Source organism: Artemia franciscana, unplaced genomic scaffold (assembly GCF_032884065.1).
Source record: "Artemia franciscana unplaced genomic scaffold, ASM3288406v1 PGA_scaffold_302, whole genome shotgun sequence".
Classification (NCBI taxonomy): Eukaryota; Metazoa; Arthropoda; class Branchiopoda; order Anostraca; family Artemiidae; genus Artemia; species Artemia franciscana.
The window spans coordinates 182,178-242,428 of record NW_027062663.1 but is presented as its reverse complement, the minus strand read 5'-3'; the positions used below and the strand labels follow the sequence as shown (position 1 = coordinate 242,428).

Genomic DNA, 60,251 nt, shown 5'->3' with positions numbered 1-60,251 from the left:
GGGATATAGATTAGGAAGGTTCTATTGACAAGTCTCTATAACTATGGAGACAAAATTATTATCATGATATACAGGTCTCCCGAGTTGGACAGATTCCCTTGGGAACGATCCAATAGACAAATAGGAACTGTGCCTGTTACCTTGACTCAAACACAAACACAATTATTGACAATAATTTTATTTTCTTACTTCATATACAACGTCAGGTAAAATGTCTTCAATGAGAGATAGCAGTATATACACATCAAAGACTGAGTACTGAACAAAGACTGAATTAGGACTCAATGAATACTGAATAATGACTGAATTAATACTGAATGAATACTGAATAAAGACTGAATTAGGACTCAATACACGTCTAACTTTTGGTCCACCTTATATATCCAGAATCTACCCGGATTTCTAAATTAAGCACTGTGTAGACTGACCTCAGAAATGTTGCAATACAACTCTTCTTTTAATTATCTAGCATATGGCCTAACCTCCTTGCAAAAGATTTATTACACCGAGGATTTTCACCCCTAGTTCGTTGACCAAACCAGTAATAGAAATCTGGTTTCTAATTGGCTTTAATCAAAAGTTACATTTTTGAATCTAATTTTGATAGTTTAAAAAGTATAATTTTTGCTTGCTGTAAAACTTATGCCAAAGTAAAAAGTATCGTTTTTTGCTTGTTGTAAAACTTGTGCCAAAAGGCACAAATTCTATGGGATGATGAATTTACCTTTAAAATCTTTAGACATATAAGAGATTCTTATTTTAACTTTTTACAGTGAACAAATGAGGGATTTGGTTTTGAGTTCTTTAAGGGGGAGGGGGGTTGCTGGTCCATATGTTACAGTAAGATTCCTTCCTTTCTGTATTTGTATTATGAAAATTTGTATTATGCAGTGTGCTATAAAATGGAATGACAGTGGGAAAAGAATTTGAAAGGACATATGTTTCTTTTGTTCAAAATACAACATTGGATTGAGTACAGTTCCTTGCTTCATGTTATTTGCATAAAAAGTGATTTTTGAACCAAGGTTATAGTAAATACCAGCCAAAACTAGTTGAAACATTGTTATATTCTTTTCCTTTGTTACTGAAATGAATGCAGTAAATGTCAAAATCTACTGCTAGTTTTTGCCTTTAGTTTTAAACCCTTCTAGCCAACTTACAAAAGACAATTAAGAATCTATGGACAGTTCAGGGTGTTGCCTACTCTCAGAGATCATGTGCCCAAGCATGCAGGTGGTGCATGCCAAGCAGGATGGAATTGTCTGTGGTGGAACTGTGCAACAAATGTGGCATTCTAAGATGTACACCAGAGGGTAAGAACCTGTCACTTTTGCTTCTATTTTTCTTGTTTTATGACAGCTGATTTAATGTATAGGTACATGGGATGAAACAAGACATATGCATTAGCAGAATGAATGAGAAATATAAACTTCAGACAATTTAATTACAAACTAGAAGGTTTAGAGGTAAAGTACAGTGATGCTGCAGTCAAAATGTATGATCTATAATTATTCTGGATAATATGAAGTAAGAATTTTTTTTTTAACATATTTTCTTTCTCAACAGCATGTCCAAAGGCAAGCAACAGAGCTCATACCAGCTTTGCAAGACAAGTGTGATATATGGACCAGCAGCCCCCCTCCCCCTTACAGAACTCAAAACCAAATCTCTCATTCGTTCACTTTAGAAGGTTTTAAAATAAGAATCTCTTATACATCTAAAAATTTTAAAGTGCAAATTCATCATCTCATAGGATTTGTGCTTTTTGGCACAAGTTTTACAGCAAGCAAAAAAGATACTTTTTACCTTGGCATAAGTTTTACAACAAGCAAAAATAATTCTTTTTAAAGTATCAAAATTGGATTCAAAATGTAACTTTTGACTAAAGCCAATTAGAAACCAGATTTCTATTACTGGTTTGGTCAACGAACTAGAGGTGAAAACCCTTGTTGTAATAAATCTTTTGCAAGGAGGTTAGGCCATATGTTGGATAATTAAAAGAAGAGTTGTATTGCAACATTTCTGAGGTCAGTCTACCCAGTGCTTAATTTAGAAATCCGGGTTGATTCTGGATATATAAGGTAGACCAAAAGCCAGGAGGGTATTCAGTACGCATTCAGTCCTGATTCAGTCTTTATTCAGTACTCAGTCTTTGATGCAAATTATACTGCTATCTCTCATTGAAGTAGTTTTACCTGAAGTTGTATATGAAGTAAGAAAATAAAATTGTTGTCAATAATTGTGTTTGTCTTTGAGTCAAGGTACTAGGTACAGTTCCTATTGTCTACTGGATCGTTCCCAAGGGAATCTGCCCAACTCGGGAGACCTGAACATCATGATTATGATTTTGTCTCCATAATTATAGAGACTTGACAATAGAACCCTCCCAATCTATATCCCTTAACTACTAAGCTCTCATTTTCCAAGTAAAATAACTTTACCCCCCCCCCCTCGTAACAGTTAGAAGGGAGTTTTCATACTTGAAAATCACTCTATGTTTTATGATATCTTGTGTGTTGGAATGGATACACAGCATCCCTTAACTAAGCCCTCATGTTCCAAGTAAAATAACTTTACCCCCCCCCCCCACGTAACAGTTAGAAGTGAGTTTTCATACTTGAAAATCACTCTATGTTTTATGATATCTTGTGTGTTGGAATGGATACACAGCATTTTACCTGAAGTTGTATATGAAGTAAAAAAATAAAATTATTGTCAATAAAAAAAAAAAAAAAAAAAAAAAAAAAAAAAAAAAAAAAACCCGGAAGACCAGTCACATCCATATTTGCCTATAGCATGGCATCCACGTAATCAACAACAAAAAAACTTGAATACTGTTCAGATCTTATCTAAATAAAAAACACTTCAAAAATAAAGATTTATCGAAGATGCCGTATTTCAACAGACTAGGTAATTGTGTTAAGAATGTATTCCTACCTAATAAAAAAAAAAAAAATGCGTTCTTGTTTTTATTAATAAACCAGATTGAAAGTGACTCACTTACCTATTTCCTGACTAACCTAAAATTTTGTATAGGGGAAACTTAATGAGAAAATTATTTTATGCGCCGTTCACAAAAGTGCCGCAATCCGATGCGCTGTGTCCCGTAAAAGACAAGATTAAGGGAAAAATACTTAATGCGCCGCTACTTGCTGCGCTATGTGCCGCATAAGACTAAAAATTAAATGCGCTGCAAAAAAAATTAATAAATTGTGTTTACCAAATTACACTATGCGCCGAAAAACTGTGCATACAGTAATAAAGTAATTTAATTTCCTTTTAACCTAAACAAATTAATACCATAATGTTTCTCAATAATCTTCGACGGAATAGATATTCCCTCGTGATAGCTGACCTCATTAGCAAGTCTTATTAAAGAACAAAAATTCTCCTTAAAATTATAGGCCAAAAATTATTTTTAAGAAACCCAAATGAAACAAAAATGCTATTATTTTAAACTATAGGCTATAATGAACAACATGCTTAATATACATCTATGTATGCTTATTGGTATATATACAATTTTTCTTCGCCTACAAAATTTTAGAAGCCAGAATAGTTTATATAACTCTTTGTCTAAAATTCGGTTTGGAAAGTGTAATTTATAAAAAATATTTTTTTTAAAGCAAAAGGAAAAAAGGGGAAAGTTGCAAAAAAAAAATTGGAAGTTTTTTCTAATAATTTAACTCTTCTTAAATGATTATGATACAATCACTTCTCAATTATGAGACAATGTCAGACCATATATATAAAGAAACTAATAACCTACGACTTATCATTTAAACTAGGCTAACATTCGACCGAATTTAAATTAGTGGTTGAAATTTTTTTTTTTATTTTTACCAATTAGGCTATTTAATTTTGAGCTGGAAGAAGTTCAAAATAAAAAATAACGCTAACTTATCGGAGGTAACATTATACCTCAATATGACACCCTCAGCAAATTCTTTAATATTACTTAATATTACTTAATATTAATATTACTAAGCGGTCATAGTTAAGCACTAGAGAAGTCATTGTTAAATAACATGTGCTTATGTATATATTGCTTTTTGCTACTTATTCTTCTCTGGTTATATAATGCTTGATGTGGTATAAGCCAAGAGAAGGACCTTTAGACTTATAGAAGAAAACCTGTTAAAAAAAGATGATTCTTTGTTATTTACATAATAGTTATAGCTAACACATTCTACATGCAGCCCTGCTCTACTTTAGCCCCAACCCTCCTAATATGGAAATCTATAGCTGTAATTACAAATTTTCTATTGATTCTGCCAATCTATCCCTCAACACTAGTACCTGTTAATTGAGGCAACTGTGGCCAAACAAGAACTGGAAAATCAAGTAAAATATGGCAGACAACATTGGAAATATATAATTTGGGCTATATATTTGCAAATTAGGCATGATAGGGGTGAATTTTTCTTGTTCATATTTTGATTTACAAACCAAGTGAATATACCACTTGATGCCTTTTTGTATGTTCTTTATAAATATAATAATTGCTTATTTTGCTAGTTAAAGTTTAAGTACTTTTTGACCTTATTTAACCTAACAAATTTTGGCAGTGAAAAATATACATTATTTTGTCAAAAATGACCAAAAACACATACCTTAATTGAAAACTTGGCATTAAACAAGAAGAAATACACCATAATATTGTAAAATTTATTAATCCAACTTAATTGTTGAAAATCAGTGCTCATAGATTATACAACATGTAAAAAATGAATTAATAATGAAACAGTAAGTTTGAGACCAATGTTTTAAGCTTTTTTATACCCAAAAACTATTTGAGTATACTTTGGTCATTTTCAAGAGCTCAAAAACTTACACTTGAAGCACTTATTATGTTTGTAAAAAACATAAAAAGGCATCAAGGAGTATGTTCACTTTATTTGAAAATCAAAAATATGAACAACAAAAAATTTACCAATTATTTAGTATAGCTGCACAATTTTCCCCTGGGTATGTAGGCTTAGTGGAAGGTCACTTATACCTGATCATGTCCCAACTGTTTTTACTTGGTTGAAAAAAATCCAAAGAAAGTTCCTATTGAAAAGGAAAGAGACCAAAAGTGAGATTGAATTTGTCATGGCTTCGAGGTTTGCCCCTTCAGTCTGTTTAAAGAAAACAGATTCATAATTGAAGCTTTGCTCATTTCAATCTTAGCAATGATCTACATTTGTTACACTTCATTAAATGGTTGTAAAGGAATACATTTATTTATTTGTCTTGTTTGTTTTCTACATAATTTTTTTAATCTTTAAATTGATATTCATTTCTTACAGACTAATTAGTCATACCATAGTTCCATTTGCAAGTTTTGACCTACTTCATAACCCTGGTCTCAAAATTGTTGTCTCAAAAAACTCAAGTCATAATTGCTCCCATTTTTCATTGCTGTCCCACAAACAATATGTATTTTATGACAAATAAATTTTTAAACAGGTATCAACAAAACTCTATCAGGGATTGTATTTACTTAAGGTACAATCAGCAATATGAATGCTTAGTTTTGTGATATTCTAGTCTTGAAATAATAAAAAAAAGAGAAATTATATGTTCTATTTGTTTTCCCCAAGCCCATTTGAGAAAAATCATTTATGACAACAATATACCCATGGTTGGCTCAGAATCTCTCTAAAATGCTTTAAACAGAAAGAATTTTAAAAACAATTATACTAATAAGCAAGAAGAATATTAACATAACTCTCTAATTTTGGCACTTTTTATGACAATTTTTAGCAAAGCAAATGCAAAACTTTGTTTTTGCATTTTTGAAACTTTGACCTTCAAAATATGTGTGTTTTAAAAATGAAACCTTGCAAAATAGATCTTCTGCTTAATTGAAATACAACAAAATTGTTTTCAGCTTCATAACTTTGCTCAGTTCCATTTTATAAGGTTTTAAAGATATGCAAATACATTTCCTAAATTTTGAAAAAAAAAATTGATATGGCTCAAAATTCTACTCAAATAACAGGAATTGCATTTTCAGAACTAAAGGCAGAGAAAAAGCAACTAATAATTGAAAATTAAGGTAAAATGTTGTTTCGTCAAAATTTCAACAGGTATAGACCTTTCATGTAGGCAAATTTCAGGGCCCTCTAGAGGGAGAAGGAGTGGAGGTGGGTACTTTAAAATACCTTACCGGGACATACTTTAGCCTGTAGACCCATCCCTGAAAGATTCATTTTCCTAACCTAAACCCTTTCTGAGATAAGAAGAAGTCAATTAACTAGAATTTTACCACATATATATATATATATATATATATATATATATATATATATATATATATATATATATATATATATATATATATATATATATATATATATATATATATATAGAGTGGCGAAACCCTATATAGGCCAGTGTATTCTCCTGATGAGCCCTTATGTTGGGTGTTGCCTCTGAATTATTTGTCTATATTATTTTTTCTATTGTTCGGTAAATGACGACTTATACTTATTGACGACATGACTGCCTGTCCATTGATTATTCTTTATGGTTGATTGTGTGTGGCTATGCTGTTTGACCTATGTGATTGTATGGATGAGTAGGGTTAAGGCCTCATTCAAGTGCTGGTCTATATTAATCACTAATTTAGGAAAACAGTCTTCCTTTTCTCCTTCTGTCTCTTTTTTTTTTTTTTTTTTTTTTTTGTGTTTGTGCTGTAGCATTGGTGATTTCTCTTTTCATGATATATATATATATATATATATATATATATATATATATATATATATATATATATATATATATAGATTAGGGGGAGCAGTTGAAGTTCTCAGATACAAACAAATTATAGGTCTATATTAGGATTCAGGATGAAATTAATTCTAAATTTAGGTCTATGTCTAGGCTATTTCATAGCTGTCCCATTAGTGATTTAATCATAAAATTTTAGCTCAGAATTCTACTCAAATAACAGGGATTGCATTTTCAGAACTAAAGGCAGAGAAAAAGCAACTGGTAACTGAAAATTAAGGTAAAATGTTTTTTTGTCAAAATTTCAATAGGTATAGGCCTGTCATGTAGGCAAACTTCAGGGCCCTCTAGAGGGAGAAGGAGTGGAGGTGGGTACTTTAAAATATCTTCCTGGGATATGCTTTAGGCTGTAGACCCATCCCAGAATGTTTCATTTTCCTTACCTAATCTAACCCCTTTTCAAGATAGAAAAAAGTCATCACACAACTAGAATTTTACCACATAATATATATATATATATATATATATATATATATATATATATATATATATATATATATATATATATATATATATATATATAGATTAGGGGGGAGCAGTTTAAGTTCTCTGATACAAACAAATGATAGGTCTATATTAGTATTCAGGATGAAATTAATTCTAAATGTAGGTCTATGTCTAGGCTATTTCTTTGCTGTCCCATTAGTGATTTAATCATAAAATTTTAAATAGTGTAAACTATTAGAAAAGACACTTTTTGTTATCTTAGAGAGAGATTAGGAAAAGTAGTAAATAGAGGGAAAAAATAAATCTAAAATTGAGATTGTTTAAATTGAAAATTTAGGGTAAAATAAGAAACAATGGTAATCGGAAATGTGCATTCCCAAGCTCTATTCCTAATAAGACTCCTTTCTAACTGATAAAAAACCTTTGTTCTGTGCATCAGAGCCTAGCCTACTAGCCTTTGAAAGCTATGCCTAGCTCTCTAGAAAACCATAATATTTTATAAGCACAGACAAGATTATGCTACTTACAAACTCCTAAATCTGAAGTAATTTCCAATATAACTGTATTTGTATGCTCTCTGCATATAATTTTATAAGTCTTATCAGTATACTCCATCTGAAATTTCTGAACTGAACTTTCAAACTCAATAGACAGTTTAATTGCAAATAGAACTTGAATCCCACCCTCTTCCCAAGGGACTTGATAGGCTTCCTTAGAAATATTAATCATATTTAATCCACTATAAACATAGCTTATCTACAAAACCCATCTCAGGGGAGTCACATGCACATGGTCGTCCCATCTTAAAAATATACGAGACTGACGTCACAATCCTCAAATAATCTTTTTATTTGGGGGTTATAAAGTGCCAACCCATGGACAAGTAATCCTGAGCGTTTGAGGGGATAATCCGACTAACCTCTGACGTCATATGTGTCTCAAAAAACGCTTGGATTAATCAGATTAGTAATCGGACAAGTAAACAAACGCGCCCCTTTTGGGTGTGTTCCAGCTGACGGTTTTTCAGTAACTGCAGTAACTGCGCGGTAACTGCCCATTTCTAACTGCGTTAGAGCCAGTTGGAACGGCACAGTAAGCTGACTAGCAGTAGCGTCATTTTCGAATTAAATGCACGTGTTTAAATTTAAGGGACAGTTTCATGCTGATTAGTATAATTTTTTTATTCCTTCTGTTTCAGAGCATTTAGAGAGGTTCTAAGCCAACCATGGGCATTTGGCTGTCACAAATGATTTTGCTCAAATGAGCTGGTGAAAAATAAATAGATCATATACTTTTTCTCTTTTTTTTTATTATTTGAAGATTAGAATATCACATAACTAAGCTTTCAAATAGCTTGATTGTATCTTAAGCATATACAATCCCTGATAGAGTTTTGTTGATACCTGTCTTAAATTGATTTGTCTAAATAAAATGGGGCTATAGCATTTACAGGATAGTACTGGGACAACTTATACAAGTTTTTTTTCAATATTCTACTTTTTTAAAAATAATTATTGTTCTCTGGTCAAATTTGTGTTCCTTGCTAAGTGGTAGGCACTCTGGGCTGGAATGCTTTGTCCAAGGGGTACAGGTTTAATTCCTGGCATTGTCAGTTTATTTTGTTTTGGATAGGGGTTGGTGATATGACTAACCTCAGCTAGAATTGGCCTAACTTTAAATGAGCACAGATGGAAATCTAGGGACAGTAAGAAGGAAGGGCATGCAAGAGCATAGGCTGGCTGGTCCCTAGCTTCCTATTGCACTACCTGGCTAAAAGACCACCAGGTCCTTTACTGGCCTACTGGCTTAGCCATAGAAACTTTCTTTCAAACCCATTAAATATAAGTAAAAATGAAGAATACCAGTATGATGGTCCTTCTATTTCCCTGAAATGTGGATGTATGGACAAGAGTGTGGGTCATGAGAGATAGCTTGTGAATGTAATTTGGGTGAATGTTCTGCAAGATTTAAAAAATTTATGACTGCTGCTCAGGTTGGCAACTGAACACAGAAGTATAATTTTGTTATTTGTTTTTCTTTGTGACTATCATGTTTATTTAATGTCCAGTATTTTAAAGTTAATCTTCTTTAATTTGTCCTTAATTGCCATGGCCCTAGGGCTTAAATACAATAAAACCTACTTATATCCATTGATTTTCTTTAAATAGATAGTAGCTCTATGTTTCCTAGCTTCAGTAAATTTAAATGTAATTGTGAGACCAGGGATTACAAAGTAGGTGAAAACTTGCAAATGAACCTCTGGTATCAATAAAAATTTGTAAGAAATGGATATCAATTTAAAAATTAAAAAACTGTTAGAAAACAAAGAAGACAAATGAATAAACAAAAGTACCCCTTTACAACCATTTAATGAATTGTCACAAATACAGGTCACCCTTAAGATTGAAATGAACAAAGCTTCAATTATGAATCCATTTTCCTTTGAAAAGACTGAAGGGGCAAACCTCCAAGCTTTGACAAATTCAATCTCACTTTTGGGCATTCTCACCTTTCCTTTTCAAAGGAAACTTTCTTTGGATGTTTCCCATCCAACTAAAAACAACACGGACAGTATCAGGTACAAGTGACCTTCTACTTAGCCTACATACCAAAGGGAAAAGCATGCATCTCTAATAGAGATGCATGCTTTTCCCTTTTATAGCATAGAGAGATTCTCTATACTATAATTTACCTCCAACCTGCCTAATGTGCAAATATATAGCCAAAATTATGTAGTTCCAATGTATTCTGTCACCTGTTACGTTTTCCCCCATTCTTGCTTTGTTTCAGTTGCTTCAATTAACAGGGAGTTAAAGGTTGAGGGATAGATTGGCAGAATCAATGGGAAACATGTAACTTCAGCTATAAATATTTTTGAAGGTCATCAAAGATCAAGGCCCTCTAGAGCAAGAATGAGTAGAGATGTGTACTTTGAAATACCTTCCCAGGACATACTTTAGCCTGTAGACCCATCCCCGAAAGTTTCATTTTCCTAACCTAACCCATTTCAGTGATAGCAAGAAGTCAATCAACTAGAATTTTACTGGATAAAATTACCATCCTTTGGAATAGACTCTGAATAGTCAACCCTAGCCTACTTCTTCAATAGGATTAAAGACAGTCTCAGAATAATGATTTGGCAGCCCATAAATCCTCAACTTATCTGTAATACTTCACCTAGGCCTGTTTACAGAGCCTAAAAGGAGTTAATGCTTAAAATGCTACCATATGGCAATTTAATGGAACCTCAATGTTACCTGGAAGAAGTCAATCCTTAGAATGATTCCAAATGGCAATTTAAGGTAATAATTATGCCTGGATATGCCAGAAAACATGGAAATCTTTAAATTAAATAATAAGTTTTTCATTGATTTAACCTACTTGCTAATAGATAGCCTACTACTCAGGGTGTCCTTTAATGTTGATCCCAAAATATGGTGATTTACTAACCTGGCTCAGATCCCTCTTTCTTTTGCAAAATCACTGTCCCACCTTCTTCCAAGCAAATAACTTCATATTCCATTACTTCATTCTTGTCATTGTTTATTTTTTGTTGAATGAGATTTTTGTTGAAGAAGGTGAATTATGTACTTACTGCGCTAACCATTCTTTTGAGCACGGTAAGAAAATCACTTACTGTGGTTACTGCCGGCAGTAACTATTCTCGTTCCCCGTGGGTTGGGCAGTAACCATTTTCCCGCTAGGAACGGAAATAGTAACCATTCGGTTACTACAGTAAGTCCCTGGAACACACCCTTTGTCATTCGCTCCTTTTCTTCTTTTTCTTCTATTTTAGCAAAGGATAGCTTTTCAGTCGAGACTATTCAGCCCTTTTCCTTTTGATTCAATCTTAAGAACAGAGCTAACGAATTGGTTGATTCTTATTTATCTTGAATCTGCTCAGATTTCTTTGAGTAAATCTTTTGATTCTAGGAGTTGAAATATAAGAAGGTAAACATTGGGGTCTGTCTGCAGGCAAAGCATGTTAGCTTATCGTAGCTGCGCATTTAATCGCCGTTTTGCTTAAAATATGTTTTTAATGCCCGGCAAGTTCACCGTTGCGCTTATTTCCGTTTTTTTCTCCAGTAAAAATCTGAGGCGTGGACCGGCGATGTCATACGTCCAAGGCGAAAAGCAATAGAACCTCTAACTTTAATTAAAAGAACATTGGAATTTCACTTTGGAATCAGCATGAATAGAATTTAGCCAACAAAATGGACCGCCATGAGTCCCACCTTATGAAAATGGGGACTTTCAAGTAAAAGGTGAAGGCTTAAAGATATTTTTAATCATGAAGAATATTAGGTACAAGACAAAAAAAAGGCTTGGCTCTTGACTTGTAAAGAAAGTTAAGGGTATCTGGTTGATTAGCCTAAAGGATAGTTTAAAATTAAGCTATTGTGTAAAACGACTTAAGTTTCTGCTCAAGAATGAAATCAGGACTTTGCATAATTATACTAAGAAAAGATTCAGTATGATTCAGCATGCAAAATTCACTCAAGTAACATGAATTGAATTTACAAAGTTATAACCAGATAAAAAGGAACTGATAGTTAAGATATAATTTCATTTTGTATAAATTACAATAGGATGGCCCTGGATTTGCTAACTAAAAGATTTATCCCCAGTCAAAAGTTTATTTGTTCGATATCAGCAAGTTTATTTGAATGGTTCTCTAGTAGCTGCAGCAGCTGTTGTAATTCTTTAGTATTCATTCAACATTCTGAAGCTTGTGCCTTCAAAATAATCTTTTCTAGCCTTAGAAATAAAACCTCATAAGAAAAATCAAAAAACTTTGGAACGAAGAGAACCTTAACCAGAAATCTTCAAACTGAATTTATTCTTGACATCTTATTTTAATTTTCATTTTCTTAACAAGAAATCAGAATTTTTAAATAATTGAGGTTAAAATTGTTTATTTAAGCAAACAACCAATTAAAATAAAAATATCACAGTATGATTCTGATAAAGGCATTGGTCATCAATATTTGTCAATATTTAAAGTTGTAGAACGATGGGTTCTGGATTGTTTAAACCCCATTGAAGGCGAAAAGCTATGCAGATTTTCAATCCAGTTAGTCGAATAATATTCATCCTTCCCATTTATAGTGTAACTACAGTTAAAAAAAAAAATCTTAAAAAATCCCAAAAATTAATTCTTAAGCGGAAAAAGTGAAAAAAAAAACATTATAGATATTCCTTTTATTAGCCAATAAAAAACAATGTCTATTAAAATCGAACAAACATTTTTATTCTTAATGTTTCTGACAAAGAGTCTTTTCAAATAAAACTAAAGCTCCATTAAACCAAAAATGAGTAGAAATATACTCAACTAACAGTTCAGACTAAAAACGAACTGAAATCATTGATTGTATCTGACTTCAAAAACAAACAGAAATTACAGTTGATAATCCAATCGAGCTTAAAGCGAGAGGAATTCACCACAAATAGTAGTACGACGAGCGCTCCTTTAACCTTAAAAAGGTTGTAGTACATTTTTTGCTTCGCTTGAAACAAAATATAATCTAAAAGTTATCTCGTTTAATAAACGTTCAATAAATCCAAAATTTATTTCATTTTCAGGACCACTGAACTTCATTTTTGCAAATGACTAAGAAAACTAATATCTTTATAAAACAAATGTATTTTGAAAACCTTCTACGATCATGTATGACAACTGATAACCAATGTCAATCTATTCGGATAAGGTAATTCGGAGAACTGAAGCATGGTTAATTGTCAAATAACTTGTTTTTAGTATATATTTACGACAGTTACCAATCTTTGTATTTTACAGCAGTTTTGAGAATTGACAACCGCAGCATTTGAACAATAGCAAAAAGTGTCATTCAGGGAAAGCAGTTTTATGGTGAATTCAACTAAATTGTGCTTTAATACTTCCTGTTACCTAACTCCAACTTTCTACGATTTATGACAATAAAACAATTCAAACAACAAGTTTAATTTTCGAAGAATGCACAAAAATACTTTAAAATTGCAGGGGAGAAGTGGCAAAATAGCCACTACTCCTGTGTTACTTAACATAGGATCAGTTTCAATCTTGGCAACCATTTTTCTACAAAAGTGTAGGTAAAAAATTGTTTGTAATCTTCCCAATCACTGCGATTTTACAAAAATGAAGCAACAGCAAACCAGAGGCAAAAGTTGTGTAATATATTTACATTATATACAGGGATTGATTTAAAGCTTTGACACTCCTAGGTTCAAGTGTTTTTGCCTTTCTGTTTTTTCGAAATTTTCGGGAAGTCCTTGAAAATTTGGGGATAGTGGAAGCGCTGAACACAACGGAACTGACGAGCCAAAATAAAGAACGAAATAGGTAGTGCCGAACTCTCAGTTAATATACTTAGGAGACAGCTTACAGTTAGTAAGTGGCCACAGAGTCCCTGTACTGTTTTAAAATCACTTCTCTGCGAATAGGCAGTGCGGTGGTGAGGTGTACCTGATACTTTGGCGATAACCCACGCTATTCTAGTTATTTCAAAGAAAAAATTACTCAGTGATAACTTACTGCAGCCCAAAATGCATAGTTAGAAAAAACGTCCATTGCGATTCTCGCAATTTATGTTGGATTATTGAAGACGAAATTTGCCTCTAATAAATTTTTAAAATACGTAATAGGTAGCCTTAAGAGCGTTCATAAACGCGAGAAACTTGAATTTGAAAAAAACTGGCAACCATCGAATATTTGGGAAGATCAGAAATTTGCCCTGAATTGGGGAGCCTAATTTTAGCCTATAACCTTATATAATTTACATAATGTAAATTTATGTAATAGAAAAATACCTGAAGCTGGGCTCTGCATTTGGCTTTATAACACCATTGTGCATGACCTATTTTGAACTAGACACTAATCCATAGGACTCCAAAAGCAGAAGTCGAGTAAAATTGTGTATCTTAATCAGTATTATTTCTAAATATTATGGTCATTACTGTGTCAACTACACCTCAGCCATTGTAATGTAGACTGCAGGCTTTATAATTGAAGCCTCCCAAGTCTCCTAACACATCTATTTTTCAAGGTAGTGAAAAGCTCCTCAGTATTAGTGCACAGCTAGGCCTACTCAATAGTAAACAATATAAAATTCTGAAAGTGATTTCAAAAGATCTTGAAATAATCAGTTACATTGTTTCTAAAAAGTACTTAACTGTAGGTACTTAACTTGCAGCTCTAAATATACAAATAGCCTGATGTAGCTCAAACTGTATATGCCCTATGCATTTGACCATATATTATTCTTTTCTTCAACTATATTACATGGCAAAGAAGCAAAATTGATTTAATCAAGAGGCAGTAAAATTGGATAGAAAACATGTAGGCTAGGCTAATCTGGGCCAGATATTTGTACATTATTGGGTAGGATTATTGGTAAAGTGAAATGAAGTTCTCTTAGGAATGATATAGGCTTAGTAATTACTTACTCCAAGATTTGTAAAATTGTGGTCAAAACTATAGTATTTTCTTTTTGGTTAACTGTACACTGAAACCAGTCTCTCATCTAAAACTTTAATTTACATATGTTTAGCATTTTTCAGCTTTGTATTACCACAATTAGTATTGGTTGAGGTATATTATGAGAAATCAGGTTCCTTTTAAATCAATCTATTGGTTCTTAGAATTTTGTTAGAGCTCATACCATATGAGCTCTTGGCTCTTAGCTCTTCTTGCCTTGTCACAAGTGCTGTATGAACTCTGAGCTCTTGTTTTTTTAACTTACAAGTCACTAACCAAGTCAATGAAAAAGGAGTCTATTTTGAGGTATGGGATGGCCTTTTGTATTGGCATACCAAAAGAAAAGATGATTATGCTCATTTCCAACTAATGGTACCAGGGGACTACTGTAGTTAGCTAATCCTACAATCTCATTGGTTGCCTACAACTTGCTCAAAGTTAGTTCATCAAGGCCATAATGCAAAACCAAAGATTTGGATTACTTACTTCTTCCAGGCCCAATATCTACCATCAAATCAAGCACTAGCTGGATTCATGTTCTTGTCAAAGAAGCAAAGCAATTGAAGTATATGTGGTAAAAGTAAAAAAAGTGTTACCTTACCTTTGTGTCTAAGGGGTGGTGATTTTATCTTAAATTACTTACCAACTTATTATATAGATCATATTTTGTGTCAAGAGATTAAAAAGTCAGATGTAAGTGAGTGGTGAATTGCACTCCATTGAATGAAATAAATTAGTTAGCTCCCAGAGCTACAAATGATTAGACCAGTTGAATTGTTATATGTTGTATAGTAGAGTAAATAAAACTTATGTTCTCTATATGGATTACAACAACAACCTTCCCATGACAGTCTCTGCACTCAATCCTAAGTTTTATTTACCTAACCCATCTACTTTGTAAGATACTCAAAAGCCTTTCACCTAGATTCTGCTGTAGCAAATTTAAAAAGTAGTACATATCAGCAAATATTTTCATATAATATAGCACTAGTTCCTTCAGTAATTACTAATTTTTCAGAATTCTACAAATATAGGGAAATATCATGAACCAGTTTGTTTGATAAGGTGTTTCAAAAATGTGTTGCTTAAACTGTAAAACGCTAGTTTTCTGTTGTATTGTAAGTTTCAACTTTGCTTTTTTACTTTTATTAGAAAACTTAGTTTTCTAACATTAGTTCAGAAAAAAATTATGAAAGAGGCTGTTGAGTTAAGTGAATGAAACTTTCAGGAAACTATTACAGGCCTACATTACTCACTGGGATGCTATTTTAAAGCTGCAATCTCTACTTGTAGGTCATATGATACAACGCTCTAATGTTGCCTGTAGTAAAGAGCCATTAGCCTTCAATGTATTGTTTAGTTAATTTTTTCCCCATAAGCACTTCATAAGGAAAGAGTGGTTTTAGAAATTTTGGAGGGTGTTCATTCAATTGTAAATTGAAAGATCTAGCCAAGGGTGATTAGAGAGAAACCAGTTCCAATTTTTTGGCCTTCGTTTCTAACCAGCCCCTCTATATCCTGCAAAGAAATTCAGTCAAAATTTCAAGATAGCCACTTGATCAGTAAATTCAGAGAGTGCAATAAATATGCTTCTTGGGATGAAAAGATTTCCACAGGCCCTGTAACAAGGGCTGTAAATAATGTAATTTGGTAACATTTGGTATGATAATAGAAAAAGGGGTACATCATCTCAGGAGTGACTGAGGTGGAGAGATTTGTTTCAATCTTGTTGGAAAAACCACTTACAAGGACTGTCCTCTAACTCACAAAAAACAATTCAATTGGATAAAAATACAAAAAGTTTGTATATTAAAAGGACATGTTCACCACCTTTCAGGATAAGTCATCTTTTATCATATATGATCAAAAATTAAGGAATGATTTTTAATTATTTCTAATCTTATTATCATTTCCTCATTTATCAATCACAAATTATTGAATGTTTCAGTCATATTTCAAAAGTTTACTACCCTTTAACAAACTGGCGCTTGTTGATCAAATTTGCCCCTTAAAAGTAAGATCCTGCCCAGACTATGAGAGTCTATCCAATCAAATTGTGTACTTACAACTAGGACCTCTGTGAACTTTTGTGATACAAATTTTTAGCCGTGTCAGAATGCGAGACAGGAGCTGGCTGAAACTGCAAAGTACTAAAACAAGAGGCACCACTGAAGACAGACTAAACTTTCTGTTGACTTAAATTACACTAAGCTATCTTGCTGTTCAACATAAAGTTTGTTCATGACAGGGCTTTCTATGGTTTTTTTAGCTTCTTGGCCATAACCATTTTGAAATCTCAAATAGAGAGGTCCTCTGCAAAATATCTGACCTAATCTTTGCTTTGGTTCTGTTTTCCAGTTCCTCACTATGATGCTATAGAATGTGAATAGCTTGATAACCAGAGTTGAATTAGTAATACCTTTGATTTTTGCAGATAAGAGCTGGAAACCACTACAATAAGGTTTTCTGATGTTCTGATTCAGATGGTGTGACCTGGGTTTCTGGGCCTCCTGCTTTTTTTTTTCGTAAATAAAGCCTTAAAATAAGCGTAAAGTTGCAAAGCAGCAAGTTTTTCCAATCTAGAAAAAAAATCTTTCCCTTGCAGTTTTGATTCATCATATCCTTGGTTATATGATTTATTGCAGGGCTATTGAGAATAAGTGAAAGAGGTCTAGCTCTAAATAAGCTTAGTATAGCCTTGAAATTCTATGGGCCCATATATTAGCAAAATATGTCCGCTATTTTTGATATTTTGAAAAGAAACAAAAATATTTTCAAACAAGCTCTTTCTCTGGTGGTCACCTTGGAATTATTTGTTTGATTTATAGTTTTAAATATTTGGTGTATGACAACTTATACTTACTTAAGATGTGACTTCCTGTCCATGAACTATTCTTTGCGGTTGATTGTTTATGGCTATGCTGTTTGACCTATGTAATTGGATGGATGAGTAGGGTTAAGACCTCATTCAAATACTTAGCTATATTAACTACTAAAGTAGAAAAACAGTCTTCCTTTCTCCTTCTTTTTTTATATTATATTTTGTTATTAATTATGTATTATTTTTTATAGTGTGTATTTTTGTGGTTAGTTTTGTGGTGTGTGTTTGTTTCTATGTTGATTTTTTAGTTTCATTATTTCATTTTGACAATTTTTTGTAAGGTTTATTGTGCACATTTAGGAAAACGACAAATTAGGAACAAATTTAGGAACATAAATTCATAAAAAAATTAAAATAATGTTTTTGTGGTGGAAGTAAGGTGTGAAGTTTATAAAATAAATAGACATGGAAATACTTTCTTCAGTGTCTTTTACATGTATGTTTGAGTCTGTGGTTAAGAGTTTTGTTCTGGATCTGCTGTGAAAATTTCATCTACTCTTGCCACACTTCCCATGTGTGCTCGTTGATCTTTCTTTAGAGTCTTTGGTAGCCTATTACTAGCTTCATCTGACTCTATACTTTGACAGAAAGCCGTCCATGAGGTTCTCTTTGCTCTCCTTATTTCCTTTCCAGGAGTTTTAAATCTAATTATAGGGGAAAGCGTGCATCCTGAATTGTAAGGGAGGAGGACTGTCTGAAAAACAAATGGATGATTTTCAACCTTATAAAGTCCTTGGAGCTGATAGTATATAACCTGTAATGCTCCAAAAAGGATGGGAGAAAGTACAAACCTATAATATTGGTAGTACAAAGAGAAGCCTTGCTTTAGGCTATGTCCCCATACATGGCTTAAGGGCAGGGGCATTTTCATGCCTAAACAGGGAAAGAGGACTACTCAAACCCTGGCCTTACAGAATGATTACGATAACCTGCTTTCAGTTGAAAGTGATGGAACAATTGATTTATTGGTTTCTGTAATCTGGAGACAAAGTACAAAACATCCAAAAAGTAAATGGGATTTAAGATAGGAGGCTCTACAGACGCTGCAGTTCACTAATTGTTGTGGCGGGTATAGCAAGCCTTAGAATGTTGAGACTATGCCTTGAGCATATTCCTTGACATAGAAGGAGCATTTGGTAATGCTACTTTTGAATCCATAGGAATGGCCATGAGGGAAGCAAGATCAGACAGACCTATTCAGAAATAGAACTTCCATATGTTCAAGAATCCAGAAATAGTTGTTCAACTAAAGGGAATAAGAAAAAATCAAAGACTATTCACAAAGAATGCCCACAGAGGGGGGGATTTCCCCATGTATTGGAACCAGGTCATGAAAAGCCTGCTGAATTCATTAGAACAGCAATCCCAATATTGCCTGGCATATGTAGATGACCTACTATGTTTACTGAGAGTAAACTATCTGAGGACACTGTCTAAATTAGGACAACACATGCTGGACAAAATCCAAATATGGTCACAATCATAAACTTAGCATCTGAAAAGAGTGAAGTAATAGTATTTACGAAAAAAGAAAATGGCAATCTTCCTTTGCTCTAAAATATATAATCACCCATTATCCCTGAAAAAGCAGGTGAAACACCTAGGGGTAATGATTGATCACCTACTGAGCTGGAAAGCTCATTGTCTTGAAAAGGCATGGAAAGCCAGAACCTTCTTAATTCAATGTCAACGAATGGCAGGAAAGAACCAAGGCCTGACCCCCAATAATATCATGTATTTATATAAGACGGTAATTTAGACTGATTCTGTTATATTGAATAGTGGTTTGGGTGAATTCAACTCGAATTGCAAGCCACAAAACCCCCTTTATAAGGATGTAAAGACTAGCATGCCTAATGGTTACATCAGCATATCAAGGAGCCGCTATGGCATCCATGGACCTTATCCTGGTACTTCTACCTGTAGAAAATTTTCAAGAAGAAGAAGTAGTAAAAAGTACACTTAGACTACACTTAAACAGTCAATAAACCCAAAGACAGCAGAAACAAAATGAGAAAAGAAAGACCGTGTTTGTAGCTATAGCTCATTGCTTTTTAAAATTGGTATGAGAGATGAACATTTCCAGTTATTTAGGGAATGTGGATGTAGCCCATGCATGGTAATAGCAATTAAGGAGCTCCTGTTTGTACAAAGGGGTAAGATTCTTTATCCATATAGGGTGTATATTATCATAGCTACTTGTAGCATTGGCCTTGATATGCAGTATTGCATTATTCAATTCATGTATTGAGAAGGGATGGCTTATATACTCTGAACCTGGTCGGGGCTGGTAAATAGGATTTGTCATGATTTGGATGATGATATTTTCGTTTTTTGATGTTAGCTTTTTTGAGAAAAGGGAGGCAAATAATTGTGTCTTATCAATGTCATTATCATAGTGGGAATTCTTATGTATTAGTTCATACATAAGAGGGTTGGGGGATGTTTTTTCCCACATATTTTGCCTATAAGTCTATGTATTCTTGGCTCAGATGTTTCTCTGGAAAGATTATTTGCAAAATTATTCCAATAATTATATTTAGCATTAGTTATTGTTCTCTTGAGGTTAGCCTCTGCTTGTTGCTTAAAATATTAGAGAATAGTTTGTGTCTGTTCTCGATTTTCCCATTGACCTGGGGGTGATAGGGGGTCGATACCAATTTACTTATTTGAAGAAAAGACATTAAATCCTTGGTTACTTTTGATACGAAATTAGGGCCATTGTCGCTTAATACTGTATTAGTAATACCGAAATTAAGGATTATTTTAGCAAGAGCTTTTGATGTCTTATACGCGCTTTGATTTTTTAATGGTTTAGCATACGTGAGACCGGAAAAATGATCGATTACTGACAGCACACAGGTGTGTCCTTTATTAGACGTGAGTAATCCTCCGCTAGTACCATATAAATCAAAAGAAACTATATCAAATGGGAATCGGGCCATAGGCGTTCTGCCTATCGTTGGATTAGGGTAGACTTAAGGATTTTTTTCTTAAATTACATGTTTCACAATTATTAACATAATTCTTTAATTTCGTTAAGGCTGAAGTAACGAAAAAATATTGTTTTAATCTATGGAAAGTCTTATCTATTCCCAGATGACCTCCCACTTCAGAATGAAAAAATTCAAAAGCGGGTTTTTCCAAAATTTGGGGTAAAACTGGTACAATGGAAGTTTGATTTCTTTTATCTCTATCGGTCATTATTTTACATAGTATTTGTTCATCTAAATCGTAATAATAATTATCACTTTCTTTTTTAAAAGATTTCATTTCATCGGGTAGCTCTTTATCATATAAGAAATATTCTATTAGAGCAGCACAAATATTGTCTTTCTTTTGATATATTTTTATATTATTTAAAGATAGTGGGCTGTCTTTGTGTTCTTCTTCTACCAAATTATTGGTCTGCATTTTTAAATTTTTATTTTTTGGAGCATATTTTCCTTTTATCGTATTAATTTCTTCATTTTCATCTTCTAAGGGGGCATTATCTGGAAATCTACTAAGATAGTCGCATGGGGCGTTTTGTTTTCCTTTGAGATGTTCAAATTCATAATCCAAATCTTGGATTTTTAAGATCCATTTCGCGAGGATTCCCGACGGCTATTTGAAAGTTTGCAAGTATTGCAAGTTTTTGTGGTCCGAACGCAGTTTAAATTTTCTCCCTACCAAATAGTGTTTGAACTTGTCTAAATGGTGGATAATCGATAATAATTCAAGCTGTGTAGCAGAATAATTACTTTCTCCGGGTGTGACAGTACGCGAAGCATATGCTATAACTTTTTCTTCCCCGTTTATTATTTGGGAGAGAATCGCCCCAATCCCCTTGGTTGAGGCATCCGTTGTAACAACGAATTGTCCTGTTTGGAAGTCGGGTAACGATAAAATAGGTTCTGAAGTTAAAGCCTTTTTCAAATGATCTAATGAATTTTGAGCTATTTTAGACCACGTTATTTTTTGGGGGGGTTCCCTCTAGTAAGGTCCGTGAGAAGTTTTGCTACTTGTGCGTAATTTCTTATAAATTTTCGAAAATAACTCATTAATCCTAAGATTTTTTAATTGTTTGAGGGGGTTTTATATTTTTAACACATTTTATCTTTTCAGGGTCTGGGGAAATTTGTCCTAGTGTTACAACTACTCCTAAAAATTTTAGTTTGGTTTGAAAAAGATTTACTTTTTCTGGTCTACATTTTAAAATGCCTTCTCTGAATTTCTCAAATACTTTTGCTAGGGTTACTAAATGGTCTTCCGCGTCTTTGTCCATAGCTATGACGTCATCAACAAAATGAATTATATTATTTAGGCCTCTTAGTAAATGAAGGAGGGGTCTACACAATGCACTTGAACTGGTTTTAGTCCAAACAGTACTCTTAAGTATTCATAAGAGCCACATTCTGTTGTTGAAAAAGCTGTTTTACAAATATCAGCCTCTGCTATTTTTACTTGATGATAGCCTTGTGTTAAATCTAGGGAAGTAAATATTTTATTTTTATTTGAAATGGAATCTAGAATTTCGTCTATTCTAGGTAGGGGTCACTAACTACTTGTTTATTTAGGGCTCTATAATCTACTACAAGTCCAAGGTCATTATTTTTTTCGGGACTAAAATAACGGGGGCAGAGTATGGGCTTATGCTCGGTTTTATGATTCGATTTTTTTCGAGTTGATGTATTTAGTTTATTAGCCATTCTTTATGTTTATAAGGAATCCGGTATGGTTGTTTTGCAACTGGCGGCCCTGTAGTTTGTATTGCATGTTCATAAAATGAGATAAGTACTATGCCGTCTTCAGATGTCGAAAAGACATCTCTATATTCCCATAATAAGTCGCATAATTTTTGTTTCAATGAAATGTCGGTTATGTGATTTAGATTGAATTTTTCAAGAAATTGAGATCTTTTCAGGGGGTATTCCTTGTCAACGTGAACATTGATAATATTCACTAAGTTTTTTTCCGAACTTTTCCAACTATTAATATAGGATTCCGATACTATTTGTATTTTTATTAAGCATGTTCCTCTGCTTAGGGTAATCAGGTCATTTTCGTGGGTGTTCGTTACCCAAATACAACCTTCACCCTTTTCGTAATTTATAATCTGTTCTTCACAGGTTATATATTTTGGGATATCCGCTGACGGCGATGCTACCCAAATTTCATTTTTATCATTAACTGGTTCCAACATTTGTGATATTTGGACTCTTCATTGATTTAGGGGGAATTTTAGTTTTTCGCACTACGAATCCATAAAATTTTTCGTCATTATTTTCTTCTATTAAATTTAGAATATTATTCACCGGTTTTTTCCTGGGAGTTTCTATATTTGCCAGTTTTCTCCATAAACAGGAAATTTCTTGAATCTGTTTCTTTCTATATTCCTTTACGTTGCCTATGTTTTCCTTTACCTTGTTTGCTTGTATGTTATTTATTTCTGATTTGGTTCTTGTCGGATAGATAAACTTTGAATTTGCTACATCTAACAATATTTTATTGGCTTTTAAAAAATTCGCGCCTATTATCGCCTCGTATGGAAAATTCTTACAAACTATAAATCGAGTATAGAAATTTCTGTTATCTTTGCGCAAGGCTAGGTACACAGTGCCTTTTACATCCAGGTCATGTCCGGTTATGCTTGATAAATTGGGACAGATATTGCTCATTCGTCGTTTAATATAATTTGGTAATTTGTTAAATACGGATGTATTTATCACATTTACGGTTGCCCCTGAATCTATAAGGGGTGATAAATAAATATTTCCTGCATTAAAAATTTCAAATACTGGTAACATAATATTATTATTTGCACTCAAAAATAGTATAATCACTGGTGGGGACCTATAAATTATTTTGCCACCAAATTTTTGTCCTACGAATTTTGGAGGCTTGAGTCGTTTCCCTGGGGTTCCCAGATCTCGGGTGTAGAATTTTCATTAGTTCTACTTTGGTTTTCTTGATCATTAATTGAAATTGAGTTGTTATATTGGTTCCGTCGGCTGATAAAGTTACCTCTTGTGTTTCTATTCCAACCATTGTTAGGTTGGTTTATCCTTCCGCGATACCCTCCGCGATACTGACTCGTACTGCGTTGGAAATTTTGGGTTGGGCAATTACCTCTTGTTAAAAAGGTGTTCCCTCGATTGCCTCTAGGGGCGTACCCAGTATAGTTTGTCCCCCTGGGCAAACGGTTGCTCGATACCCTAAAATTCGGGCGATAATTATTGTTTGTAAAACAATTTCTTGCAATATGACCTAACCAGTTACAGGCGTAGCACCTTAGTGGTTCATTATTGGTTTGTGCCCTCATTTGATTATTGGGGGCAAAGCGTACTTGTCTTGGAGGTGTGGTGGTTCGAATTTGATTTCGAAGCGGTTTTGGCGATGATTCTCTGGAGAAAAATCGCGGAGAGGGATCTCTTGATTTTATAGCTGTTTTACTTTCTACCGCATTTATTGACAGTTTTTGATGCTGCAGGACTATGGAACCAATTTCCACGGCTCTATCTATCTCCTGAACTGCCAGTTCTAAGTCGTCAATATTTTTGGAAATTAAGAGACGATATAGTTTTGGGTCGAGTCCCTGTTTAAATGCGTTTAGTATTATGTTTTCATACAATTCCCCTTCACCTGGACCGTATCGCGCTTCTGTTGCGATTCTAATTTTATTTAGATATTCTCTGACGTTTTGGGTCTGTTCGAATGTTACTAATCCATATTTTAGTTTGTTCAATGAACTAGTCTCGATGAATCTTTTTTGAAAAGCCTGTTGCAATAACTCTATTGAGTTAATTGTCGAGGTGGTTTCAGTTCCTACGGCATTTTCAATTTGTTTTAAAAACGTCAATGCCTGTCCTTTTAGTCTTAGTAGTAGCATGTTTTTTAACACTTTTAAGTCAATTTTTGTCATTTCAACAAATTGTCCTAAATGGATGTTGAATTGATCCACATCCGTATCCCTTTCATACTCAGGTAATAATTTGGCAATTTCTACCGAAGTTGCAATAATTTGTTGCGCTTTTAATAATTCATCTTATTCCTGAGCCATATTTGTTATTTTAGTTCAGTTTTTTAAAGAATTATTGAAGGTATTTAGTATATAAAAATTTGATTTTATAAATACTATTGGTATTGCATTTTAACTACTAAAGATTCTAATTATTTTTAGATGGGGTACCTACAAAAAAACACATAAGTAGAAATAAAATTATACTGCACTTAAATAATGTAAAATTAAATGCACTTAAAAATCAAAAAATTATCTGTAAATAATCATATTTGTCTAGGGTAGCAGGGAGTCATGTTGCCAGGTGTATACAGTTCCTTTAATGTCTTTATTAACGACCGCGCCACTGTTACGAGGGGGGGTTTCTTATAAAGTTTTGTTAAGGGTAATAATAAAGTGTGTACAGTAAGTTACTGTATACACCTGGCAACATGACTCCCTGCTACCCTAGACAAATATGATTATTTACAGATAATTTTTTGATTTTTAAGTGCATTTAATTTTACATTATTTAAGTGCAGTATAATTTTATTTCTACTTATGTGTTTTTTTGTAGGTACCCCATCTAAAAATAATTAGAATCTTTAGTAGTTAAAATGCAATACCAATAGTATTTATAAAATCAAATTTTTATATACTAAATACCTTCAATAATTCTTTAAAAAACTGAACTAAAATAACAAATATGGCTCAGGAATAAGATGAATTATTAAAAGCGCAACAAATTATTGCAACTTCGGTAGAAATTGCCAAATTATTACCTGAGTATGAAAGGGATACGGATGTGGATCAATTCAACATCCATTTAGGACAATTTGTTGAAATGACAAAAATTGACTTAAAAGTGTTAAAAAACATGCTACTACTAAGACTAAAAGGACAGGCATTGACGTTTTTAAAACAAATTGAAAATGCCGTAGGAACTGAAACCACCTCGACAATTAACTCAATAGAGTTATTGCAACAGGCTTTTCAAAAAAGATTCATCGAGACTAGTTCATTGAACAAACTAAAATATGGATTAGTAACATTCGAACAGACCCAAAACGTCAGAGAATATCTAAATAAAATTAGAATCGCAACAGAAGCGCGATACGGTCCAGGTGAAGGGGAATTGTATGAAAACATAATACTAAACGCATTTAAACAGGGACTCGACCCAAAACTATATCGTCTCTTAATTTCCAAAAATATTGACGACTTAGAACTGGCAGTTCAGGAGATAGATAGAGCCGTGGAAATTGGTTCCATAGTCCTGCAGCATCAAAAACTGTCAATAAATGCGGTAGAAAGTAAAACAGCTATAAAATCAAGAGATCCCTCTCCGCGATTTTTCTCCAGAGAATCATCGCCAAAACCGCTTCGAAATCAAATTCGAACCACCACACCTCCAAGACAAGTACGCTTTGCCCCCAATAATCAAATGAGGGCACAACCCAATATTGAACCACTAAGGTGCTACGCCTGTAACCGGTTAGGTCATATTGCAAGAAATTGTTTTACAAACAATAATTATCGCCCGAATTTTAGGGTATCGAGCAACCGTTTGCCCAGGGGAACAAACTATACTGGGTACGCCCCTAGAGGCAATCGAGAGAACACCTTTTTAACAAGAGGTAATTGCCCAACCCAAAATTTCCAACGCAGTACGAGTCAGTATCGCGGAGGGTATCGCGGAAGGATAAACCAACCTAACAATGGTTGGAATAGAAACACAAGAGGTAACTTTATCAGCCGACGGAACCAATATAACAACTCAATTTCAATTAATGATCAAGAAAACCAAAGTAGAACTAATGAAAATTCTACACCCGAGATCTGGGAACCCCAGGGAAACGACTCAAGCCTCCAAAATTCGTAGGACAAAAATTTGGTGGCAAAATAATTTATAGGTCCCCACCAGTGATTATACTATTTTTGAGTGCAAATAATAATATTATGTTACCAGTATTTGAAATTTTTAATGCAGGAAATATTTATTTATCACCCCTTATAGATTCAGGGGCAACCGTAAATGTGATAAATACATCCGTATTTAACAAATTACCAAATTATATTAAACGACGAATGAGCAATATCTGTCCCAATTTATCAAGCATATCCGGACATGACCTGGATGTAAAAGGCACTGTGTACCTAGCCTTGCGCAAAGATAACAGAAATTTCTATACTCGATTTATAGTTTGTAAGAATTTTCCATACGAGGCGATAATAGGCGCGAATTTTTTAAAAGCCAATAAAATATTGTTAGATGTAGCAAATTCAAAGTTTATCTATCCGACAAGAACCAAATCAGAAATAAATAACATACAAGCAAACAAGGTAAAGGAAAACATAGGCAACGTAAAGGAATATAGAAAGAAACAGATTCAAGAAATTTCCTGTTTATGGAGAAAACTGGCAAATATAGAAACTCCCAGGAAAAAACCGGTGAATAATATTCTAAATTTAATAGAAGAAAATAATGACGAAAAATTTTATGGATTCGTAGTGCGAAAAACTAAAATTCCCCCTAAATCAATGAAGAGTCCAAATATCACAAATGTTGGAACCAGTTAATGATAAAAATGAAATTTGGGTAGCATCGCCGTCAGCGGATATCCCAAAATATATAACCTGTGAAGAACAGATTATAAATTACGAAAAGGGTGAAGGTTATATTTGGGTAACGAACACCCACGAAAATGACCTGATTACCCTAAGCAGAGGAACATGCTTAATAAAAATACAAATAGTATCGGAATCCTATATTAATAGTTGGAAAAGTTCGGAAAAAAACTTAGTGAATATTATCAATGTTCACGTTGACAAGGAATACCCCCTGAAAAGATCTCAATTTCTTGAAAAATTCAATCTAAATCACATAACCGACATTTCATTGAAACAAAAATTATGCGACTTATTATGGGAATATAGAGATGTCTTTTCGACATCTGAAGACGGCATAGTACTTATCTCATTTTATGAACATGCAATACAAACTACAGGGCCGCCAGTTGCAAAACAACCATACCGGATTCCTTATAAACATAAAGAATGGCTAATAAACTAAATACATCAACTCGAAAAAAATCGAATCATAAAACCGAGCATAAGCCCATACTCTGCCCCCGTTATTTTAGTCCCGAAAAAAATAATGACCTTGGACTTGTAGTAGATTATAGAGCCCTAAATAAACAAGTAGTTAGTGACCCCTACCTAGAATAGACGAAATTCTAGATTCCATTTCAAATAAAAATAAAATATTTACTTCCCTAGATTTAACACAAGGCTATCATCAAGTAAAAATAGCAGAGGCTGATATTTGTAAAACAGCTTTTTCAACAACAGAATGTGGCTCTTATGAATACTTAAGAGTACTGTTTGGACTAAAACCAGTTCAAGTGCATTGTGTAGACCCCTCCTTCATTTACTAAGAGGCCTAAATAATATAATTCATTTTGTTGATGACGTCATAGTTATGGACAAAGACGCGGAAGACCATTTAGTAACCCTAGCAAAAGTATTTGAGAAATTCAGAGAAGGCATTTTAAAATGTAGACCAGAAAAAGTAAATCTTTTTCAAACCAAACTAAAATTTTTAGGAGTAGTTGTAACACTAGGACAAATTTCCCCAGACCCTGAAAAGATAAAATGTGTTAAAAATATAAAACCCCCTCAAACAATTAAAAAATCTTAGGATTAATGAGTTATTTTCGAAAATTTATAAGAAATTACGCACAAGTAGCAAAACTTCTCACGGACCTTACTAGAGGGAACCCCCCCAAAAAATAACGTGGTCTAAAATAGCTCAAAATTCATTAGATCATTTGAAAAAGGCTTTAACTTCAGAACCTATTTTATCGTTACCCGACTTCCAAACAGGACAATTCGTTGTTACAACGGATGCCTCAACCAAGGGGATTGGGGCGATTCTCTCCCAAATAATAAACGGGGAAGAAAAAGTTATAGCATATGCTTCGCGTACTGTCACACCCGGAGAAAGTAATTATTCTGCTACACAGCTTGAATTATTATCGATTATCCACCATTTAGACAAGTTCAAACACTATTTGGTAGGGAGAAAATTTAAACTGCGTTCGGACCACAAAAACTTGCAATACTTGCAAACTTTCAAATAGCCGTCGGGAATCCTCGCGAAATGGATCTTAAAAATCCAAGATTTGGATTATGAATTTGAACATCTCAAAGGAAAACAAAACGCCCCATGCGACTATCTTAGTAGATTTCCAGATAATGCCCCCTTAGAAGATGAAAATGAAGAAATTAATACGATAAAAGGAAAATATGCTCCAAAAAATAAAAATTTAAAAATGCAGACCAATAATTTGGTAGAAGAAGAACACAAAGACAGCCCACTATCTTTAAATAATATAAAAATATATCAAAAGAAAGACAATATTTGTGCTGCTCTAATAGAATATTTCTTATATGATAAAGAGCTACCCGATGAAATGAAATCTTTTAAAAAAGAAAGTGATAATTATTATTACGATTTAGATGAACAAATACTATGTAAAATAATGACCGATAGAGATAAAAGAAATCAAACTTCCATTGTACCAGTTTTACCCCAAATTTTGGAAAAACCCGCTTTTGAATTTTTTCATTCTGAAGTGGGAGGTCATCTGGGAATAGATAAGACTTTCCATAGATTAAAACAATATTTTTTCGTTACTTCAGCCTTAACGAAATTAAAGAATTATGTTAATAATTGTGAAACATGTAATTTAAGAAAAAAATCCTTAAGTCTACCCTAATCCAACGATAGGCAGAACGCCTATGGCCCGATTCCCATTTGATATAGTTTCTTTTGATTTATATGGTACTAGCGGAGGATTACTCACGTCTAATAAAGGACACACCTGTGTGCTGTCAGTAATCGATCATTTTTCCGGTCTCACGTATGCTAAACCATTAAAAAATCAAAGCGCGTATAAGACATCAAAAGCTCTTGCTAAAATAATCCTTAATTTCGGTATTACTAATACAGTATTAAGCGACAATGGCCCTAATTTCGTATCAAAAGTAACCAAGGATTTAATGTCTTTTCTTCAAATAAGTAAATTGGTATCGACCCCCTATCACCCCCAGGTCAATGGGAAAATCGAGAACAGACACAAACTATTCTCTAATATTTTAAGCAACAAGCAGAGGCTAACCTCAAGAGAACAATAACTAATGCTAAATATAATTATTGGAATAATTTTGCAAATAATCTTTCCAGAGAAACATCTGAGCCAAGAATACATAGACTTATAGGCAAAATATGTGGGAAAAAACATCCCCCAACCCTCTTATGTATGAACTAATACATAAGAATTCCCACTATGATAATGACATTGATAAGACACAATTATTTGCCTCCCTTTTCTCAAAAAAGCTAACATCAAAAAACGAAAATATCATCATCCAAATCATGACAAATCCTATTTACCAGCCCCGACCAGGTTCAGAGTATATAAGCCATCCCTTCTCAATACATGAATTGAATAATGCAATACTGCATATCAAGGCCAATGCTACAAGTAGCTATGATAATATACACCCTATATGGATAAAGAATCTTACCCCTTTGTACAAACAGGAGCTCCTTAATTGCTATTACCATGCATGGGCTACATCCACATTCCCTAAATAACTGGAAATGTTCATCTCTCATACCAATTTTAAAGAAAAACAAACCTAAACATGACCCTGGGTCATATAGACCCATAATGATTACCCCAGTGCTGGTAAAATTAATGGAGAATATGATTTACCATCGGCTGCTGTGGTTTGTTGAGAAGAATAATCTGATACCACCTACTCAAAATGGCTTCAGGAAACACCACTCATCAACAGATGCTTTCATAGCGTTAACAAATGTAATAAATGAATCCCTATCAAAAAATAATGTCTTAACTGATACATTCCTAGATTTTGAAGGAGCATATGATAATGTTGACCACCAGATTCTCTTAGTTAAACTTACAAACCTTGGACTACCCCCCAAACTTGTAACCTTCATAAAATCCTTCATAGAAAACCGAAGTTTCATTGTTTGTGTAGGTTCAGCCTCTTCACCCAAAACTTCAATAACCAAAGGCTTTCCAAAGGGTGCCGTCCTGAGCTGCCTCCTATTTTCACTATTTCTGTGGGACATGAACTTCCCACATATCAATCTACAGTACGCCGACGATCTGGTATTATGGGCAACTGGCAATACCTTCGAGATTGCGCATTCAAAGTTGCAAAATGCACTTTTCCAATTTGAAAATTTCTCCCAAAAGTCTATTTTACCTACTGCACCCACAAAGTCAAAAATTATCCAATTCCACCATAAGCGAAATCATTATAATGCAAGGCTAACATTAAACGGAATACTTACCCCAGAGGACAATCAAATTAATTATCTAGGGCTCATACTTGACCAAAAACTAAACTTCCACCTCCACATCACTAACACAATAAAAAAGTGCTATAGAAAAATAAGAATAATTAAAAGGTTACTAGCCTACCTTGGGGCTGTAATGAGAAAACACTACTCCAATTTTATAAATCATATATAAGACCCCATATTGACTATGGCCTCATAGTTTATGGTGCTTGTGCTAAGACCTGCATGGTCTTAGCACCGCACTTTGTGGGTGCAATCGAAACGACGCAAAATAATACAATTCGTCTTATATTTGGTCTTAGGAAACCAACAAAAACTAAGTTTCTGCTTTCTGAGAGTGGACTGTCACCAATAAAAGAAAGAAGAAGATCTATACTAATTAATTACCTTACAAAAATTGAAGCCAATGATTCTCATACCCTGCATAACCGGTTAAGAAATCCATCTGTGTTTAGAGGAGTTGCAAATGAATATGCAAATATCCAGAAGAAGTTCCCAGTGCCAGTAAAATCTATTGCACCCACATTCCCCCAAACCCCCCCTTGGAGTTGGTCAACTCCCGTAATAAAGACTGGCTTCTCAAAGTGGACCAAAGAACTTACCCCCATTTCTTTTATTCAGAAAAAATTTGCCGAGCTAAATATTGTTGCTTGTAAAAATTATTTCCAAATTATTGTAGATGGGTCCTAAATGAATGAGAAAGTGGCAAGCGGAGCATTCTTTCCGACCCATAATATCGCTTTAGGAGAGATATTACACGAAAGTGGAAAGTGGCAAGCGTAGCATTTATATTCAGCTTTACCAATCCATTATATGCAGCACTAACTGGCCTGTATTCAGGATAACACAATAAAGATAGAAAGAATTTTACCTTCTGCTTTAACCTATCTTTTCTCAATGGAAATCATCCCAGGTCCCCATTTATGAGAAGATTAGGTGTTGTTCTCTACAGTCCACAAATCTGTTTAAAATGCCAGAACTGAAATCTCCATTGGTTTAGCTCAGTCTTTCCTCCAGATCTCAGCACCATAGTGAATGATTGACATCAGTTTAAATTTGAACACCTGTTTTAGTGTCTTTAGGCTATTAGCTTCCTTGAAATCATTTTCATACACAGTAGTGTTAACATGGCTGTTCTGCCTTTTGCAAATTTTGTATAGTATTTTTTTTCCAGGGGCCATTAGTCTTAAAAATGAAAATCCAAATAACTTTCTTCTTGTACTCTTCAGATCTCTTTCTCTTTAAAATAAAAATTATGAAACTCTTCATTCATACTTTCTTGTTTACTAAAAACCACAATTTCCATTAATAATGCCAATCCTTCATTCTAGTGCTGAGATATGGAGGACAGACCTGGCTAAAAAAGTGTTAGGGAAAAGGCCAGTCCCCTAATGTATCCTTTCAAGACAAAATAAATCCTAGAAGGATATAAAATGATTACAAAGCCTCTTGTATTCAGAAAAAAACATCATTTTTTTTTATCTTAGTCCCTTGGATTTTTAAGGTGGTATTTGGGAAACAGGGTTAGATTGAGCAGCAATTGTATGCCTCATGATGTTTGTTGTCCTCCAGGTGTTTACCAGTGGGGATGACAGAAGGTTACACTTGGACAATGCCTAGAAAAAGACGCAGCACTCAAGAACATTCCTTAATGAGCTTTCGTAAAAAATGTTGGAGAGGCATTGTTGCCATTTTTGATTGAGTTGAGTTGCCAGCTGGTGATCCCTCATGAAACCCACTTTTGGGACCCCCTTTTCCAGAATTCTCAGTATGAGCTTGCCCCCTTCTCGATTCTGTTCTTCTCATTCTACACTGGCTGTGCATGATGTTCAATAAAAGTGGAATAAAGACAAAGAAGAAATATTTGTATATTTTTTTGAGTACTGGACATCCTTGTCAATATATCTGATTAGTTTCTCTGGTGAAAATTACCTTTGTTTTGTTAATTATCTTTATATTTTCTTTCTTTGTATTTATCCATTTTGTTGAATGTTAAAATTGGGCTCTACACAAAATATAGTTATTAATATGATTCAACAATCCAAGGTGAAAGAAAACTAGGGCATGTTCTTGGAATTCAGGAAATCAAATGGGATGGTTCTTAAGTCTGGGTTTGTTGTGAAATGTATGCTGTATAAAAAAGTCTGAAGTCTGAATAATAGATTGACCAAATGTATATCTTAGATCTGGTAAAAATAAAGCTATGCATTCTTATTTGACCTTGGATCATTCAGACTTAGGGTACAACTCTGAGAGCATGAGAAATGAGAGTCACCTCCAAAATATTGCTTGTAAAGCTGATATTGTACCCCCTCCCCTCCCTCCCCCACCAAAAAAGAATAATTAGGGAGTTCTGGAAATTAGTAAACATTTTCCTTTTGGTCTGTTTAAATTCTGACAGGCCAGGATAAGGCTCAATTCAGGCCCTTGCAGAAAGATCCTTTTTTTATGGGAGGGGAGGGGGTCCTGTTAGTTGAGCAAAAACAAATGAACTACTGTATATATAAAACTATTGCTATGTGCTATTGAGGGAGTTTCAAGGTCCTTGCATACATCTGTCTCAACCCCTGTTGAGAAAAAGGTAAACAGGTACTCATACAAAGAGACCTGCTAATGATCTTGCCAAATTATTGAAGTCATATATCACTTGTATCATCAAAAATTGAAAAAGTATTAAAACGCATAAAAGAGCAAAATAGACTTATCACTGTAAATCTTCACTTCAAAGAATAAAATGGATTTCTTCAAAAATTAAAACTATTAATTTTCAAAGTGTAATCTAGGCACCATTGATCTATTTGTTCAAATGAAATAGAACAAACTAGAAGAATTTAGATATGAAACTTTGTTTCAACATACATATTTCTTTTGTGTGACTTGATTGTTCTTGGTTTTCAATTATAATAGTTTTACTTAATAATTAATTTAAAAATTGATTTGTTTTAGTTTGTTTTAATATAAAAAACAGAATTACATCTAGGATTTAATCAATTTTAAAATAAAATTGCTTTCTTTCATTTTTCTTTTGTTTTCAAATTTTCTCAACTGTATTTCATTGAAAACACTATGTATTTTGAACAGGTTAATTGTAATAGGGCCATATCTAGAGTTCTTCAGAAAAGGGGCATAATTTTGGGGCTGGATGTTTACAAAAGACCTTACAAAAATGCATCAAAATTTATCGATGTGTATTTTGTAGCTTTTTATAAGTAGAATTGAACATTTGGGCAAGGGAGGTGGCCAAAGTCTGGTAACATGATACATCCTGAATGCTTTGTTTTGGATGTTTTGTTTGAGGGGAGTTGCAAAAAGACCTTACAAAATGCATTGAAATTTGTTTATTTGCATTTTTATCTTTTTTTGTGAGTAGAATTTAAACTTTGGGCAATGGGGGATGGGGTCTGTGAGCTGAAAACTGGTAAACCCTTCACTCCAGATACATTCTTTAGTTTTTATTTGACAAAACATTCATACCTTATTATTTTGTATTGTGCTTTTGCTTTTATATTGCTTCAAGTATATATTTATTAATTGCTTTCAGTAATGCATGAATGACACTTGTGGTATAACTAGGGTACAAGCAGGACAACATAACAGTTCAAATATCTAGTAATTTCTGTTCTTTTTGAGTTTGAGTTGAATATCAGCTCTATTGTTGTTTCATGATAAGGTCATTATTGGTTTCTTTTTTTTTTGTAAGTCTAATATATTTTTCTTTTAACTTTAATATATGTTTTTTTTAACTGTAATTGGGATACAAAGGGGATGACTTCCCAGCTCATATATCTAGTAATTTTTGTTTGTTTTGAGTTTGAGTTGAATACGAGTTTTATTTTTGGGTTGTTTTGAATTTTCGTTAAGTCTGATATCTGTTTCTTTCAACTTTTAATCCATTCTTTGTTATAACTTCTATTAGTTTTTTTTTCTCTGCTCAAGACAATGTCTCGTTCTTTGTTAAAAAAAACTTGTTTGTTTATATATTTAAAGACTAAATTAGACAGACACTTGCTCTTTGCTGTGGTGCGATCTTCTTTATTACTTGAAAAGGGCTGTAAAACTGAAACTTTTATTTGAATTACTCCTATCAATATTTTTTTTATGTAAGATGAGTGGGTTTTTGTGTATATTAATGGTGATAATGGTAAGTGATTCATAGTATTGGCAAAAACAGGGGGGATTTGTCTCCTCCTGTACATTTTTGCCCATCTAGGTTTCGAAAAATACTTTTTTATGCCACTTGGTATTAAGTGACATATAGCAATCACAAATTCTGTCGGTCTGTCTGTTGGTCTGTCTGTAGGTCTGCCCTGGTTTTGCCACTTTAATTACTTCCAGGTAAGCTAGGACGATAAAATTTCGCAGGCATATCAGGAACCAGACAGGATTAAATTATAAATTGTCTTTTTCGAGATTTGATCATCTGGGGGGGAGTGGAGGCCGGTTAATTCTGTAAATTAAAAAAATGAGGTATTTTTAACTTACAAAGCAGTGATCGGATCTTAATGAAATTTGATGTTTAGAAGGATATCATGTCTCAGAGCCCTTATTTTAAATCAGAATTGAATCTGGTGACATTGGGGGGCGTTGGGGGACCTAAAATCTTGGAAAAGGCTTAGAGTGGAAGGATTGGGATGAAACTTGATGGGGAAAATGATCATAAGTCCTAGATACGTGATTGACATAACCAGAACGAATCCGATCTCTTTGGGGGAGTATGGAGGGGGGGTTAATTCTGAAAAATTAGAAAAATGAGGTATTTTTAACTTACGAAGGAGTGATTAGATCTTAATGAAATTTGATGTTTGGAAGGATATAATGTCTCAGAGCTCTTATTTTAAATCCCGACCGGATCCAGTGAAGGGGAAGTTTGGGGGGTGGAATCTAAAATCTTGGAAAATGCTTAGAGTAGAGGGATCAGGATCTATTTGCAAGTTTAGTGATTGAAATGACTTTGTTCTGCAAGCAAACCAACACATTAGGAGTGGTCTTATAAGACCCCGTCCTGGTACAGGACCCCATGTGAAGACCGACACGGATATCTCCTTCTTCATGTATGCTCCTCAATTCAATGGCAAACCTCTCGTAGTTTACAGTCTGGTTACCTGGAAGCAGGTCAACTACTTCAGTTCTATCTGCAAATCCTCCTCTTAGGTACTCTGGAAAACATGCATTCGATAAGCTTTGCTTTACTTTAATTATTTTGCTTTAATTTCAACTTCAATTTAATTTTTTTTCAATTTAAATTTTTATTTAGTTTTAACTTTGCTTGCTTGAATTTTTACTTACTTTACTCACTTTATTTGCCTTGCTTTACTTTAAAGCTTTGCTTTAATTACCCAGAATTGTATTTGTCAATAATAATAATAATAATAATTTATTTATAACCCACAAAGTACATTAAACTATGTAGTAAACACACAAAAAAAGAAAAAACAAGGCAAAAAACATAACCACATAAATAACATGGCAGCAAAACAACTTACACCATAAGTAAATTACCTCAATTCAAAATATGGTCATAGAGGGTCAAAAACACCAATCATTTTCCGAGTTTTAAGAGATATATCTTTAGATAAATGTTTCAGTCGCGAGGGCGCATCAACGATGTCAAATTTAGAAACGACTGTATGATTCTGATACCACCAAGGCAGACACAGCAAATACTTGCAATACTTAAAATATCCTGAGCGTATTTTCTTTGTATTCTTCTTGCGAAGGAGGAAAGCAAAACCAGAAAGATAAAAAAACAGCAGGGGCACAAAAACTAGAATAAAGACGGCATAGTCCTTTTCGGTTATACCGACCACGATTTGGTGAAATTTTCGCGTATCCAACCCGCATACTTTTGAGCACGCTGGACGTAATAGCAGAGCAAGTAGACCAAAGTGACGTGGAAAAAAAGGGACCCAACGATTTAATACTTGCTGAACATGGTATAATTGAAGAACCCAAGCAAAGAGGTAATGCTGGTGGAGGACTCCCAAAACACAAAAACTCAAATTTGGAGGCATTAACTGAAAGGCCTACTGTGGATAGTACGGCTGAAAGCCGATAAAAGTTGGTAATTAGACTATGTTTTGTCCGGCTAAGAAACAGAACATCATCAGCATATGCAACGTGACTAATACCTAAATAACCATTGTAAAAAATTGACGGTTGAAGAGGTTGGAGACAAGAAGCTAAAACACATTTAAATATCTCGGGGATGACACGGCACCTTGCCTAACGCCTTTTTTAACAGGAATATACTCCCCTACAGTACCATTCCACTTCACCCTAACTGAAGAATTAGCATACCAATACTTAAGCACGGAAACAATAGAAAGGTTAACACCTGAGGCTGCTAGAGAAAACAAAGCATTTGAATGAATTTCCTTGTCTAAAGCACTAGATATGCAACAGCTTGTTTCATTAGCCGACCCACAATATGGTGAGCTTGAACGCAGCCCATACCTTTTCTAAAACCAAGCTGGAAGGGTGTAAAATTGCACTTGGAGTTAATGGCCGGTAGCAGTACATATTCAAATAGCTTACTAATAAAACAAGACACAGTGATAGAACGGTAATTAGAGCAATGTACCCTCCTTTTTTCTGTTACAACGGTTGTTGGAACCTGCTTCCGAAACTTTGTAAGCAACCCTATGAGTATTCTCAATGATAACCTTTTCCCCATTCATTACTTATAAAATAAACCGCTAATTTTCCTTTTTTTTTCATTGGTACTTGTGATACCAAAGACTTATGTTCGTTTGATTCTTTCGTTTACTCCCCTTTGTTTATATGTTCTCTTTTAAACCTTTCCAACGCTAGTTTCATCTCACTCTTTTTTAGTTCTGTTTTAGTTCTTACCTTTTTAACTTTCTTCCATTTTAAAGCTTAAGTTTTCTTTTCTTTCTTTTTTTTACTAATGAATGGCTTTGGCTTTCTGATTTTGTTGTTTATGACATTGTTTAGCCAGTTTTTTAGTTGTACTTTTTTTTTATTGTTTTATGACTCCTAAATGCGAATTCGGTCCTTCGGAGCTTGTGAAAGACGTTTTTTGAAATTAAATATCTTATCTTTTTTTATTTTTTTTTCAGTTAGTTAGTTAGTTAAGTCTGACATTTATATCATTAATCTTAATGAATGTTGTCATTATTGCTTGTTTGAGTTGTCTGTGCCTTTTTCTAGAATTACTTACATGATAAGGTAATCACAAATTTTACCTTCAAAAAACGAACATGTATATTAAAGTCAGACTTAAAGAAGAAACTTGAATTCGTTACTGAAAGTTAGGAAAACCTCTACTTTGTCATAATTTGAGCTAACAGATATCACAATTTTTGGATTTAAGCTTTTCTGAGACGCTAGCCCTGAATTTGGAAAAATACAGTGATTAGAAAATTTTGAAAATCTTGCAGAATTTGTTTTTTTTTTCTTTTAATAATTCATGAGAAACTGTTATTGAAATGACGGGCCTTCTGTTGACAAGATTCAATACACACGTCTTGTAAGATATTTTACCGTGACATTTATGAAGATTCATGTCTTGCAAGACATTTTCTTGTAGCGGCTGCAATATCTTTTACGCTTAACTTCAGTATAATTTCATAATTTCATGTAGATATCAAGATTTTAGAACGTGTTCAACTTGAGTATTAAGTGTTGAAAAAGCTTCAAATAAGATTAGTACTAGTATAGTCTAAATTTTATAGTGCTTTGTCGTCAACACGGGCTGCAAAGTTCAGTTCACAAACAATCTTGCTTTGTGTTTTGACAGAGTGAAAATTAAAGGTGAACGGTAAACATTTAAGGCCAGACTTGTGTGTAGTATGTTGTTTTTTCCCTCTTTCGTTCTGATGAGTTTGAAGGTTTGCATTTGGCATATCTCGGTTGCAAATCAGCTTAAGGAAAAAAAAGTACAAGAGATTGCTTCAGAGTAGTTTTGCAGCAAAGTTTATAAAAATGAATTAGTTGTTAGTTGTATTTGTTCCTCTGGTTGGCTTTAGCATCAAATCTCATCCCTCTTTTAGATATTTGATAGTCGTCATGTTGGTACAGCACAGGGAATGTTTGAAGCCATGTGTACCCACCTACAATACGCCACAAATGGTAGAATTCTACGGTAAGATTTTCTCCCTTTTATAAGTGTTTCTTCTCAAATTTATTATGGCATTGTCGTCTGGTTAACTGTACTTTCGGAGGCTCTATCGAATTTTAAAGCTAGTTCAGCTGAGTCGTGTGTCTGAAAATATAATATGTGAAGATCTGCTATTGAATTTCACCATTGGAAATTGAACGTTTTTACAATATGATTGTAATTTGAAATAACTGTTTAGACAGTTTAGGACATTGATTAAGACATGACTAAGGAACAAGAGGGAAACTTTTCGTGTGAGACATAGAGGTTTTTCTATTGGAAAAAAAAACCTGAATCCCTTAAGCTTCCAACTTGTGTACATGGGAAACAAGTAAAATTTACTCTTTTTTCGTCGCGATACCTGGGCATGACGGTGCCTGATATTTCACTTGTCTCTTACTAAACGAATCTCACAACAAGATTTTATCCTTCTGCTGCATGCTCGTTTACAGGATTCAGCAAACAATATAAAGTTTTGTCCAGATGTAACGTCAAACACGACCAAAATGGTTGTTATTTTTTCTTTTCACTCGGGTTGTAACGAGACCAGTTGTAAGGCAACGTTTCGTAGGTTGCTATCGTGTGAAAATTGGAGTGTATTTTTAGGTTTGTCTTTGTAGTGGTTGCTTTTGAGTAGCCAAAAGTCTTGACTACTTTGACTTGGCTAAGGAGAGACTGCTTGGGAACTGTGGAATTATTCATGCGCATCACGTATCCAAAGTAACTCCATCGTCACCTTCATTTTTTCTTAATGAGAAATGACTGACCTGTTATATTCCTTGCGTCCCAGTTCATTATCTTGTGATTCCAGGGGACGCTAAGCAGTCGACGGGGGCACTCGTTTTCAACACTAGATTCTTCTCTCTTACTTTTGGTTGAGACGATATATTTCTGACGCGTAGAGTTGAGGAGGGGCAGAACACCTCTATCAACATGAGAAGCTTAAGCCGTTGGGATTAAGTGCTTGATCTCCAAAGTCTGTTTTAGCGTTCTGACGGCACTGCTAGCCTGTGTATTTCTGGTGATAGCTTATTTGGATATAGATCCCTTTTTCTCAATGTGTACCAACACCCCAAACAGGGCTGTGAGTATCTGTAAAGATCGTTTTCATACTCTACTCTCGAAAATAGTCTGTATGAGTAGGGAGAATTGAAACTTTCGTTTTTTTTTTCACAGAATACACAAGAACACATTGTGTATCTTCTTGAGATTTTGTAAAGCAGAAGATGAATAGGAAATTGTATGTTTATAATTTAGGAGTGACAGTTCGTAACCTTACCAGAAGGGCTCTAAATTTGAAACGAGAAGGATTCTAATTTTATGATTTACAAGACTAAAATAGTGTACTTTAGGACCACTATTTTAAGACATTTCTGAGGATTTCAGCCTGAATCGGGGAATATAGGTTGTGGGTAAATTCAGGCTCTTGATCCTAGTTTTTTTTTCTACTCTAGATTTTTAAAAACACCTTTTTTGGTACCCCCCCTAAAAAATGGAATAAAAAAAATTGATTTTACTTCTTACATTTTGAAAATATATTGCCCCCCTCCCTATTTTTTCGTGAAATAGTACAACTGGTCTCATCTTACTTTTAAGAATGTGTATTTAGGCAAACATTCCGTGGATTTCCATGTATTGAAAAGACCTGATTTATTTTTTGCATTCTTGTTCGTTGCCTTTTGTGTCTGATGCCAAGTAATGAAACTTGTGAAACAGAAAATATCAGAAAAAAACACGGATGAAAAAATAAATGTAAAACAATACTAAGTTCAATAAAGCGGAATCAAAATAGCGGCAGAAAAAAGCAAACATGAAATAAAGGGATGAATTAAAAACTGTTAAAGGTTGAAACTAAAAAAGTCAACGAATCAAGAACTGAAAAATGAGTCTCCCTGTCACTACAATAGTGAGGAGGTGTAATTGTATTGTCTTTATTTTTGTTGTTTCTGTTTTTGGAAGGATTTTTTGGAAGGACTGTTGCAGGATTTTGGCATTATTACTTGCCTTTCATGTTTTATTGTTCTCTTATTAAATTTCTGCTAAATAGTTTTTAACCATGGCTTTTACTCTTTAAGATCAGCAATAACAGTGTTTCCACCCTGTCAAAAAGGAAGATGTGACTTTCTTGTGTGGAATTCTACTATCATTGGATATGCCTGCTATAAACAACCTGACGCTACCCTTCTATGAGGTCATTTTAACTTGTAGCTGACCCAGGTCTGTAAAATTTACGTAAAAAAAAAAAAAAATCATAAAAACAAAGTGACACATGTTTTGTCCCTTTCAATTTGATTTTTGCTGCTGATATTTTTTCTTTTTCTGTATTTTTAGTGTTTATAATGGATTCAGCTACTAGTATGCAGTGTGAAGCAGCTAATTATGGAAAGAAAAGCAAGTTACGAGCCTGAACAGTCAAACGAATGTTGCCACTGCTCTGACATTAATACATTGTTAGTTTATTATAGCAGTTATAATTATTGAATTATTAACTGCCAGATATCAACAGTAAAAAAAAGATTTGTAGTAGTTTCTTCAATGCTGTTGAGTGGAATACGATTCTCTAGCAGAAGTTGGTAACTTCAGCTCGTCAGATTAAAACAAAAATATTAAAAATATTTTATAATATCATTTTTGTATCTCTAAATTCACTGCAAACTAATTTTTGTGTCTTGCTACCAGGGAAGATTAAAACTCTAAAAACAAAAATAAAACCATGACGTAAAAGCTGTCTTTGAGTAGTTATGAAATCTCATAAGCGGCCAAACTTTTTTGTTTTAAGTGAACTTGCTATTAATTATTTAATTAGGAACAAAGGTGTTAATTGGTAAAGTATGCTAATTATTAACAGTTTTTAACACAAGTTGAAATGTAGGAAAAGTTGAGAATGAGGCAAGTTCTTTAGCGTAAGATTGTCCCAGCTGATGTTGAATCTGGTTTTTGATTCTAGTTTAACATTGTAGCATATTGTCGTGTAACAGTATCTTGTCAACTACTGTGTGCGTACGGTGCTTTGATTAAAAAGACTAAACACATGCAATCTACTAAGCTGACTGTAGATTAGCAGTGCTTGCCGACTATAATTATTATTGGATTTTGTTTTGTTGGGGGGGGGGTGGTGGTGGAGATATAGGCTAGAAAAGTATTAATAAGCACTGTCAATTCACTGATAACATCATAAATGCCAATTTAGAAAGAAAATACTGCTAAACAAAGGTGTAGAATCGAAGTTTTTTAGTATTGTTATATATTGAACTATTCCTTTGCTTCTTGGCAATCCCGTTCGTTTGCAACTCTATACAAGTCACTTTTTTGCAACCTAGAGCTTTTCTCTCTGTAAATTCATCTATTTTATCAAGTTTTCGGGACAAAGTAGGTGCTTTGTCATATTTTGCTTTATTAATTATTTAGTCTTAATAATTTTTTTTTGATTTTTAGGCTGCTCAAAAGCTTGGTTGGGCTGGAAAAGGGACGAGACAAGATATATTGCCCCTCATAGTTCAGGCTGGTGATGGAGAAGCGCATTTTTTCGATATTCCGGAAGATTTGGTTCTTCAAGTGCCGCTTCGTCACCCCAAGTAAATAAAAAGATCGTTATGCTCTTGGCCTTTTAACCTTCATAAGATTTAAACTGGACGAAAAGAAGTGGGAAACGAGGCGAAACTTAATTTTTAGCAATTTTACATAGCTGTAATAGTACTGCTACAAGCCAATAGTCCTATTATGGCTTGAATTTAAAAGCCTTACAGGGATACAGATCTTTCCAGTAATTAGTTTGTAATAATATTGTCGCTAGAGTTCAGTATTCGACATTTTATTTCGGATTAGTTGTATCCAATTTTATCACACAGTTCGGTGTAACGAACTGTAAGTAAGGAACGACCCGGCTCAATAGTAACTGAAACTCTAAAAAAGGGATTTTGATACCAATAGATACATAAAAAGAATCAGATTTTTATGTTGATTTTCAATGTATAAGTTTCATCTAGTTTAGTCCTACTCACGAAAAGTTACGAGCCTGAGAAGATTTGATTTATTTACGAAAAAAAGAGGATATACCTCCTAAAAGTCATATAATCTTAATGAAAATCACACTATAAGATTCAGCGTATCAGACAACCCTATTATAGAGATTTCAAGCTTTCATCTGCAAAAACGTGGATTTTTTTTTACATCAATTAAAAAAATGAGTTTTTTTAACTGAAAGTAAGGTACAACATTAAAACTTAAAACGACCCGAAGTTATTACCTATAGAGGGAGGTTTTGCTCCCTCGTCAATGCCTTGCTCCTTGCGCTAAAGTTTCCTTAGTACTTTCAAAAGAGCAATTTATTCTAATTAAACGGCCTTTGTGATTCAAGGGTTATTCTTAAGGAATTGGAACAACATTCGAACTCTAGCGTAAAGAGTGGGGTATTGACGAGAGGGCGAACCACTTCATATACGTAATTATTTCTGTACCTTTTAGGTTTTCATATTGCTCCTTACTTTCAGTAGAAAAAAACTTGTTTTTTTCTTATTTAATTAGTTCGAAATCAAATTGATCCAGGATAATTAAGACTTGACTAATCGAATCTAATTTTAGTACGTGCGAAATTGAGTCCTATTTTAGTGTGGTTGGTTCAGTTCTAATTGTGCCCAAAGGAGCAATAGTTTTAAGTAGTATGAAGTATGACGGTACTAGACCCTTAAGGTCCAAACCGGCGGTGCTGATCTCTGTTTCGTGGCATTTCAGCCAGGAATTGCAATGGGGAGTTGGGGACACCCTTCCTGCTTTCCTTCCCTAGATTTCTTGAGATACCCGTTTAGAGCTGGGTCGATTCAAGGAGAACTTTTAATATTTTGAATTTAAAATAATTGTTTAACAAATAAAAATAACGAATAAAATAAATAAAAATAATAATAGAAAAAAAACAATGCCCCCAATCTATTCTGTGTGAATAAAATAAATGGTACGCACTACTGCCCAAATCTTTTTAACTGAAAGGTAATATAACTGGAAGTATCAAATTTTATTTTTATGGAATAATTTAGCAAATGAAATGAAGAAGATGCTTCATTTTAAAGGAAAATTGAAAGAAAATTTCTTAAATTAGTATGTATTTTAGTTTTATTTCTTTTGGAGGAGATTGGATTCTATTTAAATTCTGTTTTAATTTCTAGTTGGTTTTATGAGTGTAATCCTACAGTATATACATGGTATGTGGTTGCTGCCCCCGTTGCATTATTATTATTTTATATTTTTTCTTTTTTTTTTCTTTCTTTCTTTCTTATTATAGTGAACTTAAATGACGTAGGGTATTCACCCCACGTCAAACGTTTGGTTTTGGGTTTATCATATCTATTTTTGGTCTAAATTGTTGTTAAAATTATATAAATATATCAATATATAAAAAATGACTATCTTAACCTTGAGTCTAACTATGTTTCTAACTATGAAAAAAATACAATAAAAAAACAATAGGGCTTAACAAAATTTCTTTCTGTTACTAGGAGGCGCGGAGGTTTTTTACTGATGTTTACAAAGTATTTTAAACTCCTTCACTTTTTGGATTTTGTAGATTTTCATAGATTAGTCAACTTGACGTTTTAGTTTATTTATATTCAATTTGAATATAAAAACAGAACTTTAACACTTCTATGGGAGACATGCCCAGAATCTTTTGGAAAACCGTTACAACGAAGAGAGGTGCTTAAATGTTTGATAAGCCAGATGGTAATGGTCATGTGACAGTTGAAGAGCACACATGATAAAATCTTTCCACCCTGCAAGTTCTAGTAGAATAATTTCTCTCCGTGCTTTTGATCTACAGAAGTCTTTAGCCCTTGTTTTTAATTGGCTAGGTCTACCGCTAGATCTTCTAGATTCATCATTGTTAACGTATTTTATCTCTTGTATTTTATTGTGTTTTAACTTTCAGAATTTCTTTCTGCTTCGTAAATCAAAGAAAAGTATGCCATGAAATATCTTATTGTGATAATCAATAACAAACAACACAAGTTTATTTTGGTTCGGCTGTTGATTTCTCATAACTTTAACTCTAGATTTTTTTTAAATTTATATATTATTAAGATTCGAATGACTTTTTTCTGAAGTTCTTTTTTTTTAGGTGGTAAATTTATTCAACTTTAAGGTTTCCCAATTTGAGATACCCTGAGTAATTTATTAGAGATTTTTTTTTTCAATATATTTTGCTTATTTGTTAAAATTTATGATTACATTGAAGAAATGTAATAAAGAATTCTATTGTTATTTTGCGATGCATTGTGTACGGCCAGTTTTGATGATTTTGTTTCACTTTACGCTTTCGAATTTTAAAGCTCAAGAAAATGTATTAATTTGAATATTTGTTCGTTCATGGCATTCTTTTCAATGATCTCTTTATTTCAGATATAAACAAATTTACCGATCTTGGCTACAAGTGGTTTGTCCTCCCGGGAGTGTCAGGCTTGAAATTAGACTGTGATGATTTAGAATTCAGTGCGATACCCTTCAGTGGCTGGTAATCGGATTCAGAAATAGGATCACGTGATCTAGGAGATAAACATAGATTTAATCTCGCACCTGTAAGTAAATCAAATATTTTGTGTTTGAAATTCGATTTATCGCTTCCTGGGGGATTCAAGTGACCAAATTAATATTTTTTAAACACTTTGATATTCGATAACATTTTTTTTTTATCCTCTCCCTCCCTGTACGGCAATCTGCAACCACAAGATTATAAGCCTCTCTACCCGCCGAGTTCTGCGTTCTTCTTACTTTGTCTCTTTGGACGTAATACCTTATATTAGATTTTTTTTAAGACCACACTGCCTTTCTATGACGAACAAATGAAAGTTCAAATAGGGACAAGTCTTTTTATTAGACAGTGAAAACAAATATAATAAATCGGGATATTTTGATCTCCTACGTCAATGGTCGACCACCAGTTGTCGTATAAAATCAAGTATATAACTTTAAATTCAATAACATTTCTTTTGCAATTGGAAGAAAAAGAAATTTGCGGCACCTTCATTAGAAATTCAACTTGCACATTGGCAATTTTAAAGAAGAAAATTTATTACTCAAGACTGAATGAACCCTGTTAATGAACTCTCTCTGACAAATCTAGTGAAGCTCCCGAAAACTGTTTCTGATCCAAAAGTATTTATTTTGTTCTGTATAAGTACGTCTGTTTTAATTTTTAATGCCTTAGTTTTTCTGCTGAATGTCGACCACTGGCACATGTGGTCGAAATATCCAGATTTGTATGGCACTTGGTATTAACCAAGTGACATATAGCAATCGCCAATTCTGTCGGTCTGTCTATCTGTCTGTCTGTCTGTTGGTCTGTCTGTCGGTCTGTCGGTCCCGGTTTTGCTACTTTAGGCACTTCCAGGTAAGCTAGGACGATGAAATTTGGCAAGCGTATCAGGGACCCAGATACAGCCCCAGATACATGATGGATCCAGATAAGTCCCAGATACATGATTGACATAATCAGAACTGATTCGTTCTCTTTGGGGTAGTTTTTTTTTTTTGGGGGGGGGAGTAATTCTTAAAAATTAGAAAAATGAGGTATTTTCAACTTACGAACGGGTGATCGGATCTCAATGCAATTTGATGTTTAGAAGGATATCGTGTCTTAGAGCTCTTATTTTAAATCCTGACCGGATCTGGTGATGGGGGCGGGGAGTTGGGAGGGGGAACCTAAAACTTGGAAAACACTTAGAGTGGAGGGATCGGGATGAAACATGGTGGGAAAATTAAACACAAGTCCTAGATAGATGATTGACATAAATGGAACAGATCCGCTCTCTTTGGGATAGTTTGGGGGGGGGGGGGTATTTCTGAAAAATTGAAAATTGAGGTATTTTTAACTAACGAACGGGTGATCGGATCTCAATGAAATATGATATTTAGTAGGATATCGTGGCTCAGAGCTCTTATTTTAAACCCGACCGGATCTGGTGACATTGGGGGAGGGGAGTTGGGAGGGGGAAACCTAAAACTTGGAAAACACTTAGAGTGGAGGGATCGGGATGAAACTTGGTGGGGAAAAAAACACGAGTCCTAGATACTTGATTGACATAACCAGAATGGATCCGCTCTCTTTGGGGTAGTTGGGGGAGGGGGTTAATTCTGAAAAATTAGAAAAAAGGAGGTATTTTTAACTTACGAACGGGTGATTGGATCTCCATGAAACTTGATATTAGAAGGATATCGTTTCTCAAAGCTCTTATTTTAAATTCTGACCGGATCTGGTGACATTGGGGGAAGTTTGGGGTGGGGAAACCTAAAATGATGGAAAGCGCTTAGATTGGAGGGATTGGGATGAAACTTGGTTGGAAAAATCAGCAGAAGTCTTGCATACGTGATTTACATAATTGGAACGGATCCGCTCAATTGCAGGGGGGGGGGGAGGTAATTCTGAAAAATAAGAAAAAATGACGTATTTTTAACTTACGAAGGAGTGATCGGATCTTCATGAAACTTCATATTTAGAAGGAACTCGTAACTCAGATCTCTCATTTTAAATCTCAACCGGATCCAGCGTAATTGGAGGGGGGGAGGGTAGTTGAGGGGAACCAGAAATCTTAGAAAATACTTAAGAGGTGAGATCAGGATGAAACTGGATGGGAAGAATCAAAACCTGTCTAAGATACGTGACTGACTTAACTGGACCGGATCTGCTCTCTTTGGTGGAGTTTGCGGGGGGGGGGGGTAATTTTGAAAATTGAGGCATTTGTAACTTACGAAAAGGTGACCAGATCTTAATCAAATTTGATATTTAGAAGGATCTTGCGCTTTAAAACTGTAATTTTAAATACCGATCAGATCCTGTGACATTCGGGGGATTTGGAGAGGGAAACCGAAATTCTTGGAAAATGTGAAAATTGGGGTATTTTTATTTTACGAACAGGTGATCAGATCGTAATGAAATTTGATATTTAGAAGGAATTCATGTCTCAGAGCTCTTATTTCAAATCCCGACCGGATCTTTTGACATTGGGGGGAGTTGGAGGGGGAAATCTTGGAAAAACACTTGGAGTGTAGGAATCTGGATGAAGCTTGGTGGATGGAATAAATAAATGTCCTTGATACGTGATTGACTGAACCATACTGGATTCGCTTTTTTTGGGCGAGTTGAGGGGAGGGGTTCAGTGATTTGGTGAGTTTGGTGCTTCTGGACGTGCTAAAACGATGAAAATTGGTAGGTGTGTCAGGGAGCTTCACAATTTGACTTGATAAAGTCGTTTTCCGAGATTCGACCATCTGGAGGGCAAAAGGGAGAGGAAAAATTAGAAAAAATTAGGTATTTATAACTTACGAGTGGGTGATCGGATCTTAATGAATTTTGATATTTAGAAGGACTTTGTGACTCAGAGCTCTTATTTTAAATCTTGACCGGCATTAAGCCTCTTATTTTCCTTTTTAAATCAATCTATTGAATTATAGAATTTTTTCTAGAGCTCATACCATATGATCTCTTGGCTCTTAGCTCTTCTTGCCTCGTCACAAGTGCCATATGAGCTCTTAGCTCTTGTTTATATCTGTTTTCACTGTCTTATAAAAGGACTTATTCCCATTTCAACTTATATTTGTTCGTTAGTTTGTAATGCAACTCGGGTTTTCTTACGGATAATAATAAACTGATTTCTTAGTATAAAATCTGATCTCTTGGGTAGTAAAATTCTGCTACTCAAGATCAGGACTATTTTACATCCCTATCTTTGTGAATCATATTCTTTATATTAGTATGTTACTTTTTACGTTTTATTCTTTGATTTTACATATTGGTAGCCATATCGGTAGCCATTTGATTGGTTACCGAAACAGTCTCATTGTGTCAACAAATGTTAGAAAAGAAAACAAAAAACAATGACTTTTTGTTAAGTAAGCTTAATTGGCGGTGTAAGGTAGTAAAAAAACAACAAATATATTTGTATAAGCAAAAAAAAAAAAAACATGAAAAGTAAGAGTCATATTTTAGGTTTCTCTTGGCCGAAATAACCACTAAAACAGTTCTGCACAAAAGTATTATTTTCCCCCCTATTTTCTGTTTGCATATATTGTCGTTTCATGGTAAAGGCTGTTATTGTTCTGTTAGAAGGGACAGTGGTCTTTGGAACGAGTTCATTGTATCTATGTGGAATCTAGATAGGATTAGTCTTATAGAATCTAGATAGTAAATTTTATTTCTTGTGGTTTGCTGATAGTTTTTGCAATATCTAGGTGATGGCTGGCATCATGGGCCTGAACACAGAAACAAACGAGAGTAATTGGCGAGACTTGGCCGTCAGTGAGCTGGTTGTGGATGTAGCGCACAGTTTTCGGGTAAGTTTCTCTGCTTTTCTCTTGGTAATTCTCTATGATGATTTATGCTTTTTAGTCAATTCACTCTCATGCTTAGCTTGAAATTAATGTCCCATTTGTGATGCTTATGTTTGACCAATCAAAATTTTGTTTTGAAGCAGCAACGGAGCTTTTATTTTGTTATTGCCATCAGTGGTTTCTGACTCGGTAACGACAAGAGATGGAAATTACAAAATCTCGTTCGGCACAAGAATCGCAAAATGTAAACCCGTTTTATTAGCAAGGAGCAAACCGTAACTGTCCCAACCCAAGTTGGTCGTACTTATGATATCATGGTTGCGGTGACAGACGCAACTTAAGAAAATATCTGATCTAAAGAATGGTTGGATCTCAGCCAAACTGGTTTTAGATAAGAGCAAGTGCCCATGCTGCGACTTTTGTTAGTTTGTTGCTGATTCGGCTAATATGAGGAAGAAATAGCTAAATTCTTCTGATCAGTGGATTTGCTAGAAGGGACTCTTAAAGAAAGGTAATAGAGTAAAGGCTAATATAATAGCTGATTTTTGGCCCTTGCCCGATCTGGAGAAAGAAAATGAATGCTTTCTAATTCCTTGTCGTCAGTTTATCTCATGGGAAGTTTTAGGATCTTGGACAACCTTGGACAAACATAAGATTATGAGCCCTAATTCTGCTTTTTGGCGGTCCATAACCATTTTGATATGGTTGGGAGAGGTATTCCCTAAATTCTTGTCCCGTTGATATTTACTAGAATGGTTGGTTAAATCTCAGTCGCACATGGAGGAAAGTAAGAATAAGTATTGTGGTTGTTTTTTTCTGGAAGATCTGAGTTGGTTCAATATTTGATCGTGTAAAGGGTCCCTAAGTTCATCTGAATCGGTCATTTACCAGAAGGAGTCGACTAATATCACAAACCTTGCCGGGGAGTAAGAGTTAATGCTCCAGTTCTACCAGTCTGTGATCAGGGCCTTATTCGAAGCCTGAGGTCAAGATATCTTTCAAAAAGGTTCGGTAGATCTCGACCCGATTCAGTTTAGAAGTAAGAGCGAAATTTTTTAACTATGTACTTTGTGTGTTCAGTCCCTTTCTGGAGGGACTATGATTATCTAAAATATAGTTATAGCGGTATCTACCAAAAGGCAATTTTCAATCTGGCCGGTCTGAAAGACCAATTGCAATCATTAAAATCAAAACACGCCCAATGAAAAATCTGTCCTTATGGCTTAAGTTTAGGGAAGTAATCCATTGTTGTTACAAAGGTAGTTTCTGTAATGCTCCCACGTAGAAAGCTGTCTTGGTTGGAAATGCCTGAGTGTGACTTGAGTTCAGCCCTTGTTAAAGTGGCTGATGCTTTTGAATAGAACTCGCATTTAATGGGAATAGGGAGGTTAAAGTTTCCTATAATTCTTATGGTGTATAACAGTGTATCTGAACAACGCTTCTTAAACCCCATCTTGGAAACATTGTTCTTGAGAATCTGGTCAAGCTTTCTCAAAACAAATTGCTTTGCTCAAATCAATATGAAAAATTAACCAAACAATACTAGTCATCAAGACTTTTGTCGAAGCGTGACAAGTTTTGTCATCACACAGAATAGTCAAGGCTCGCCTGTATAACTTAATAAAATGTGGGTACACTGTTCTGAATTGAACCGCAGAATTGTTTTGTATTCTAAGGTGTTTAACCATCTCAAACGGTTTAGAACTAGTGTGTATAAAATAGCAACTTATCCTTTATTTTGTCTTCTTGTTGTTAGTTTCCATATTTGCCTGCGTTATACCAGACGTTTTATCTAACTAATTAAGATTTAATTTATGCTATTCTGCCGTATTAGCTACTATAAGTGGTTGAAAATTAAAACTAATTTTCCTGTGGATATATTTGTATCTTTTCTAAAAAACAAAAAGCTCGCTTGCAGCTCCTGATTCTTAATTTTTCGCGGGCTAGGGAAGCGATATTACCATGCTACTTCCCCTAAAAATTAATTGTGTATAATTTTCTTTTCTTGATGTGAAGATACTTGTAATTTTTGAGCCAACCTGACTGTTCGGTGTGTGAGCTGTACCTTAATCATGTCTTGGAGGTACTGGGGTGAATGATACAATTCATCGGGCTCGAAGAGAGATTCCTTGAGGAATTGGGTTTTGTCAGTACAAGGAATAATGGGATGAAATTACTAAGCTATTGAATTTAACAGGTCATAAAAAATTTAACCATTGAGCTTGTTGTTGCTAGCCTTTTTTTATAACTTGGGTTTAATGGATTTAGACTTAAACTTGGCAAGGCGATTGATTCAATTCATAAATTTAGACATTTGCAAGAATTAAACCTCAATTCAACGTTAGTTGACGAATATTTTCCCTGGAATTGCAAGGGAAATAAGTGTCAAAAAATTGGCGAAACGGGAGGTTTTTGTGTCGAACCTTGTCCTTGTAAAGTTATAGATTTCAACATGTAGGCACTGGTGTTTAAGTTGTCTCTTTGAAACAGTAAACGTTTTGTTGTAATATTTAATCTGACCTTTGCTATTAGGAAGCAAAAATCAACATAGCTGACCATCAGACAGCTTGCGAGACTTTTATTGAACATTTCAAGAGCGAGCATGAAGAGAGAGGTGGATGTCCCACAGATTGGGTTTGGTAAAGGTTAGAATAAAAAATGTGCATTTTCAGTGTGAAAGTTCTAGATTCTAGGTTTTTTTTTTCCTGCGAAGAAAGATGAAGGGGAGTCCTGAGACACATCATACCCAAATGGTCCCTTGTGCCTTTCTAATCTAATTATATCCCGTTTCTAATCAATTATCTAATCTAATTATAAGCTATAATTTAATTATCACCCATTTCGTATTTATTTTGTATGTTGTTATATTTGTTTTGAGCAAATTTACAACTCTTTATGAATATTTATAGAAGCTCGGTAATTTTAAGGTTAGCAACGAGTTTTGGACCGTCAGAGAGGGTATTGGGCAACCGTAAACTGAGTGAATTCACATCAAAGGAGACACTGTTTGGTTAAAATCTGCGAATTTAGCTGTGTAGTGGGGATTGAAACTTGTGGTAAAGCCTACACAGACTATCAGTGTATGTCTTATCAGTTGCACATCGCTCCTTTCTAGGTTTATTCTTAACAAAGAAGCACTGTATAGACAAAGATCTATCATCATAAAATTGAAACAATTTAGAACTTCAGAAAGAGACTACAACAATAACCTAATAGAAACTTTCAAATTATCTTATTCATTTGCTAAGGTTTATTAACATATAAACTCCTTGCAAAAATAACAATAATTTTAATGCACTATACAATCTGGTACACATCTAGAATTTTTGTTTGAAGGGGGAGGGAAGGGGGCTAAAAAGACTATTGTTCGGGAACGGGAGTTTCAGTTTTTTTTAGAGGGAGGGAGTTGAGGTTTACCAAAAGAAGTTTTGTTGGGTCTGGTTACCAAAAGGATTTTTGTTTAGAGTCTTTAGACAGAAGTTTACCACAGAAAAACGGTTCGAGAGGGTGTGGGTTACCAAACGAGCTTTTGTTCAGGTTGGAGATATAAGTTTTTCTTACTTCCATTTTTAAGCCTAGTTTTCGAGTCATAGGAAGAGTTGCAGTTTTTTGTATGCGTTTTTATGACCAATTTACGAGTTAGAAAAATACCTGGGAGGGGTGGGATTCAACCCTGGTTCCCCCTCCTACTGCTTCTGGACTCAGCCCTGTATACAATATGATACAATCTATACATACGAAAGGTTATGACAATGCAATAGGAGGGAGGAAGGGTGGCACATACCCCTTGACTGGGGATTGGATTTAAGCTGTTTATTTTGATTATTATATATATATATATATATATATTTATATATATATATATATATATATATATATATAAATATATATATATATACTAGCTGCCACCCCAACACCTAGTTGGTGGGGGCGCTTCGCGCCCCCCAAAGCCCCCCGCGCGCGTAAGTCAGTTAATACCTCGCTCTTTACACTAAATCGTAAGTTTTGTCCCAATTCTTTAAGAATGACCCCTGAATCAGAAAAACCGTAGAATAAATAGTTGAAATTACTAAAAATACTTTAGCATAAAGAGCGAGGTATTTACCTCCTCCTAAATACCTCGCTCTTTATGCTAAAGTATTTTTAGAAACCCTCATATTTGTAATAATCTCTGTTTATTTTAAGTTTCAATGCTACTCCTTCCTTTCATGAAAACGTTTTCATGTTTATTTTTCATTGTTTTCTTATAGTAATGCTAGAAAATCCTGCGCCCTTTTCATTGAATTTTTCTTCCCCCATGACAGATTCCTCCAAGGAAAGATCCTCCAACATAGCCCCCTCCCCTCAGCCCCACCCCCAAACAAAATAAAATCCCCCTGCAAACGTCTGTACACTTCCCAATAACCATTATTATATGTAAACATCGGTCAAAGTTTGTAACTTTCAGCCCCTCCCCCAGGGATTGTGGGGGATTAAGTCATCCCCAAAGACATAGTTATTATGGTTTTAGACTATGCTGAACAAAATGGCTATCTCAAAATTTTGATTCGTTTACTTTTGGAAAAAATGAGCGTGGGAGGGGGCCTAGATACCCTCCTTTTGGTCACTTAAAAAGGGCACTAGAACTTTTCATTTCCGTTAGAATGAGCCCTCTTGCGACATTCTAGGACCACTTGGTCGATACGATGACCCTTGGGAAAAAGAAAGAAAGAAAAAACAAACAAAAAAATAAACACGCACCCGTGATTTGTCTTCTGGCTAAAAATACAAAATTCCACATTTTTGTAGATAGGAGCTTGGAACTTCTACAGTAGGGTTTTCTGATACGCTGAATCTGATGGTATCATTTTCGTTAAGATTGTACTACTTTTAGGGGGTGTTTCCCCCTATTTTCTTAAATAAGGCAAATTTTCTCAGGCTCGTAGCTTTTGATGGGTAAAACTAAACTTGATGAAACCTATAAATTTAAAATCAGCATTAAAATGCGATTCTTTTGATGTAGCTATTGATATGAAAATGCAATTTTTTAGAGTTTTGGTTACTATTGAGCCGGGTCACTCCTTACTACAGTTCGCTACCACGAACTGTTTGGTACTCTTTCAATCTCTTTGTAAACAAACTAGTTTGTTCAGTAAACTAGTAGCGAACCTGAGAAAATTTGCCTGATTTTTGAAAAAGGGGGAAACACTGGCGAGATGTCAAGCGATCTTAATGAAATACTTATCATCAGATTCACCACATCTGAGAACCATACTATAGAGGTTTTGAGCTCCGACATGCAAAAAATGTGGATTTTCTTTTTTTCAACAGAAGAAAGTTCACGGATGCGTGTTTCTTTTCAGAGGTGATCGTACCGAACCATTGATCCTAGAAGCTTGGGAGAGGGCTCATTCAAATGAAAATCAAAATTTCTAGTGCCTTATTCGACAAACAAAAGAATTGGAGCGCAACTAGCCTGCTTATCATGCCTCTTTTCGCCCCAAAGACATCCGATCAAAATTTTTAGATATCAATTCGATCGAACATAGTAGAAATAGTTATTGACTATACCTTTGGCGATGAAAAGACCCTGCATAACCTCCGGTAAAAGGGATGTAAGTTGTATAGTTTGCCAATTGTTCACATATAGTATTTGTTATTGGGAAATATACGTTTGAAAAAGGGGCTTGGAGGGGTGTATTTTTTACGGACGGGATTTTCCGTAGGGAACAAAGGACATCTTTTGCCAAAAAAGTTGTCTCTGCGTAAGCCCTGGGTGACTCGAGTATCTTTTGCAGTGTTCATGGAGGGAGAAAACCTACCATGTACAACAACACACTTTCGTTGTGATTAAGGTAATTGTCATTCATTGTGTTGCGGAGCAACACTACTGCTTTCGTAGTTTTTTTGTTTTTTTTTCACCGTGATCAGCGACCTGTAGCTCCGAAGTGGTAAGAGTTAAAAATTTTAGAATTTTCAGAGGGAAGGGAAACGTGAAACAGAGTAAAAAAATTCGAGAAGTTCCTAAAATTTCTAACAGTTTTCCATAAAAAAAAATAAAACCGTTTTTTTCTTAGAAACTGTGCGTTCGATGTTTGGCATCAAGTTAAGACGACCATAGCTTCAGAAATAAGCTTGTTAGAAATACAGTTATGCTGAACTCATGTAGAACTTTCATTTGTCTCTTTGAGAACCGGAGCACAAAATTCCGTAGCTCTTACAGATTTCCCGGAAATAATTCCGGAAAAGTCCATCTCGTTCTTATTTTTTTTGGAATTTTCTCAAATTTTCGATTTTGATGTTTCTCATATTTTTATCGAGTAGTGCTATGAAAAGTATGCAAGAAGAAGTGAAGTTCTATATACCATGTTGCTTCGTTCTCTAAGAAATAATTTCCGAAGTTTCGACGTTCTAGAGGTAACTTCTGTTCTGGACCAGCTAGAATTTTTTTTTCCAACGTGGTTCGACAGGTCTCGATCTCCTAACAACTGGAGCTTACAATAGTTTCTCCGAAATAAAATTCCTTCTTTGGGTTTTTCTATTTGGAAGTTTTGTCATGCCCTCGGGGCAATTTAAATTTTTTGGTGAATTTGGTTTGTTTTATATTTTCCTAGTTCAGACCATCAAAAGTTAAGCAGAAAACTATGAGACGTTATTTCCCTATCTCTTTCAGATTTCCCGGAAATAATTCCCGAAATGTGCGTCTCGAAACATAATACTTCGAATTGGCGTCAAGTTAAGACGGCCCTAGTTTCGGAAGTAAACGTTTTAGAGATAAAATAATTATGAACTCATATAGAACTTTTATTGATGTTTTCGAGAACTGAAGCATGAAATTCCGTAGCTCTTACAGATTTCCCGGAAATAATTCCGGAAAAGTCAATTTCGTTCCGATTTTTTGAAATTTTCTTAAATTTTCGATTTTGATGTCTATTTTTATCGAGTAGTGCAATGAAAGTTATGCAAGAAGAAGTGAAGTGTTCTTTATACCAAGTTGCTTCGTTCTCTTAGAAATAATTTCCGAAGTTTCGACGTTCTAGAGGTAACTTCGGTTCTGGGCCAGCTAGAATTTTTTTTTCTCGTTGATTTCTGGACCAGCTAAACATTTTACCAAACTCAGTTTAGTAGGAGCTCGAAATAAAACCATATCAAAGATGCTTCAAGATAACAATCGAAGCCGCATTAGAAAAATGTCCTCTGAAGGACATAATGGAGACTGTTGCTCCGCAACTGCGTCCCGTAGGGCACAGTTGCACGTGTTGCTCCGCAACTGTGCCCTAAGGAACAGGGCACAGTTGTTGCAACACTTCCTGTTGCACAGGCAATGGAGGTCTAGTTTCTATTGACGCTCGGAATTAAATAATGTCAAGAGACATCATAATTTAGTTCAAGATTAGAGAGGATTGTAATATAATATTGTAATATTGTAATATTGTTGTATTGTTGTAATATTGTAATAGACAAATCTTCAAAGCTTATGCTCCTCAACCTCAAAGCATAAGAAAAATGGTCTTAAAGTTCTTTTCAAGTTGAGCCTTTTCAAGCCAATCTCTAAGTGATTTAATTCTTGAAAATTGACACTAATGCTTAAAAGATCGCCAAACAACCGGTAGTGAAAATTCTATTACAAACAAAACCAATACATATATTGATTATTTGGAAAGAAAAAAATGAATTGAATTTTAGTTGTAAATCTTTGATGTATACTCGAAAGTTTTCTATTGGTTAATTACATGATATTTTTTATCCCAGACATAGAGGTATAGCATTAATTTTTTGTTATTGTTGTTGTTTTGAAGATGAAATTGAAGCTGTGAGTCATGATAAGAAATTAGACAAACCAGTTGTCTCTTGCACAAAATTTATACTTATTTGAATAACTTATGAATAAATGACAATTTTAGATTTCTATGCTTGAACTAATTGGCGGTTAATTACTTCAAACCTTGTTTAAAGTATTTTGACAATAATATTTTCTCCTGATTAGGCCATCTACCCTCATTAAGACAATTGAGATTTTTAACATCTTTTTCCGCAAATTTTTTCAAATAGTTAATCTGTTTTTGTATGTATCCTAACTTTTCCGAAAATTTTCCCCGTCTACCAGATAAATTTGTGTGTGACAGGCTTTTACAATCTTCACAATTGAATAAAGCTCAAATAAGCACAAGAGACCAAGCATCATGACTCAATGTCATCATCAAACAAATTCTCGAGAATGGATGACCGACAAAATATCTGTTCCCAGATTGTTGCGTAAATCTCGATTCAAAATTTATAAATCTAACTTAGTGTTCACATGACCTTTATCTTTTCTGATAGAAACATTTATACTTTGGAAAAAAGAAGAAAAACAGAGAAGAGAACCATGTCCAAATGAGAAAATATTTCTGAGTTAATGGAAAATTGGGAAGAATAAAAAAAAAATGTTACAAAGCAGGACAAGGCAAACTAAAGACAAATTTGATTTGAAAGCAGAAAGGAAATGAAACCTTGCTTTAAGATGTTACCTAGTTGAAGAAGCAAAATTTTTGCCCCAACCCCCCCATGAAAACATGAAGGTCGTATAGAAAAAAAAACTTAAATGAAAACTAGTTTATTGAATGATTAGACATAGTCTGGTATATGACACGGACTGTCACCTTTTCCCTTTTAACTGGAGCGTTCTGAAGGATTTTACTTTGTTTAACTTAGATTTAGGATTTTACTTAGGAGAAGCTAAGGGCTTTAGGTTGTGAATTTTAAGTTAGATCATATCTGGCTTAGATAATGCAGTCAGTTTCGCGCTATTAGTCAGGGAGCCTAAAAATGTTGAAAACGCTGAAAATGTGACTAGTAGGTGATCCGTGAGTAGCGGAAGGTTTGACAACGGAATATGGGGTAATCGATAGCGCTGATTTTGAATATGAGCTCGGCTGATGAGTACTAGTCGTTTTGATGACCTTGAAACTTGCAATTTCAATGACCCGCATTGCTGATTATCTTCAAACTTTTAATAACGTTGCACCACATTGCTGGTGACCTTGAAACTTGTAATTTCATTGTTTGCATCGACAAGAAAAAGCTCACTTTAATATTCAAGTATTTTATCAGAAAGTTATACTATGAACTCTATGTCTTTCACAAGCACATTAATCTGTTCCTGCAACCTCCATTTCTCGACAGTCTTAGTCACCATTCCTTTCATTTAAAGAGCATAAAACCAACTAGGCTACATCACAGCCCAAATGTGTATGAAGAAGGCAGATGGAAAAAAAGTAGATCGTTTGGTAAATTCTCGTAAAGTTGATTCAAAGGCGCTGAACATTCACGGAATCGGACAAAAACTTTCCATTTTTGACCGTTTCTGTGGTATCCAAAGAATAACTGATTTGCATCGACATATACAATATACATACCCCTCTTCAATCATTCCCTGTGCAACACAACTCTAGTATCCACCTCTTTATGGGTACACCTCAAACGCTGTTTAAAGCCTGTATCACTACTTCTACTCTTGCTGAGCATCATTATTTTAATCTGGTCCTGAAAGCATTCAGAGAGGCAGAAACTTAAAGCTGCTTCAGCACATGGAGCAAGTTTCAAATTTACCCAATGCAAGTTAATTCAGTTTTGCCTTTCCCTTGGCGTTTGATAGTGTTGAGTTCCAATCATTTAGCTATGAGTGTCTACTTAGATATGGTATAAATTTGTATGCACATCTTCATGCTCATGGCAGCAACCGCAGTCCTTCAATGAATTCATAATCTTTTCTTTGTCACCCTATCTAAATATTTCATCATATCTATCTGCAAACTCATGCAGTTCTTTAAAGGCACAGGAGCAGAAATGTTCGTTTTGCGTAGCTCTCAATCATTTCTCATTTAGTTTGTGGGTAGTTTCTGGGGTACGGCATCAAGTCTACCATCCTCGAACGAGTCGACTCACTGCTAATCTCGATGCTAACGGGCCACTCATTCAAATTTCGTTTTGGATTCAGATACTCAAGAAGAGCTGACTTGATTCCTGACTGATATTAAATAAAAAACAAGTTTTTTTTAACTGAAAGTAAGGAGGGACATTAAAACTTAAAACGAACAGAAATTACTTCGTATATGAAAAGGGGCTGCTTCCTCATCAACGCCCCGTTCTTTACTCTAAAGTTTGACTCTTTCTCTCAACTTTTCTTTCTAAAACAGTAAAAAACTTTAGCGTAAAGAGCGGGGCGTTGATGAGGAAGCAGCCCCTTTCATATACGAAGTAATTTCTGTTCGTTTTAAATTTTAATGTTGCTCCTTACTTTCAGTTGAAAAAACTTGTTTTTTTTATTTAATTTCTGAACGTTTTTGAATCAATGAATATTTTGATTTTGGCTCTCCGCAGAGGAATAATTAAAACGAAATTTAGTTATTTTTTTTTTTTTTGGCTAAATGGCTTTCTCATAATTTTCATCGAATGATTTTGAGAAAAAAAAGTGCGGGAGAGGAAGCCTAGTTGAACTCCGATTTTTTGGTTAATTAAAAAGCCAACTATAACTTTTAATTTTTTACGAATCTTTTTATTAGTAAAAGATATACGTAACTTATAAATTAGTTTACGAAAAAAACTTTTGTATTCTCATGTTTTTATTACATATATGTGGGGGTTTGCCCCCTGGTCAGTACATCGCTCTTTACACTAAAGCTTAAATGCTGTCCCAATTCATTAAGAATGACCCCTGAATCACAAATGCCTTAGAATAAGTATTTGAAATTATTAAAAATAATTTAGCGTCAAGAGCGAGGTATTAGGAGGAGGTGAGCCTCTCATATGGGTAATAATTTCTGTTTGTTTTAAGTTCTAATGCTCCTCCTTACTTCCAGCTGAGAAAAAAATTCATATTATTTTTTCTTTTTTTTTAAATAA

General features: G+C 34.3%; 1 long non-coding RNA gene across 1 annotated transcript; it reads left to right on the top strand.

Annotated features, from left to right (window-relative positions):
* Positions 1-42,426: 42,426 nt before the first annotated feature.
* Positions 42,427-49,392, top strand: LOC136041613 (uncharacterized). Its single transcript, XR_010621067.1, has 3 exons — positions 42,427-42,652; positions 45,465-45,640; positions 49,290-49,392. It is a non-coding gene; the product is annotated as an uncharacterized LOC136041613 (long non-coding RNA).
* The last annotated feature ends 10,859 nt before the right edge of the window (positions 49,393-60,251 follow it).